At 50.5% G+C, this 72089-nt stretch overlaps 2 protein-coding genes across 2 annotated transcripts in view; both read right to left on the bottom strand.

Moving 5' to 3' along the window:
* The window catches only part of GAREM2 (GRB2 associated regulator of MAPK1 subtype 2), a 39779-nt gene extending 33416 nt beyond the window's left edge, over positions 1 to 6363 (bottom strand). The window contains exon 1 of the mRNA XM_044292220.1: positions 6255 to 6363. Within this exon, the coding sequence (XP_044148155.1) occupies positions 6255 to 6363 (109 nt within the window). The remainder of the gene's footprint in view (positions 1 to 6254) is intronic.
* Positions 6364 to 43356: 36993 nt separating this feature from the next.
* RAB10 (RAB10, member RAS oncogene family) lies at positions 43357 to 66317 on the bottom strand. Its single transcript, XM_044289418.1, has 6 exons — positions 65963 to 66317; positions 52575 to 52635; positions 51072 to 51210; positions 49016 to 49105; positions 46801 to 46902; positions 43357 to 43919 (listed from the first exon to the last, which is right to left on the bottom strand). The coding sequence occupies exons 1-6, from the start codon at positions 66087 to 66089 to the stop codon at positions 43836 to 43838; spliced, it is 603 nt and encodes a 200-aa protein (XP_044145353.1). The 5' UTR covers positions 66090 to 66317; the 3' UTR covers positions 43357 to 43835.
* Between the last annotated feature and the right edge of the window lie 5772 nt (positions 66318 to 72089).

Genomic DNA, 72089 nt, shown 5'->3' with positions numbered 1-72089 from the left:
TCTCTGTGCCTCTTGGACTATATAGCGGCCATCTGTGCTGCCTGCCGGGTGTGGGAAGATTCCTGTCCCTGCACAGCACATGTCCTGGCACCACCATCCGGTCCCTGCACAGCACATGTCCTGGCACCACCATCCGGTCCCCGCACAGCACATGTCCTGGCACCACCATCCGGTCCCCGCACAGCACATGTCCTGGCACCACCATCCGGTCCCCGCACAGCACATGTCCTGGCACCACCATCCGGTCCCCGCACAGCACATGTCCTGGCACCACCATCCGGTCCCTGCCGCGAGCTGAGCCGCACTTATACTGTACCCATCTTCTCTTATACTCTAGTCCCATCCAGAGCTGCAGTGCATCATGGGAGCTCAGTCTGCTGCAAGTAAAGCACAAGGAAAAGCTAATCAAATGTCTAATTGACTTTTCATCTCAATTCCTCACCATTTTCAAGACCTCTGCTTGCTGACAGTAAACATAAGCGTGTGAACGCCTGTACAGATATGGGTGTGAGATAACGCTGTCAGCCCGGGGCTCAGGACACCACTGTGGATGTGTCACCCTGCAGGGGGTGGTCTACACCAGATGCAACTGTAACAGACCCTCAGCTGTGAGAAGTATAAGGTCAGGAGGGACTTTAGCCTCTGGATGAAAACCAATGTTCACATTCACTGACAGCAAACTGTAAACTCATCCTTTTCCTAATAAGTCTCGACAATCCCCCGCCAGCTCAGGAGCCAGGATTCCAGACTAAGACACTGTAACAAACTCTCAGCTAAGAAGCATTAGGGGACAATGGGTGTTCAGCTGCTTCATGTGCATAAGAGTGAGCCAATTCACCAACAGCAAGCAGAGATCTTGAAAAGGTTAGGAAATGAAACGAGGTGTGCTTCCACTTTATCAGAGACAGCAGCTGTGGATGTGAATTGAGTACAAGGCATAACGTTACAGTAGAACTGTTACCGCAGCTCTGGAGGTGAATGGAGTACAAGGCATAATGTTACAGTAGAACTGTTACCGCAGCTCTGGATGTGAATGGAGTACAAGGCATAATGTTACAGTAGAACTGTTACCGCAGCTCTGGATGTGAATGGAGTACAAGGCATAATGTTACAGTAGAACTGTTACCGCAGCTCTGGAGGTGAATGGAGTACAAGGCATAATGTTACAGTAGAACTGTTACCGCAGCTCTGGATGTGAATGGAGTACAAGGCATAATGTTACAGTAGAACTGTTACCGCAGCTCTGGACGTGAGTCCAGTATCTGGATGTAGAGACTAAGAGGTGAGATTATAATGTGCTGCAGATGAGATGATGGGTGGGACAGTAATGGGTTAAAGGACGGCAGTGGTCTAGGGGCCTCTCGTCCAACCTGTGACCACCAGCTTTGTGAAACTACAACTCCCAGCATGCCCATATAGCAGCTGGCTGGGAGTTGTAGTTTTGCAACAGCTGGAGATCCACAGGCTGGAGACGACTGCTAGAAAGAGAGAGACTGGAGTGTTCAGCACCCTGGAGAGCGTCAGACCCTCAGAGGAGACAGACCCCCCGACCTATGGATAGCAGAGACCCCCCCCCCCCCCGACCTCCGGGACAGACCCCCCGACCTCCGGGACAGTAGAGACAGACCCCCCCGACCTCCGGGACAGTAGAGACAGACCCCCCCCCGACCTCCGGGACAGTAGAGACAGACCCCCCCAACCTCCGGGACAGTAGGGACAGTAGAGACAGACCCCCCCCCCCCCCCCCCGACATCTGCAATGTAATATATATGTATATTGATCTACAACCATTTCATAGACTCCTTCAGTTCCTCAAGATCTCTGCTTGCTGTCAGAAAATGGGAATATGCCACAGTTGGGGGTTTGTAACAATTGTATCCAGTCTATACAATGCTCTGTGTGATACTGTCTGCTGAGCTGTGTATCTAATCCTCTTCTGTGTGATACTGTCTGCTGAGCTGTGTATCTAATCCTGTCCTGTGTGATACTGCCTGCTGAGCTGTGTATCTAATCCTATCCTGTGTGATACTGCCTGCTGAGCTGTGTATCTAATCCTATCCTGTGTGATACTGTCTGCTGAGCTGTGTATCTAATCCTCTCCTGTGTGATACCGTCTGCTGAGCTGTGTATCTAATCCTATCATGTGTGATACTGTCTGCTGAGCTGTGTATCTAATCCTCTCCTGTGTGATACCGTCTGCTGAGCTGTGTATCTAATCCTATCATGTGTGATACTGTCTGCTGAGCCGTGTATCTAATCCTATCCTGTGTGATACTGTCTGCTGAGCCGTGTATCTAATCCTATCCTGTGTGATACTGTCTGCTGAGCCGTGTATCTAATCCTATCCTGTGTGATACTGTCTGCTGAGCTGTGTATCTAATCCTATCCTGTGTGATACTGTCTGCTGAGCTGTGTATCTAATCCTATCCTGTGTGATACTGTCTGCTGAGCCGTGTATCTAATCCTCTCCTGTGTGATACCGTCTGCTGAGCAGTGTATCTAATCCTATCCTGTGTGATACTGTCTGCTGAGCTGTGTATCTAATCCTCTCCTGTGTGATACCGTCTGCTGAGCTGTGTATCTAATCCTATCATGTGTGATACTGTCTGCTGAGCTGCGTATCTAATCCTATCCTGTGTGATACTGTCTGCTGAGCTGTGTATCTAATCCTATCCTGTGTGATACTGCCTGCTGAGCTGTGTATCTAATCCTATCCTGTGTGATACTGCCTGCTGAGCTGTGTATCTAATCCTATCCTGTGTGATACTGTCTGCTGATCTGTGTATCTAATCCTATCCTGTGTGATACAGTCTGCTGAGCCATGTATCTAATCCTATCCTGTGTGATACTGTCTGCTGAGCTGTGTATCTAATCCTATCCTGTGTGATACTGTCTGTGTATCTAAGCCTCTACACTTCACTGTCAAGTTCATTCTGGGATGTTGGGAGTTAAGTTCTCTTATTCTCGGGCCTCACGGGGGATAAAGAGTTTTGGGGGAGGGGAACAGGGGTCCTGTGTATGTGAATAATGCCAGTGATGCCAGCTGTACGCTGCTGCCTGCATGCTAATGAGCGCAGACCATAGAGCGGGCACTGCGGACCCTCACATGGGGGGCTGGGACTGGTCTCATTACTGGAGCACCAAGGGGGGGGTGAGGCGAAGCATCCTGGACATGGACTGACATCACCTCCATAGACAGGGGGGAGTAGTAATCATCCTTCAGAGTATATAGGAACACCCCATCCAGCGCAGCCCCAGCACCACGTCCCCCATCCAGCGCAGCCCCAGCACCACGTCCCCCATCCAGCGCAGCCCCAGCACCACGTCCCCCATCCAGCGCAGCCCCAGCACCTCGTCCCCCATCCAGCGCAGCCCCAGCACCACGTCCCCCATCCAGCGCAGCCCCAGCACCACGTCCCCCATCCAGCGCAGCCCCAGCACTACGTCCCCCATCCAGCGCAGCCCCAGCACCACGTCCCCCATCCAGCGCAGCCCCAGCACCACATCCCCCATCCAGCGCAGCCCCAGCACTACGTCCCCCATCCAGCGCAGCCCCAGCACTACATCCCCCATCCAGCGCAGCCCCAGCACCACGTCCCCCATCCAGCGCAGCCCCAGCACCACATCCCCCATCCAGCGCAGCCCCAGCACCACGTCCCCCATCCAGCGCAGCCCCAGCACCACCTCCCCCATCCAGCGCAGCCCCAGCACCACGTCCCCCATCCAGCGCAGCCCCAGCACTACATCCCCCATCCAGCGCAGCCCCAGCACCACATCCCCCATCCAGCGCAGCCCCAGCACCACATCCCCCATCCAGCGCAGCCCCAGCACCACATCCCCCATCCAGCGCAGCCCCAGCACTACGTCCCCCATCCAGCGCAGCCCCAGCACTACGTCCCCTACCCCAGATGCATTGCTGGGTCTTGTAGTGTCAGCTGCTGGCACCTTCTCTAGTACCCTGCTGCACATGTAACACAGGAAGCTGTTATTAGGTGCCTGTCCCTTTAAATTGACGCTCCTGAGGCAGATATCACTTCCAGCTTCTATAGGATATAACGGTATTACTTCTGAAGGTTTTATCCGTTTTTTTCGTCTCCAGTTGATACAAGGAAACCGTCAGCAAGTCACTGTTGATGGATCCGCTATAATTGTCAGTTCTGAGCAGTCACTCCATATACAGATGCTATAAGAGGAGCTGTCAGCAGCCCTGCTTGTTGAGGGTTTCCAATTAACAACCGGAGGGTAGTGAGTGAGAGCGCAGGGAGTGGGGGTGCGCAGGGCGTGAGGGTGCGCAGGGAGTGGGGGTGCGCAGGGAGTGGGGGTGCGCAGGGAGTGCGCTTCAGTCATACTGATTACATTATAGGGGTCGTCTCCCCTCAGACATATTACTTCCAGGATACGCCCCCACTGTCAGAGACAGTGACGGGGAGCGTACTGCGCATGCACAGCGCCCTCCATTCATTTCTATCGGAGTTCCGAAAATAGCCGAGCGCCGGCCATAGAGGCGACTGGAGCGGCGGCAGCGCTTGCGCAGTGTGATCTCCATTCATTTCTATTGGACTTCTATTTCCTGAATGGAGAGCGATGTGACTGCTGGAGTCCAGGAGCGGAGGACCCCCTTATATCTACTGCACCCCCATCTGTACAGAACATGAGCCCCCAGTAGCCACATCATAGATAGATGACACCAGTGTCCTCCAGTATCACCAGTAAAGCCCACAGAGGTGCCCAGCAAATATCTCCCACAGGATTCTCTGTGTCCAGGATTAGCACACACTCCAGGTCACACACACACGCGTATCGGCGGTCACTAACAAGCGTATATAGGCAGTCACACACGTATAGAGGCAGTCACAGGCACGTGTATCGGCGGCGGTCACTAATACACACGCGTATCGGCGGCGGTCACACACACGCGTATCGGCGGCGGTCACACACGCGCGTATCGGCGGCGGTCACACACGCGCGTATCGGCGGCGGTCACTAACACACGCGCGCGCGTATCGGCGGTCACTAACACACGCGCGCGCGCGCGTATCGGCGGTCACTAACACACGCGCGCGCGTATCGGCGGTCACTAACACACGCGCGCGCGTATCGGCGGTCACTAACACACGCGCGCGCGTATCGGCGGTCACTAACACACGCGCGCGCGTATCGGCGGTCACTAACACACGCGCGCGCGCGCGTATCGGCGGTCACTAACACACACGCGCGTATCGGCGGTCAAACACACGCGCGTATCGGCGGTCACTAACACACACGCGCGTATCGGCGGTCACTAACACACACGCGCGTATCGGCGGTCACTAACACACACGCGCGTATCGGCGGTCACTAACACACACGCGCGTATCGGCGGTCACTAACACACACGCGCGTATCGGCGGTCACACACACGTATCGGCGGTCACTAACACACACGCGCGTATCGGCGGTCACACACACGTATCGGTGGTCACTAACACACACGCGTATCGGCGGTCACACACACGTATCGGTGGTCACTAACACACACGCGCGTATCGGCGGTCACACACACGTATCGGTGGTCACTAACACACACGCGCGTATCGGCGGTCACACACACGTATCGGTGGTCACTAACACACACGCGCGTATCGGCGGTCACACACACGTATCGGTGGTCACTAACACACACGCGCGTATCGGCGGTCACACACGCGCGTATCGGCGGTCACACACGCGCGTATCGGCGGTCACACACGCGCGTATCGGCGGTCACACACGCGCGTATCGGCGGTCACACACACGTATCGGTGGCAGTCACTAACACACACGCGCGTATCGGCGGTCACACACGCGCGTATCGGCGGTCACACACGCGCGTATCGGCGGTCACACACGCGCGTATCGGCGGTCACACACGCGCGTATCGGCGGTCACACACGCGCGTATCGGCGGTCACACACCAGGACACAGCAGTGAATAGAGTCCATAGAGCATGAATAGAGTCGGTACCTCTGGACTCCCCTCCACCAGGACATGGGGCCCCGCTCTTGGGGTCGGTGGGGGCCCCGCATTCTGCCCCCCACCCAGCCTGTAGACAGGATGACTATCAGACCTGGCAGAACCCATTTCAGGCTATATTCACACCTGCAGGTTTTTGAACGCCAGTGAGGATCTTAAGAGGAGATGAAGTGTAAAGCACGGACACCGCTGCTCCTCCTAACAGCTCCACTACAGAACCGCAGGTGTGAACCCGGACTACGTCCCCACCATCCCGGCTGTACCTTTCCCCAGCTTCACCAGGGTCGGCAGGCGGAACTTGCTGACGATGACATCCAGCGGCAGCGCCACCGAGCTCCAGCTCAGCTCCGCGAGGCCGGCCGCTCTCTGCATGGCTCCCCGCGGGCATAGCCTCAGGAGTCCCGGCGTCCCGCCACCACCACCACCCCCATCATCCGTCCGAGCCAGGAGGGCAGAGCCATGCTGCCGGTGACTGAGCCGAGGAGCCCACCGAGCCGGAGCTCCACACAGGCCCCGCCCCCGCCACAATCACTCCCATCATCCGCCGGGAGCTGGTCCTCACAGAGATGCTACAGCAGACCCCGCCCCGGGAGGAGGAGAAGGAGAGCGCCCCCTGCACCACACAGCACAGCACAGCACAGCGCCCCCTGCAGGGAGAGGACCGGTCACTGCACCACACAGCACAGCGCCCCCTGCACCACACAGCACAGCGCCCCCTGCACCACACAGCACAGCGCCCCCTGCAGGGAGAGGACCGGTCACTACACCACACAGCACAGCGCCCCCGGCACCACACAGCACAGCGCACCCTGCACCACACAGCACAGCGCCCCCTGCAGGGAGAGGACCGGTCACTACACCACACAGCACAGCGCCCCCTGCACCACACAGCACAGCGCCCCCTGCAGGGAGAGGACCGGTCACTACACCACACAGCACAGCGCCCCCGGCACCACACAGCACAGCGCACCCTGCACCACACAGCACAGCGCCCCCTGCAGGGAGAGGACCGGTCACTACACCACACAGCACAGCGCCCCCTGCACCACACAGCACAGCGCCCCCTGCACCACACAGCACAGCGCCCCCTGCACCACACAGCACAGCGCCCCCTGCACCACACAGCACAGCGCCCCCTGCAGGGAGAGGACCGGTCACTACACCATACAGCACAGCGCCCCCTGCACCACACAGCACAGCGCCCCCTGCACCACACAGCACAGCGCCCCCTGCACCACACAGCACAGCGCCCCCTGCAGGGAGAGCACCGGTCACTACACCACACAGCACAGCGCCCCCTGCAGGGAGAGGACCGGTCACTACACCACACAGCACAGCGCCCCCTGCAGGGAGAGGACCGATCACTACACCATACAGCACAGCGCCCCCTGCAGGGAGAGGACCGGTCACTACACCACACAGCACAGCGCCCCCTGCACCACACAGCACAGCGCCCCCTGCAGGGAGAGGACCGGTCACTACACCACACAGCACAGCGCCCCCTGCAGAGAGAGGACCCGTCACTACACCACACAGCACAGCGCCCCCTGCAGGGAGAGGACCGGTCACTAAACCACACAGCACAGCGCCCCCTGCAGGGAGAGGACCGGTCACTAAACCACACAGCACAGCGCCCCCTGCAGGGAGAGGACCCGTCACTACACCACACAGCACAGCGCCCCCTGCAGGGAGAGGACCGATCACTACACCATACAGCACAGCGCCCCCTGCAGCATACTGCCTGCTGAGCTGTGTATCTAATCCTCTCCTGTGTGATACTGTCTGCTGAGCTGTGTATCTAATCCTATCCTCTGTGATACTGCCTGCTGAGCTGTGTATCTAATCCTCTCCTGTGTGATACTGTCTGCTGAGCTGTGTATCTAATCCTATCCTCTGTGATACTGTCTGCTGAGCTGTGTATCTAATCCCATCCTGTGTGATACTGTCTGCTGAGCTGTGTATCTAATCCTCTCCTGTGTGATACTGTCTGCTGAGCTGTGTATCTAATCCTATCCTCTGTGATACTGCCTGCTGAGCTGTGTATCTAATCCTGTCCTGTGTGATACTGACAGATGAGCTGTGTATCTAATCCCATCCTGTGTGATACTGTCTGCTGAGCTGTGTATCTAATCCTATCCTGTGTGATACTGACTGCTGAGCTGTGTATCTAATCCTATCCTGTGTGATACTGTCTGCTGAGCTGTGTATCTAATCCTATCCTGTGTGATACTGTCTGCTGAGCTGTGTATCTAATCCTATCCTGTGTGATACTGTCTGCTGAGCTGTGTATCTAATCCTGTCATGTGTGATACTGTCTGCTGAGCTGTGTATCTAATCCTGTCATGTGTGATACCGTCTGCTGAGCTGTGTATCTAATCCTGTCCTGTGTGATACTGTCTGCTGAGCTGTGTATCTAATCCTATCCTGTGTGATACTGTCTGCTGAGCTTCTGTATCTAATCCTATCCTGTGTGATACTGTCTGCTGAGCTGTGTATCTAATCCTATCCTGTGTGATACTGTCTGCTGAGCTGTGTATCTAATCCTATCCTGTGTGATACTGTCTGCTGAGCTGTGTATCTAATCCTATCCTGTGTGATACTGTCTGCTGAGCTGTGTATCTAATCCTATCCTGTGTATCTAATCCTATACTGTGTGATACCGTCTGCTGAGCTGTGTATCTAATCCTGTCCTGTGTGATACTGTCTGCTGAGCTTCTGTATCTAATCCTATCCTGTGTGATACTGACTGCTGAGCTGTGTATCTAATCCTGTCCTGTGTGATACTGTCTGCTGAGCTGTGTATCTAATCCTATCCTGTGTGATACTGTCTGCTGAGCTGTGTATCTAATACTATCCTGTGTGATACTGTCTGCTGAGCTGTGTATCTAATCCTATCCTGTGTATCTAATCCTATACTGTGTGATACCGTCTGCTGAGCTGTGTATCTAATCCTGTCCTGTGTGATACTGTCTGCTGAGCTTCTGTATCTAATCCTATCCTGTGTGATACTGACTGCTGAGCTGTGTATCTAATCCTATCCTGTGTGATACTGTCTGCTGAGCTGTGTATCTAATCCTATCCTGTGTGATACTGTCTGCTGAGCTGTGTATCTAATCCTATCCTGTGTGATACCGTCTGCTGAGCTGTGTATCTAATCATATCCTGTGTGATACTGTCTGCTGAGCTGTGTATCTAATCCTATCCTGTGTGATACTGTCTGCTGAGCTGTGTATCTAATCCTATCATGTGTGATACTGTCTGCTGAGCTGTGTATCTAATCCTATCATGTGTGATACTGTCTGCTGAGCTGTGTATCATATCCTATCCTGTGTGATACTGACTGCTGAGCTGTGTATCTAATCCTATCCTGTGTGATACTGTCTGCTGAGCTGTGTATCTAATCCTCTCCTGTGTGATACTGTCTGCTGAGCTGTGTATCATATCCTATCCTGTGTGATACTGACTGCTGAGCTGTGTATCTAATCCTATCCTGTGTGATACTGACTGCTGAGCTGTGTATCTAATCCTATCCTGTGTGATACTGTCTGCTGAGCTGTGTATCTAATCCTATCCTGTGTGATACTGTCTGCTGAGCTGTGTATCTAATCCTATCCTGTGTATCTAATCCTATCATGTGTGATACCGTCTGCTGAGCTGTGTATCTAATCCTGTCCTGTGTGATACTGTCTGCTGAGCTTCTGTATCTAATCCTATCCTGTGTGATACTGTCTGCTGAGCTGTGTATCTAATCCTATCCTGTGTGATACTGCCTGCTGAGCTGTGTATCTAATCCTATCCTGTGTGATACTGTCTGCTGAGCTGTGTATCTAATCCTATCATGTGTGATACTGTCTGCTGAGCTGTGTATCTAATCCTATCCTGTGTGATACTGTCTGCTGAGCTGTGTATCTAATCCTGTCATGTGTGATACTGTCTGCTGAGCTGTGTATCTAATCCTGTCATGTGTGATACCGTCTGCTGAGCTGTGTATCTAATCCTGTCCTGTGTGATACTGTCTGCTGAGCTGTGTATCTAATCCTATCCTGTGTGATACTGTCTGCTGAGCTTCTGTATCTAATCCTCTCCTGTGTGATACTGTCTGCTGAGCTGTGTATCATATCCTATCCTGTGTGATACTGACTGCTGAGCTGTGTATCTAATCCTATCCTGTGTGATACTGTCTGCTGAGCTGTGTATCTAATCCTACCATGTGTGATACTGCCTGCTGAGCTGTGTATCTAATCCTATCCTGTGTGATACTGCCTGCTGAGCTGTGTATCTAATCCTATCCTGTGTGATACTGTCTGCTGAGCCGTGTATCTAATCCTATCCTGTGTGATACTGACTGCTGAGCTGTGTATCTAATCCTATCCTGTGTGATACTGTCTGCTGAGCTGTGTATCCAATCCTATCCTGTGTGATACTGTCTGCTGAGCTGTGTATCTAATCCTATCCTGTGTGATACTGTCTGCTGAGCGGTGTATCTAATCCTATCCTGTGTGATACTGCCTGCTGAGCTGTGTATCTAATCCTATCCTGTGTGATACTGTCTGCTGAGCTGTGTATCTAATCCTATCCTGTGTGATACTGTCTGCTGAGCTGTGTATCTAATCCTATCCTGTGTGATACTGTCTTAGTACTACACCTCCCATCATGTTTCTGTGCTCCTTGCCTCATGGTATAGATTAATACATCCAGCAGCATTCCAAGGGTTAACCCATTCATTGCCTGGGAGCCTTGTCCGCATGGGGGGGGGGGGAGGGGGGGTTAGTATTGATCTGGGGGGGAGGGGGGATGCAAATAATTGCAGTGGGCGCCCCGGGCTCTGTATAGAGCAATGTCAGCTAAGTGCAGGGTGGCTGAGGATAAATGTGGTGGGGGGGGGGGGGGATGTATATGGGGGGATTCTACGGGGGTCTCATCCACTTACAGGCATAGTGAGTGTATAAGAGTTATTATTAGTGATGAGCGGCATGCTCGGCCGAGTACCGCATGTGCTCGAGTCTCCTCCTAGAAACATGCAGGTAAGTAGCGCCCTCACTGTTGGCTGCTGGCATTGCAGTGATTGGCTGGACGCTGTATAGCCCCCGATGACGCGGGTTCGGCTTATTCATAGTCAGCTGTGCTTCGGAAGGGACAGACAGTGTAGGGAGCGGAATAGGAAGATTTTTATACAAAAAACTTTTCAGAGACCCAAAAGTCCTTGTAAGGACTACTGTGTGTGGCAGCAGCAATATAGTGCAACCTGTGCAAAATATTGTGTAATAGGCCGCTGCGGACAGTTACATTATCCGCGCCCCATCTCCTGTGTAAAGTGTGAGCATCCCTAAAATATCAGTGACATCCAGTGTACTTTTTCCGTAGACGCTGCGAACAGTGACATTATCTGCGGGATATCTCCTGTGTGACGTTTCCACATCCCAAATACCTTTGTAAATTTGTCTGCACAAATCCCACCACATCCTACATCCCACCATGGAGAGTCTGGGCAAACAAGTGATCCCACACTCGATTATTCCGAGGAGCTCTTTTCATCGCCATTACTTGATTTGGGCCTCTCGCCAAGCCCATTTGAAGAGGGACATGAGATCTTATGCCCGGATTCCCAACCTCTTGAACATCCACAGTCACAAGAAGATGACGGCCGGGAACGGCAATTAGTGTTTAATGAGGTGGATGATGATGAGACACAGTTGCAAATGAGTCAACCCTAATTACTGTCTCAAGAGGTTGATGAAGAGGATGAGACACAGTGGTCAACCACTGAGGTTGTGGTTAGGTCAACAAGTCAGGAGGATGAGCAGAGTGAGGAAGTGGAAGAGGAGGTGGTGGACGATGAAGACACTGACCCAACCTGGGAAGGTGGAAAGCCGAGCGAGGACAGCAGTACAGAGGGGGAGGGATCTGCTGCACCACAACAGGCTGGAAGAGGCAGTGGGGTGGAAAAAGCAAGATGGCGAACTACACCACACAGGCCGGCAACTGTTCTGCGGAGCACCCCCTTGCGGAAATCTCCCTTGCCAAGGGGTAGGTGCTCCGCAGTCTGGCGCTATTTTGAGGAAAGTGCGGACGACAAAAGAATAGTAGTTTGCAACCGGTGCCGTACAAAAATGAGCCAGAGCGTGAACACTAGCAACCTCACCACCAACAGCATGATCCGCCACATGGCATCAAAGCACCCTAAGGGTCCATTCACACGTCCGTATGTGTTTTGCGGATCCACAGATCTGCAAAACACGGACATCGGCGATGTGCATTTCGCATTTTGCGGACCGCACATCGCCGGCACTTAATAGAAAATGCCTATTCTTGTCCGCAATTGCGGACAAGAATAGGACATGTTCTACTTTTTTTCAGGATCGGTATTGCGGACCTGGAAGTGCGGATCGACAATTCGGGATCCGGGCAGCACATCGTGCTGCCCCATAGAAATGAATGGGTCCGCAATTCCGTTCCGCAAAATTCGGGACGAAATTGCAGACGTGTGAATGGACCCTAATAGGTGGGCCGAACGCCTGGGTCCACACTCTGTGTCTGCGGTCACACCACTGCCTCCTCTTCCCCTGTGTTATGTGCTGGCCAATCCCCTGTTGAAGGCGCAGACCCGGATGCCTCCCACCCTGCACCTGGACCTTCACAAGCACCATCAGCGACCACATCCACTTCCATGTCCCAGCGCAGCGCCCAAATGTCCTTACCCCAGGCATTTGAATGCAAGCACAAATACCCAGCCTCCCACCCACAGGCCATAGCACTAAATGCGCACCTTTCCAAATTACTGGCCCTGGAAATATTGCCACTAAGGCTTGTGGACACTGAGGCCTTCTGCAGCCTCATGTCAGCGGCCGTCCCTTGTTACGCAGTCCCCAGCCGCCACTATTTTTCACGGTGTGCCGTGCCCGCCTTACACCAACATGTGTCCCGTAACATCACCTGTGCCCTGACCAACGCAGTTACTGGGAAGGTCCACTTAACCATGGACAAGTGCATTCGGCCAGAGACGCTACATTTCCCTGACGGCACACTGGGTGAATGTGGTGGAGGCCAGGAGCGAGTCCTACCCTGGGATGGCACAGGTGCTACCGACGCCAAGGATTGCGGGCCCTACTTCCATCAGGGTCTCCGCCACCACCTACGTTAGTGGCGGCAACCCACCCTTCCCCTCCTCCGCCTCCTCCTCCACTTCCACCTCCGAATCAGCCGGTAGCTGGAAGCAGTGTAGCACCGCAGTGGGGAAGCGGCACCAGGCCGTGCTGAAGCTGATATGATTAGGGGACAAACAGCACACCGCCGCAGAGCTGTGGCATATAAGACCAGACTGAGCTGTGGCTCTCGCCACTCAACCTAGAACCAGGCATAGTTGTGTCTGATAATGGCCGTAACTTGGTGGCGGCTTTGGAGCTCGGCAAGCTCACACACATACCATGCCTAGCCCACGTGTTCAACCTAGGGGTTCAGCGGTTTCTCAAAACCGACCCCAATTTGCCTTAGCTACTGGTGAAGGTGCGCCGCGTGTGTGCCCATTTCCGCAAGTCACCGACAACTTCAGCCGGTCTGGCAACGCTGCAGCAGCGCTTGAAATCGCCAGCTCACCAGCTGTTGTTTAAACTCATGTGAGCACGCGCTGGAACTCCACGTTCCACATGTTGGCCAGTCTTTGTGAGCAGCAGAGGGCAGTAGTGGAATACCAGCTGCAACATGGTGGTCACCTTTCCAGTCAGCTTCCGCTATTCACAAGCGAGGAGTGGGCAGGGATGTCTGACCTCTGTGAGGTTTTACGCAACTTTGAGGAATCACACAAACACAGTCTGTTATAAGGTCAGCTCACCTGCAGGCCTCATCTACAATGTTTTACAGGGTTAGCTCACCTGCAGGCCCTTACCTACAATCTTTTATAAGGTCAGCTCACCTGCAGGCCTCATCTACAATGTTTTACAGGGTCAGCTCACCTGCAGGCCCTCACCTACAATCTTTTATAAGGTCAGCTCACCTGCAGGCCCTCACCTACAATCTGTTATAAGGTCAGCTCACCTGCAGGCCTCATCTACAATGTTTTACAGGGTCAGCTCACCTGCAGGCCCTCACCTACAATCTGTTATAAGGTCAGCTCACCTGCAGGCCCTCACCTACAATCTGTTATAAGGTCAGCTCACCTGCAGGCCTCATCTACAATGTTTTACAGGGTCAGCTCACCTGCAGGCCCTCACCTACAATGTTTTACAGGGTCAGCTCACCTGCAGGCCCGCACCTAATTATACCTTATAGGTAATTTGCACGCATGCTGCCTTGCTTGGATGTGGTAGCCGTTTCTCAGGCTCCCTCTCCGGAATCGAACCATGATTCCCCCGTTACCCATGGTCTACATGGTTTGGGCTGAAAATAACATTGAAAGTTGATAGGGCAGACATCAGAATGGATCGTCGCCGTCACGGGGACGTGCGATCGGTCACAGGTTATCTAGAGCCACCAAAGCGGCAGCAAGCCCTCGCCCATAATGGTTTAGATGGTCAGATCAGCAGGCCCTTGCTCCAAATGTTTTTGAGGGTCACCAGCAGGCCATCAATCATAATGTTTCAAGACTGTGTATGATGCCCTCCTTTATGTGTAACAAAGGGTGTATTGTAGTGCCAGTTCCTGGTAATTTTTGGCAGCCCTTTCCCTTGGTGCATAGGCTTTATGAGTGTAGGAGTCCCACTACCTGAACAATTGTACCACAATGTGAATGAGGCCCTCCTTTATGTGATAACAGATTGTATCGGAGTGCCTCTTGCTTGTAATTTTTGGCAGCACTTTATATACAATTGAATATACAGGAAAGAATGTTTCCTAACAATTTTTCCTGTAAAATAGATTTTTTTTGGGTGGTTTTATGCGTATTTTTGTCAGTCTGTAAAAGTGGCGTACAACTCGGACAACATGGTTCCCAGCAGCGACCTGAGAGTCCAAGATGCATCCAGACATCGTCCCCATGCTGTTCCCGATCCATTTTGGTGGTGTTTCCTATGAACCATCCTCCCCTCTTCAGAGCAGGGGGTACCTGGTTTAATTCTCGGGTTCTCCCATTGACCTCCATTATACTCAGATACTCGGTCGAGCACCCAAACATCCCGATGGGTTCGGCTTGAACCCCCGAGCACTACGGTGCTCAATTAACACTAGCTATTATTATGGGTGCTCTGCACCTGTCTATGTGCCGTGTGTACCTAGGTCTTTACGGGCAGGGACTGGGGACCTCACCCCATAGAGATGATGGAGCGCAGGCTGAGACTGTTAGTGGAGTACTTAGCTATCTATGGACGCTGCCAGTCAGTCCCCGTAGCATGCGCAGATATCACACTAGGGTATGGGGCCCTTACACAGGACATAGGCCCCACAGAATGACCCCTCCCCCACCTATGCTGCTTCTTTATATCCTCCTAACTTCCCCCACAAGACTGGCACTGCCATGGGCATCTCTGCCACCCCTGGGACAAAACCTTAATTCCCTGCCTCTAGCAGTAACCCGGGGGCAGCTGTTCAGTCAGTATAGGGGTGCACAGAGGGGATGAGCCCCAGAGGACATACTGTACCCCTATAGACACACCTATACCCCTTAAACTAGATGGGCACCGCAGTGGGGGCCGCAGTCACCCCTCAGGACATCAGCTGCCTCACTTCATTTATAGAGTTCATACAGTATATGTGGTCAATGCGGGGCCCTAGGCCCTAGCCCCTCACAGTCTGCCCCTCACAGTCAGCCCCTCACAGTGTAATGACCGGCGTCACGCACAGGGAGGGAAAAAGGGAAGGCCCTGCCCAAGGGAAAGGTGGTGGTGACCCCTGACTCACCTTGCGGCTGGCACCTGACTGCCCTGACGTCCCTAGATGGGTTCCTCACCCGTACGCCGATCACGTGCCTAAACCCTGGCTTTCCCTAAAATGAGCCCTAGATAGTGAACGGGCCGGTGGGATCGCTAGTCCACACCACTGACACTAAGAGGGAAACACCAGGGAGAGGACAGACAATACAGACAAACATATAAACCCAGGTGGGCGACCACAGCAGACCACAAAGGTCCAACAGGGATCCGGAGGGAAACCTTCTGGACCAACCACCAGAGAACGCAGCAACACAGCTCCAGTGGGTCAGTATAGAAGTCCAGGCAGGAAGCTCTATATCTGGCAACCAGAGAGGTGAGAGAGGGGAATATAAGGAGGATTGGGAGTGCTGGACAAGGAACAGCTGAGGAGAAGGAGCTACGGATCCCTGAGTGAGCCAAAAAGGGTTGCAAAGCAAACCCAGAAAGCTACCATAAGGAAACAGCCCTATCTTACTACATAGAGCGCGCAGCCAACCGCTGCGACTTCCTGACCCCGGGTATAATGGAGTCAGGCGTGGTTCTTGACACCCTCGTGACAGTACCCCCCTCTCTACGAGGGGCCTCCGGACACTCAGGACCAGGTCTCTTAGGATGAGAGGCATGAAAAGCCCGAACTAACCTGTCGGCGTTTACCTCAGATGCAGGAACCCACATTCTTTCCTCAGGACCGTAACCTCTCCAATGCACCAGATATTGAAGAGAGCGGCGGACCCGACGAGAATTAACAATTTTGGATATCTGAAACTCTAGATTACCATCCACAACAACAGGAGGGGGTGGCAGCGGTGACGGTTCTAGAGGTGGAACATATTTTTTGAGTAACGACTTATGAAAGACGTTATGGATTTTAAAAGTCTGAGGTAGCTCCAGGCGAAAAGCCACGGGGTTGACGATGGCTACAATTTTGTAAGGGCCAATGAACCTAGGACCCAGTTTCCAAGAGGGAACCTTTAATTTAATATTCCTAGTAGACAACCACACATAGTCATTCACTCCTAGGTCCGGACCTGGCGACCGTCTCTTATCAGCCATGCATTTGTATTTACCTCCCATATTTTTCAAGTTAGCTTGCACCTTCTGCCATACCGATGAAAGAGATGACGAAAATCGTTCCTCTTCGGGAACCCCAGAAGACCCCCCACCTTTGAAAGTACAGAATTGGGGATGAAAACCATATGCACCAAGAAATGGTGACTTGCCAGTGGATTCCTGACGACGATTATTTATGGCAAACTCAGCTAACGGTAAATATGATGACCACAACTCTTGGTTTTCAGACACAAAACATCTTAGATATGTCTCCAGGTTTTGGTTGGTACGCTCAGTCTGTCCATTTGACTGAGAATGGAAAGCTGAGGAAAATGACAAGTGTACCCCCAAACGGAAACAAAAATCTTTCAAAAATTTTGAAATAAACTGGGTACCCCGATCCGAAACAACATCGGAGGGGACCCCGTGAAGCTTCACGATCTCACTGACGAATACCTGAGCAAGAGTCTTAGCATTAGGTAGTGCGGGTAACGCAATGAAGTGTGCCATTTTGCTAAACCTGTCCACTACTACCAAAATAACTGTTTTACCCGCAGACAAAGGTAAGTCGGTGATAAAATCCATTGACAGATGTGTCCATGGTCTATTGGGAATGACGAGTGGTAATAGAGACCCTGCAGGACGTGTATGAGAGACTTTCGCGCGTGCACAGGTAGAACAAGAAGACACAAAATCCAATACATCCTGACGCAACCTTGGCCACCAAAAACGACGAGACAATAGCTCCAAGGTTGCTTTACTACCCGGGTGCCCAGCAAGTGCCGAATTATGATGTTCCTTTAATAATTCGAAACGCAGGTTCAACGGTACAAACAATTTCTCTGAGGGGCAAGAGACCGGAGCGTCCCCCTGGGCCTCTAACACCTTCCCCTCCAGAGCAGAGTGTACAGCAGAGACAACTACTCCTCTTTGTAGAATGGGTACCGGATCACTCACATTACCCCCTCCAGGGAAACAACGAGATAGTGCATCAGCCTTGGTATTCTTTGCCCCAGGCGATAGGTGATGACAAAGTTAAACCTGGTAAAAATAGCGACCACCTAGCCTGTCTAGGGGTGAGACGCTTAGCTGATTCGAGGTACAGCAGATTTTTGTGGTCCGTAAACACAGTGACGGGGTGGACTGCCCCCTCTAAAAAGTGACGCCACTCCTCAAACGCAAGTTTAATAGCTAACAGTTCCCTATTGCCAATATCGTAGTTCTTTTCTGCTGCAGATAGTTTTTTAGAAAAGAAAGCACAAGGACGCCATTTGCCAGGAGACGGACCCTGAGACAATACAGCCCCCACTCCCACATCTGATGTATCTACTTCAACAATAAAAGGCTGAGAGACATCAGGTTGGACTAGTACAGGTGCTGAGGTAAACCTCTCTTTTAGAGAGGAAAAAGCAACTTTAGCGGCGTCAGACCATTTAGAAAAATCAGTCCCCTTCCTAGTCATGTCAGTAAGGGGTTTTACAATAACTGAATAATTTTTAATGAATTTTCTATAGAAATTCGCGAAGCCCAAGAACCGTTGTAGTGCTTTGAGGTTCTCAGGAAGATCCCAATCTAAAATTGCCTGGACCTTCCTAGGATCCATACGGAAACCTGACGCAGATAAAAAATAACCCAGGAATTGTATTTCCTGAACGGCGAAGACACATTTTTCAATTTTCGCATATAATTCATTCGTCCGTAGGACCTGCAGTACCTGTCTGACATGCTCCTCATGTGTTCTCAGATCAGACGAATAAATTAAGATATCATCTAGGTATATTACCACAAACCTGCCGATTAGATGACTAAAAATGTCATTAACGAAATGTTGAAAGACGGCAGGAGCATTGGTCAGACCGAAAGGCATGACTAAATTTTCATAATGCCCCTCAGGGGTGTTAAAAGCTGTTTTCCACTCATCCCCCTCCTTAATACGAATCAGGTTGTAGGCCCCCCTAAGATCAAGTTTGGAGAACCACCTAGCACCCCCAATCTGGTTAAACAGGTCAGGAATGAGAGGAAGAGGGTATGGGTCTCGGATGGTTATCCGGTTTAATTCGCGAAACTCTAAGCAAGGACGCAGGCCCCCATCTTTCTTTTTAACGAAGAAAAACCCTGCAGCCACGGGTGAAGAAGAGGGTCTGATGTGTCCCTTAGCCAGACTCTCGGAGATATAATCCTTCATGGCTTGTCTCTCGGGACCCGAAAGATTATATAACCTGGTCTTGGGTAATTTTGCGCCAGGAATAAGGTTAACCGGGCAATCATAAGGACGGTGAGGTGGTAACTTCTGACAACCCTTTTCAGAAAAAACGTCCTCAAAATCCGAAATAAATGTAGGTAGGGTAGTTATGGAGGCGACTAAGCAATTGCTATTTAAGCAATTTTCTCTGCAATGCTCACTCCACTCCGATATCTCCCTGGCCTGCCAATCCACCACTGGATTGTGCGCTACCAACCAGGGAAGACCCAATACCACAGCAGAGGGAAGGCCCTCCAGAACATAACATGAGAGCATCTCGTTATGGTGGTCCCCTACCCGAAGATGTAAGTTATGGACAACGTGAGTGAGGTTTCTCTGAGACAGAGGAGCAGAATCTATAGCAAATATGGGAATAGGTCTCTGTAGCGTACAGAGAGACAAACCCATAGTGCGGGCAAAATGGGCATCTATCAAATTTACCCCTGCTCCACTGTCTAGAAAGAAAGAAATAGTCTCTGTCTTATCACCAAAAACAACAACCGCTGGCAACACAAATTGCGATGTACGTATGGAGGAGACGTATACCCCCCGGCTGACATCCTCCGCACAGCCTGGGGTTAGTAGTTTTCCAACGGTCTTTTGTTTCTGAGGAAAGAAGGACAGACATTAATGAAATGACCCCTCTCCCCACAAAAAAAACAACCCCCACGCCTACGGCGAACCTCAGGAGGACGGACCTGACGAGTAGTTCCTCCTAGCTGCATAGGCTCGTCTAAGTCCGTACAGACTAACTGCTGCTTGGGAGGGGTTACCAATGGCTCCGGTTTGTTCAACCTGTCCCTAAGGCGTCTCTCTATACGGATAGAAAGGGACATAACCGCATCAAGGGAAAATGGGGTCTCGTACAGCGCCAGCGCATCCTTAACCCTTTTGGATAACCCAGAGCAGAACTGACTCCTGAGAGCCGGGTCGTTCCATTGGGTATCCGTAGCCCACCTACGGAAGTCAGAGCAATACTCCTCTACCGGCCGCTCTCCTTGTAGGAGTCTCCGTAATCTTGATTCAGCCAGTGCCACTCGGTCAGGGTCGTCATATATGAGACCCAAGGCCCCGAAAAACTCATCCACTGACCGAAGCGCCTGAGAATCAGTAGGTAAAGAGAACGCCCAGGACTGCGGGTCCCCCTGCAGCAGGGAAATAACCCCCACCCGCTGATCTTCATCACCAGAGGAGTAAGGGCGCAGTTTAAAGTATAACTTACAGGCCTCACGGAACGTCAAAAACTTGTCCCTTCCCCCAGAAAATCTGTCAGGAAGAGCAACCTTGGGTTCCGCAACAACCTGGTTACCAGTAGCAACCGCTGGGCTTGCGGTCTGTTGTAATTGCTGCTGTTGCTGGAGGACCGACGCCTTCAATCCTGCCACCTCCAAAGACAGGCCTTGAAGTTGCTTTGTCAAAGCAGCAATTGGATCCATACTGGATTCGAAGTAGGTAAAAAAAAGTTTAGTTTTTTTTGTTTTTTTTTCCTACACAAAATAAGGGCCAGAGATAATGTAATGGCCGACGTCACGCACAGGGAGGGAAAAGGCAAGGCCCTGCCCAAGGGAGAGGGAAAGGTGGTGACCCCTAACTCTCCTTGCGGCTGGCACCTGACTGCCCTGACGTCCCTAGACGGGTTCCTCACCCGTGCGGCGATCACGTGCCTAAACCCTGGCTTTCCCTAAAATGAGCCCTAGATAGTGAACGGGCCGGTGGGATCGCTAGTCCACACCACTGACACTAAGAGGGAAACACCAGGGAGAGGACAGACAATACAGACAAACATATAAACCCAGGTGGGCGACCACAGCAGACCACAAAGGTCCAACAGGGATCCGGAGGGAAACCTTCTGGACCAACCACCAGAGAACGCAGCAACACAGCTCCAGTGGGTCAGTATAGAAGTCCAGGCAGGAAGCTCTATCTCTGGCAACCAGAGAAGTGTGAGAGGGGACTATAAGGAGGATTGGGAGTGCTGGACAAGGAACAGCTGAGGAGAAGGAGCTACGGATCCCTGAGTGAGCCAAAAAGGGTTGCAAAGCAAACCCAGAAAGCTACCATAAAGAAACAGCCCTATCTTTCTACATAGAGCGCGCAGCCACCCGCTGCGACTTCCTGACCCCGGGTATAACAGAGTCAGGCGTGGCTCTTGACACCCTCGTGACACACAGTCAGCCACTCGTAGTCAACCACTCACAGTCAGCCACTTGTAGTCAACCACTCACAGTCAGCCACTCACAGTCAGCCGCTTGTAGTCAACCACTCACAGTCAGCCGCTTGTAGTCAACCACTCACAGTCAGCCGCTTGGAGTCAACCACTCACAGTCAGCCACTCACAGTCAGCCGCTTGTAGTCAACCACTCACAGTCAGCCACTCGTAGTCAGCCACTTGTAGTCAACCACTCACAGTCAGCCACTCGTAGTCAGCCACTCACAGTCAGACACTCACAGTCAGCCACTTGTAGTCAACCACTCACAGTCAGCCACTCGTAGTCAGCCGCTTGTAGTCAACCACTCACAGTCAGCCACTCGTAGTCAGCCGCTTGTAGTCAACCACTCACAGTCAGCCGCTTGTAGTCAACCACTCACAGTCAGCCACTCACAGTCAGCCGCTTGTAGTCAACCACTCACAGTCAGCCACTCGTAGTCAGCCACTTGTAGTCAACCACTCACAGTCAGCCACTCGTAGTCAGCCACTCACAGTCAGACACTCACAGTCAGCCACTTGTAGTCAACCACTCACAGTCAGCCACTCGTAGTCAGCCGCTTGTAGTCAACCACTCACAGTCAGCCACTCGTAGTCAGCCGCTTGTAGTCAACCACTCACAGTCAGCCACTCGTAGTCAGCCGCTTGTAGTCAACCACTCACAGTCAGCCACTCGTAGTCAGCCACTCACAGTCAGCCACTCACAGTCAGACACTCACAGTCAGCCACTTGTAGTCAACCACTCACAGTCAGCCACTCACAGTCAGCCACTCACAGTCAGCCGCTCGTAGTCAACCACTCACAGACTGCAGAGTTCACCTGTATTTGTTATTGTTTTGTTATATTGTTATATTGATTATGACATACGCACTTGTTACCTTGTGTGAGATGTCTATTGTGGTACTTGTGGTTCGCCGCGGGCATCCTCCACCGTATGCATTTTGCTGGGGATCGCCATTAGCAACGGGCCACAAGTGCAGGATTTGCTCCCCTGTATATATGCACGACTGCATGTGGGTTTGAGCACCTCCTGCTAATGCCACCCTGTCTTTTTAGTTTGTAACCACTCACAGTCAGCCACTCATAGTCAGCCGCTTGTAGTCAACCACTCACAGTCAGCCACTCGTAGTCAGCCGCTTGTAGTCAACCACTCACAGTCAGCCACTCATAGTCAGCCGCTTGTAGTCAACCACTCACAGTCAGCCACTCGTAGTCAGCCGCTTGTAGTCAACCACTCACAGTCAGCCACTCGTAGTCAGCCACTTGTAGTCAACCACTCACAGTCAGCCACTCGTAGTCAGCCACTTGTAGTCAACCACTCAGTCAGCCACTCACAGTCAGACACTCACAGTCAGCCGCTCGTAGTCAGCCACTCACAGTCAGACACTCACAGTCAGCCACTTCTAGTCAACCACTCACAGTCAGACACTCACAGTCAGCCGCTCGTAGTCAACCACTCGTTGTCAGCCACTCGTTGTCAGCCACTCACAGTCAGCCACTCGTAGTCAGCCGCTCGTAGTCAGCCACTCACAGTCAGCCGCTCGTAGTCAGCCACTCACAGTCAGCCGCTCGTAGTCAGCAGCTGGTACACCTGTCCAGTCCGCAGGTCTCTGCTGTTCCTAGCTCCACAGGACTTCCTTTCCGGCTGTTAGACTGGACTCTGGCTCCATCTACTGGTGACTGTCATCATAGCAGGGGATTTATCCCACAGCTTCATCTATTCCTAGACTTCTGAATTGATTTGTTTGTCATTTCATTTATTAAAGATTTATGCTGCCCCCTACTGTTATAATGCTCACCCTGAAGTGCCCCCAGTATTTATACTGCCCCTACTGTTATAATGCTCACCCAGAAGTGCCCCTAGTATTTATACTGCCCCCTACTGTTATAATGCTCACCCTGAAGTGCCCCCAGTATTTATACTGCCCCTACTGTTATAATGCTCACCCAGAAGTGCCCCTAGTATTTATACTGCCCCCTACTGTTATAATGCTCACCCTGAAGTGCCCCCAGTATTTATATTGCCCCCTACTGTTATAATGCTCACCCTGAAGTGCTCCCAATATTTATATTGCCCCCTACTGTTATAATGCTCACCCTGAAGTGCCGCCAGTATTTATACTGCCCCCTACTGTTATAATGCTCATCCTGAAGTGCCCGCAGTATTTATACTGCCCCCTACTGCTATAATGCTCACCCTGAAGTGCCCCCAGTATTTATACTGCCCCCTACTGTTATAATGCTCGCCCTGAAGTGCCCCTAGTATTTATACTGCCCCCTACTGTTATAATGCTCACCCTGAAGTGCCCCAGTATTTATACTGCCCCCTACTGTTATTATGCTCGCCCTGAAGTGCCCCTAGTATTTATACTGCCCCCTACTGCTATAATGCTCGCCCTGAAGTGCCACCAGTATTTATACTGCCCCCTACTGTTATAATGCTCGCCCTGAAGTGCCCCCAGTATTTATACTGCCCCCTACTGCTATAATGCTCGCCCTGAAGTGCCACCAGTATTTATACTGCCCCCTACAGCTATAATGCTATAGTGATAGCTGTATAGTGATAGCTGTATAGTGATAGCTGTATACTGATAGCTGTATAGTAATAGCTGTATACTGATAGCTGTATAGTGAGAGCTGTATAGTGATAGCTGTATAGTGATAGCTGTATACTGATAGCTGTATAGTGAGAGCTGTATAGTGATAGCTGTATAGTGATAGCTGTATACTGATAGCTGTATACTGATAGCTGTATAGTGAGAGCTGTATAGTGATAGCTGTATACTGATAGCTGTATACTGATAGCTGTATAGTAATAGCTGTATAGTAAGAGCTGTATAGTAATAGCTGTATAGTAAGAGCTGTATACTGATAGCTGTATAGTAATAGCTGTATACTGATAGCTGTATAGTGAGAGCTGTATAGTGAGAGCTGTATAGTGATAGCTGTATAATGAGAGCTGTATAGTGAGAGCTGTATAGTGATAGCTGTATAGTGATAGCTGTATACTGATAGCTGTATAGTGAGAGCTGTATACTGATAGCTGTATAGTGAGAGCTGTATAGTGAGAGCTGTATAGTGATAGCTGTATAATGAGAGCTGTATAGTGAGAGCTGTATAGTGATAGCTGTATAGTGAGAGCTGTATAGTGAGAGCTGTATACTGATAGCTGTATAGTGAGAGCTGTATAGTAATAGCTGAATACTGATAGCTGTATAGTGAGAGCTGTATAGTAATAGCTGTATACTGATAGCTGTATAGTGAGAGCTGTATACTGATAGCTGTATAGTGAGAGCTGTATAGTGAGAGCTGTATAGTGAGAGCTGTATAGTGAGAGCTGTATAGTGATAGCGAGAGCTGTATAGTGAGAGCTGTATAGTAAATGCTGTATAGTGATAGCTGTATAGTGATAGCTGTATACTGATAGTTGTATAGTGAGAGCTCTATAGTGAGAGCTGTATAGTGAGAGCTGTATAGTGATAGCTGTATACTGATAGCTGTATAGTGAGAGCTGTATAGTGAGAGCTGTATAGTAAGAGCTGTATAGTGAGAGCTGTATAGTGATAGCTGTATAGTGATAGCGAGAGCTGTATAGTGAGAGCTGTATAGTAAATGCTGTATAGTGAGAGCTGTATAGTGATAGCTGTATACTGATAGTTGTATAGTGATAGCTGTATAGTGAGAGCTGTATAGTAAGAGCTGTATAGTAAATGCTGTATAGTGATAGCTGTATAGTGAGAGCTGTATAGTGATAGCTGTATAGTGATAGCTGTATAGTGAGAGCTCTATAGTGAGAGCTGTATACTCATAGCTGTATACTGATAGCTGTATAGTGAGAGCTGTATACTGATAGCTGTATAGTGATAGCTGTATAGTGAGAGCTGTATAGTAAGAGCTGTATAGTAAATGCTGTATAGTGAGAGCTGTATAGTGATAGCGAGAGCTGTATAGTGAGAGCTGTATAGTGATAGCTGTATAGTGAGAGCTGTATAGTAAGAGCTGTATAGTGAGAGCTGTATAGTGAGAGCTGTATAGTGAGAGCTCTATAGTGATAGCGAGAGCTGTATAGTGAGAGCTGTATAGTGATAGCTGTATAGTGATAGCTGTATAGTGATAGCTGTATAGTGAGAGCTCTATAGTGAGAGCTGTATAGTGAGAGCTGTATAGTGAGAGCTGTATAGTGAGAGCTGTATAGTAATAGCTGTATAGTGATAGCTGTATAGTGAGAGCTGTATAGTGAGAGCTGTATAGTGAGAGCTCTATAGTGAGAGCTGTATAGTGAGAGCTGTATAGTGAGAGCTGTATAGTGATAGCTGTATAGTGAGAGCTCTATAGTGAGAGCTGTATAGTGAGAGCTGTATAGTGAGAGCTCTATAGTGAGAGCTGTATAGTAAGAGCTGTATAGTGAGAGCTGTATAATGAGAGCTGTATAGTGAGAGTTGTATAGTAAGAGCTGTATAGTGAGAGCTGTATAATGAGAGCTGTATAGTGAGAGCTGTATACTGATAGCTGTATAGTGAGAGCTGTATACTGATAGCTGTATAGTGAGAGCTGTATAGTGAGAGCTGTATAGTAATAGCTGTACAGTAAGAGTTGTATAGTGAGATCTGTATACTGATAGCTGTATAGTGAGAGCTGTATAGTGATAGCTGTATAGTGATAGCTGTATAGTAATAGCTGTATAGTAAGAGCTGTATAGTAAATGCTGTATAGTGATAGCTGTATAATGAGAGCTGTATAGTGAGAGCTGTATAGTAAGAGCTGTATAGTAAGAGCGGTATAGTAAATGCTGTATAGTGATAGCTGTATAGTGAGAGCTGTATAGTGATAGCTGTATAGTGAGAGCTCTATAGTGAGAGCTGTATACTGATAGCTGTATACTGATAGCTGTATAGTGAGATCTGTATAGTGAGAGCTGTATAGTGAGAGCTGTATAGTGATAGCTGTATAGTGAGAGCTGTATAGTAAGAGCTGTATAGTAACTGGTGTATAGTGAGAGCTGTATAGTGATATCTGTATAGTGAGAGCTCTATAGTGAGAGTTGTATAGTGATAGCTGTATAATGAGAGCTGTATAGTGAGAGCTCTATAGTGAGAGTTGTATAGTGATAGCTGTATAATGAGAGCTGTATAGTGAGAGCTGTATAGTAATAGCTGTATAGTGAGAGCTGTATAGTAATAGCTGTATAGTAAGAGCTGTATAGTGATAGCTGTATAGTAAGAGCTGTATAGTGATAGCTGTATAGTGAGAGCTGTATAGTAATAGCTGTATAGTAAGAGCTGTATAGTGAGAGCTGTATAGTGAGAGCTGTATAGTGATATCTGTATAGTGAGAGCTCTATAGTGAGAGTTGTATAGTGATAGCTGTATAATGAGAGATGTATAGTGAGAGCTGTATAGTGATAGCTGTATAGTGATAGCTGTATACTGATAGCTGTATAGTGATAGCTTTATAGTGAGAGCTGTATAGTAAGAGCTGTATAGTAAATGCTGTATAGTGATAGCTGTATACTGATATCTGTATAGTGAGAGCTGTATAGTGAGAGTTCTATAGTGAGAGTTGTATAGTGATAGCTGTATAGTGAGAGCTGTATAGTGATAGCTGTATAGTGAGAGCTGTATAGTGAGAGCTGTATAGTGATAGCTGTATAGTGAGAGCTGTATAGTAATAGTTGTATAGTGAGAGCTGTATAGTAATAGCTGTATAGTAAGAGCTGTATAGTGATAGCTGTATAGTGAGAGCTGTATAGTAAGAGCTGTATAGTGAGAGCTGTATAGTAATAGCTGTATAGTAAGAGCTGTATAGTGAGAGCTGTATACTGATAGCTGTATAGTAAGAGCTGTATAGTGATAGCTGTATAGTAAGAGCTGTATAGTGAGAGCTGTATAGTAATAGCTGTATAGTAAGAGCTGTATAGTGAGAGCTGTATACTGATAGCTGTATAGTGAGAGCTGTATAGTGAGAGCTGTATACTGATAGCTGTATAGTGAGAGCTGTATAGTGAGAGCTGTATAGTAATAGCTGTATAGTAAGAGCTGTATAGTGAGAGCTGTATACTGATAGCTGTATAGTGAGAGCTGTATAGTGAGAGCTGTATAGTGAGAGCTGTATAGTAATAGCTGTATAGTGAGAGCTGTATACTGATAGCTGTATACTGATAGCTGTATAGTGAGAGCTGTATAGTGAGAGCTGTATAGTGAGAGCTGTATAGTGAGAGCTGTATAGTGAAACGTACGTCGGGATTGGAGGCACTTTGGTCTGTACGCTTTTGGTTATTGCGTGTTAGTATGTGATGCACTTGTTTAGCTGTCCTTTTCTCTCATTGGGGCAGGTATTGCAGCTTGCACTCTGCACTTTAGACCTATTTTTGTACACATTTTGTGATCCTGAGATGGGCGCTGTATTCAGATGGATGTACAGCGCTGCCCATAATTATTCATACCCCTGGCAAATTTTGACTTAAAGTTACTTTTATTCAACCAGCAAGTAATTTTTTATGGGAAATGTATAGTGAGAGCTGTATACTGATAGCTGTATAGTAATAGCTGTATACTGATAGCTGTATAGTGAGAGCTGTATAGTGAGAGCTGTATAGTAATAGCTGTATACTGATAGCTGTATAGTGAAAGCTGTATAGTGAGAGCTGTATAGTAATAGCTGTATACTGATAGCTGTATAGTGATAGTTGTATAGTGAGAGCTGTATAGTGAGAGCTGTATAGTAATAGCTGTATAGTAAGAGCTGTATAGTGATAGCTGTATAGTGATAGCTGTATAGTGAGAGCTGTATAGTGATAGCTGTATAGTGATAGCTGTATAGTGAGAGCTGTATAGTAATAGCTGTATAGTAAGAGCTGTATAGTGATAGCTGTATAGTAAGAGCTGTATAGTGATAGCTGTATAGTAATAGCTGTATAGTACGAGCTGTATAGTGAGAGCTGTATACTGATAGCTGTATAGTGAGAGCTGTATACTGATAGCTGTATAGTAATAGCTGTATACTGATAGCTGTATAGTGAGAGCTGTATACTGATAGCTGTATAGTAATAGCTGTATACTGATAGCTGTATAGTGAGAGCTGTATAGTGAGAGCTGTATAGTAATAGCTGTATACTGATAGCTGTATAGTGAAAGCTTTATAGTGAGAGCTGTATAGTAATAGCTGTATACTGATAGCTGTATAGTGATAGTTGTATAGTAAATGCTGTATAGTGATAGCTGTATAATGAGAGCTGTATAGTGAGAGCTGTATAGTGATAGCTGTATAGTGAGAGCTGTATAGTGAGAGCTGTATAGTGAGAGCTGTATAGTGATAGCTGTATAGTAAGAGCTGTATAGTGATAGCTGTATAGTAAGAGCTGTATAGTGATAGCTGTATAGTGAGAGCTGTATAGTAATAGCTGTATAGTAATAGCTGTATAGTGAGAGCTGTATAGTGAGAGCTGTATACTGATAGCTGTATACTGATAGCTGTATAGTGATAGCTGTATAGTGAGAGCTGTATAGTGAGAGCTGTATAGTGAGAGCTGTATAGTGAAACGTACGTCGGGATTGGAGGCACTTTGGTCTGTACGCTTTTGGTTATTGCGTGTTAGTATGTGATGCACTTGTTTAGCTGTCCTTTTCTCTCATTGGGACAGGTATTGCAGCTTGCACTCTGCACTTTAGACCTATTTTTGTACACATTTTGTGATCCTGAGATGGGCGCTGTATTCAGATGGATGTACAGCGCTGCCCATAATTATTCATACCCCTGGCAAATTTTGACTTAAAGTTACTTTTATTCAACCAGCAAGTAATTTTTTATGGGAAATGACTTCGGTGTCTCCCCGCAGATAATAGGAAAAATACGTACCTGGGATTTTACTTTCCTTGAGTCCGGAGGCAGCACACCATGGGTTAACCCGACCTCATCAGATCCTTGGACCGCCCACCTAGTTAAACAATTAGAGATAGTTAGATAGTACCTATATAGGAGGTCCTCTAGCCGCATCCCCTTGTGTTTTAAAAAATAGATTCAGACAAAAAACTCATGCTAATGAAAGATCTTTATTTGGGAGGGTATATATGTGCTGCCTCCGGACTCAAGGAAAGTAAAATCCCAGGTACGTATTTTTCCTTTCCCTCTTCGTCCTCCGGCAGCACACCATGGGATTTTTATAGATCACGAAGGGGGGGCATCAATCTGCAAGGCTGCATTCAACACTCCAGTGCCGAAGCCTGAGCTTTTAGCGTTGATGTCCAGCCGATAGTGCTTGACAAAGGTGAGAGACTTGGACCAGGACGCAGCGTTACAGATGTCTTGGATAGAGACTTGCGCTTGTTCCGCCCAGGAGACCGCGGTAGCTCTTGTTGAATGTGCTCTTAGAGGGAACGGAGAAGAGAGACCTTCTAATTCGTAAGCTTCCATAATCGTAGACTTTATCCATCTAGCCAGGGTGTCTTTAGATGGCTGATGACCCTTCCTTGATCCCGAAAAAGACACAAATAGGCTTTCTGCATTCCTGAAATCTGCTGTTTTCTCCAAATAGATTTCAATGGCTCTTTTAACATCTAGAGTATGTAAGCGTTCCTCCTGATCGTTAGCAGGGTCAGGCATAAATACAGGTAGGAAAGCTTCTCTATTCACATTGTCCGTGGAAGAGATCTTCGGTATAAAGGAGGGCGCAACAATACACCGTCGGGCAGGAATCTAAGATAGGGATGTCTCGAGGATAAGGCCTGTAGTTCTCCTAGGCGCTTTGCTGAGGTAATAGCCACCAGAAATAATACTTTATAAGACAACCATTTAAGGTCTGTATCTTGAAGGGGCTCAAAAGGCGGAGTCAACAACTTCCTAAGGACCAGGGAGAGATCCCAGACAGGGACAGGTTCTCTCAAGGTTGGCTTCAGTTTCCTTATGGCTTTGAAGAATCTGGATATGAGAGGGTGATTAAGAAATTTATTCTCTGTCATCACGTTGATCGCTGTCATATGAGCCTTTAGAGTATTGGGCTTAAAACCCTTCTGGAAACCCTCTTGGAGGAATTGTAGAATGGACTTGACTGTAACTTCTGGATAGTTAGATTCTGTTGACCAGGCCACAAACTTTTTCCAGATTCTTGCATATTTCATATTAGTCGAATTTTTGCGTGAGCACAGTAGGATAGAAATCACTGATTCTGTAAGACCTTCCTGTTCTAGTCTGGCTCTCTCAGTCTCCAGGCCGTAAGGTGTAGCCTGTCCAGATGTTGATGGTACAGGCCGTTCTGAAGAAGTAAGTGGGGAACTAGCGGTAGCTTCCAGTATTCTCTCTTCGACATCTGAAGCAGGAGAGGGAACCAGGACCTTCTGGGCCAGAATGGGGCTATTAGGATGGCTTGGGGTCTCTCCAGCAGGATCTTCCTCAGAACCCTGAGGATGAGAGGAACAGGTGGGAAGAGATAGACGAATAGGTGCTTCCAACTGATGGAGAACGCATCCACCACTGTGGGCCGATCCCTCCTGTTTAGGGAGCAGTAGTTGGTCAATTTCCTGTTTTCCTTGGATGCCATGAGATCCCAATCCGGACAATATAACAGGATTCAATTCCCATTCCGACTGACTGATCTTCTTCCGACTCAAGAGATCCGCTCGAGTATTCAAGCAACCTTTTATATGCGTCGCTCTTAATTCTGACAGATGTACTTCTGCCCAAAGGAAGATCTCCTTGCACAGATTCAGAAGCGCAGCATTCCTTGTACCTCCTTGTTTGTTCAGGTAGAACACCGCTGGAAGATTGTCTGAACGGATCATCACATATTTTCTCTCGATGAACGGCTGGAAGTGGAGCAGGGCTAGAAATATTGCCTTTAGCTCTCTGTAGTTTGAAGAACGCTTCTTCTGAAGCGTCGACCATTCCCCCTGGATCCCTTTGTCCTGAAAGTGTGTTCCCCAACCACTTCTGGAGGCATCCGTGGTGATTTCCACCGGAGACCTGAATAGGAATACTTTCCCCCGGGAGAGATTCTTGGATGAAAGCCACCACTTTAGACCTTGTACGGTTGAGGTTCTTATATTTACTCTCGCCTCTAGATTGTGCCGAGTGTAATGCTAGGTTCTCAACATATCCTGCTGGAGGTCTCTGGCGTGTATCAAGGCCCATGGTACCGCATCCGATGTCGCTGTCATATGGCCTAAGGTCTTCATAACCCTGCGGACAGAGGGGGAACGTAGGGTCATTAGGGTCTTTATTTCTTTTCTCAAGACTTCTACCCTCGCCGGAGTTAAGTATAACATCATGGAGTTCGTATCTATTAGGAGAACGAGGAACTTCTTGGAGGTAGAGGGGGTGATGTCCGACTTCTTCCAGTTTATCAAGAAGCCCAGGGATTGAAGAAGCTCTATTGCTGTCTTGAGATGCACTTGCAGAATGTCTCTGGAATCTGCTGCAATGAGCCAATCGTCCAGGTAGGGAAAGACGAGGATTCCATGAAGGCGTAACTCTGCTGCTATGACGACTGCCATCTTCGTAAATACTCTTGGTGCAGAACACAGACCAAACGGAAGTGCCTTGAACTGAAAGTGAAGAGTTTTCCTCTTGACCCGGATTGCCACCCTCAAGAATCTTCTCGCCGAGTTCTTTATTGGTATATGGAGATATGCGTCCTTGAGATCCAAGGACCCCAAGAATTTATTCCGTCTGAGTACTGCTGTGATGGACCTTATTGTTTCCATCTTGAAGTGTATCTTTTTCATGTGATGGTTCAGGTACCGTAGGTCTATAATCAGCCTGTTTCCCCCGTCCGATTTGGGGACAGTGAATATTCTGGAGTATACTCCTTTCCCTTTTTGATCGAAGGGTACTGGTTCTAGAGCGCCCTTTTCCAGGAACTCCTGCAGAAGATAGAAGAGACATTGATTTTTCTCGTTCAGGACAAAACGATCTCGAGGGGACCGGCAGAATTCTAAATCGTATCCCTCCTTTACTATCTGGAGAGACCAGATGTCTGACGTTATTTGTTTCCATTCTGAATAAAAATGGGACAATCGGCCTCCTACTTGACTTTTGGCGTCAGAATTCGGTTTTGGGCTGCTTGGAATCATCAGACTTCTTCCTATATCCCTCTGCACCCGGCCTATTGCTTGATCTTCCCCTGTGAGGGTGTCCTCTGAAGCTGGATCTTCTATAATCCTGGCTCTTATAGGGACGAAAAAACGTAGCTTTTTCTTTCTTCTTAACTTGAGGGAAGTTGAGGACCTTATCCTCAGTGTTGGACTCCAGGAGCTTGTCCAGATGGGAACCAAAAAGCTTGCCAGGCTCAAAGGGCAAGGAACACAAGTTGCTCTTAGACGCAGGGTCACCAGACCACAACTTCAGCCATGTGGCTCTTCTTATGGAGTTGGCCAAGGCCATATTTTTTGCTGTCAGCCTCAGGGAATCAACAGGGAAATCGCATAAGAATTCCGCAGCTAGTTTTAAAGTCGGCAATTGTTGGAGTAATTCGTCACGGGAAACTCCATCCTCAATATCCCTTCCAAGGTGACTCAGCCAGACGCGCAGTGCACGTGCCACTGGAACCGCGGCCATAGCTGCCTTATTCAGAGAGGCCATATAAGTATGAAGTCTCTTCAGGAGGCCATCCGCCTTCTTATCCATAGGGTCCTTTAGTAAGGAAGAGTCATCACTAGGAAAGAAGGATTTCTTAGCAAGCCTTGTAACGGAAGGATCTACTCTAGCAGGGGCTTCCCAGCTTGTGGATTCGGCCGGGTCCGTTTTATAAGCGGCCCTGAATCTGGATCCTAGGTTGATTTTACCGACAGGATGTTCCCATTCCTTGTGCATAATAGAGTTCAGCACTGGATGGCTGGGAAAAACCGTAGCTTTCTTTTTAGGGAAGTAGAAGAGGTTCTCTTCATTCTGTTCAGAGGGCTTCTCTTTTTTGGACTCCATGATGTTCTTGACCTCTTTAATAAGGAGGTTGGCATCATTTTTATTAAACAAGAAATTGTCCTCCAATACCGGCAATTCAGGATCTGAATCTGACGACACTTCTCCTTCAGACCGGGAAGTTTGATCAGAGGAAGCTGGAGAAACATAACGCTTTGATTTCTGCTTCTTCTTACTGGACTTTTCTAAAAAGGCCTTGAGTAAGGACATCAGCTTTCTGGTATCGGAATCCGATACATCATCAGAATGAGCGCAATTCTTGCAGATGTTAGACACAGCATCCTCAGGGAGCGGCTGGATACAGGAAATGCATAGAACTTGCTTCTTAGGTTTTTTTGCGGACCTTAAAGGGGAGCTCTCCAGGCAGTAGGCGCACACATCCTCCAAGCACTTATCAGGAAGGGGTTGTTCACAAGCACGGCAGAGCCTGTGTTTGGTCTTCCTAGACCTCTTACTGCTGGAGCTGGACATCTGCAAAAAAGAAATAAATTATAGTCTTAAAATTGCAGGAGGAGAAGGCTGCCTGACACAGGACAGGCAATTTACCTTAAAACCGCAAAAGCTCTGCTGCCAGGCACAAGGGCAGTGAGCTAGAGGCTTACCCAGCTTATATAATTCAAATTTGGCACCCAAACCGGAACTTCCTGTGACGTCAGACGCCCAGCGCCTGCGTTCCACATGGTGCGTTCCACCGCACCGGAAGTTAGGGACAAGACTTCCGGTCCCTTCGTTACTGCCGGGGCGCCGCTGGAACATGGAAAAAACGCGCCAGGGAACATACATGGCGCACCGGAGACACTTCAATAAGGCGGGCAAGGTCCTAACTGGCCGCACGAGTGACGGCCAGTCTGCTGAGGACATAAAAAAAACACAAGGGGATGCGGCTAGAGGACCTCCTATATAGGTACTAACTATCTCTAATTGTTTAACTAGGTGGGCGGTCCAAGGATCTGATGAGGTCGGGTTAACCCATGGTGTGCTGCCGGAGGACGAAGAGGGAAAAGACGATGTACAAGAGGCATTATTGTGGGGAAAAACATTTCTCAGCTTTTATTTACATTTGAGCAAAAAATACAAAATTTGCCAGGGGTATGAATAATTATAACCATTTCCTGCAGCGCCAATGTCTCCTCTTTGCTCGCACACGTATGCCGCTGTTGTCACGGTTTTTATATGTTCACGATTTCCATAATTTAATAAAGTTATAGCTTTTTGGTATTTGATAGTTTTTTATTAGTGGGGGACATTTATTATTTTTGGTGTATAGATTAGTCTGACCCCACGGGATCCCACTGACAGCAGTAGTTGGTGGGCTCCATCTTATTGGGGGTGAGTACAGATAATGTAGTAGATGTTGCCTGCAGTCCTATGTAACACCACAGATGATGTAGATGTCTGCAGTCCTATGTAACACAACAGATAATGTAGATGTCTGCAGTCCTATGTAACACAACAGATAATGTAGATGTCTGCAGTCCTATGTAACACAACAGATAATGTAGATGTCTGCAGTCCTATGTAACACAACAGATAATGTAGTAGATGTCTGCAGTCCTATGTAACACAACAGATAATGTAGTAGATGTCTGAAGTCCTATGTAACACCACAGATAATGTAGATGTCTGCAGTCCTATGTAACACCACAGATAATGTAGATGTCTGCAGTCCTATGTAACACCACAGATAATGTAGATGTCTGCAGTCCTATGTAACACCACAGATAATGTAGTAGATGTCTGCAGTCCTATGTAACACCACAGATAATGTAGATGTCTGCAGTCCTATGTAACACCACAGATAATGTAGATGTCTGCAGTCCTATGTAACACCACAGATAATGTAGTAGATGTCTGCAGTCCTATGTAACACCACAGATAATGTAGATGTCTGCAGTCCTATGTAACACCACAGATAATGTAGTAGATGTCTGCAGTCCTATGTAACACCACAGATAATGTAGATATCTGCAGTCCTATGTAACACCACAGATAATGTAGCAGATGTCTGCAGTCCTATGTAACACCACAGATAATGTAGTAGATGTCTGCAGTCCTATGTAACACCACAGATAATGTAGCAGATGTCTGCAGTCCTATGTAACACCACAGATAATGTAGATATCTGCAGTCCTATGTAACACCACAGATAATGTAGTAGATGTCTGCAGTCCTATGTAACACCACAGATGATGTAGTAGATGTCTGCAGTCCTATGTAACACCACAGATAATGTAGATGTCTGCAGTCCTATGTAACACCACAGATGATGTAGTAGATGTCTGCAGTCCTATGTAACACCACAGATGATGTAGTAGATGTCTGCAGTCCTATGTAACACCACAGATAATGTAGCAGATGTCTGTAGTCCTATGTAACACCACAGATAATGTAGATATCTGCAGTCCTATGTAACACCACAGATAATGTAGTAGATGTCTGCAGTCCTATCTAACACCACAGATAATGTAGTAGATGTCTGCAGTCCTATGTAACACCACAGATGATGTAGTAGATGTCTGCAGTCCTATGTAACACCACAGATAATGTAAATGTCTGCAGTCCTATGTAACACCACAGATGATGTAGTAGATGTCTGCAGTCCTATGTAACACCACAGATGATGTAGTAGATGTCTGCAGTCCTATGTAACACCACAGATAATGTAGTAGATGTCTGCAGTCCTATGTAACACCACAGATAATGTAGTAGATGTCTGTAGTCCTATGTAACATCACAGCTAATGTAGATATCTGCAGTCCTATGTAACACCACAGATAATGTAGTAGATGTCTGCAGTCCTATGAAACACCACAGATAAGGAAGATGTCTGCAGTCCTATGTAACACCACAGATAATGTAGTAGATGTCTGCCGTCCTATGTAACACCACAGATAATGTAGATATCTGCAGTCCTATGTAACACCACAGATAATGTAGTAGATGTCTGCTGTCCTATGTAACACCACAGATGATGTAGTCTGCAGTCCTATGTAACACCACAGATGATGTAGTAGATGTCTGCAGTCCTATGTAACACCACAGATAATGTAGATGTCTGCAGTCCTATGTAACACCACAGATGATGTAGTAGATGTCTGCAGTCCTATGTAACACCACAGATGATGTAGTAGATGTCTGCAGTCCTATGTAACACCACAGATAATGTAGTAGATGTCTGCAGTCCTATGTAACACCACAGATGATGTAGTCTGCAGTCCTATGTAACACCACAGATGATGTAGTAGATGTCTGCAGTCCTATGTAACACCACAGATAATGTAGTAGATGTCTGCAGTCCTATGTAACACCACAGATGATGTAGTAGATGTCTGCAGTCCTATGTAACACCACAGATAATGTAGTAGATGTCTGCAGTCCTATGTAACACCACAGATAATGTAGATGTCTGCAGTCCTATGTAACACCACAGATGATGTAGTAGATGTCTGCAGTCCTATGTAACACCACAGATAATGTAGATGTCTGCAGTCCTATGTAACACCACAGATAATGTAGCAGATGTCTGCAGTCCTATGTAACACCACAGATAATGTAGTAGATGTCTGCAGTCCTAACACCACAGATAATGTAGTAGATGTCTGCAGTCCTATGTAACACCACAGATAATGTAGTAGATGTCTGCAGTCCTAACACCACAGATAATGTAGTAGATGTCTGCAGTCCTATGTAACACCACAGATAATGTAGTAGATGTCTGCAGTCCTATCTAACACCACAGATAATGTAGTAGATGTCTGCAGTCCTATGTAACACCACAGATAATGTAGTAGATGTCTGCAGTCCTATGTAACACCACAGATAATGTAGTAGTTGTCTGCAGTCCTATGTAACACCACAGATAATGTAGATATCTGCAGTCCTATGTAACACCACAGATAATGTAGTAGATGTCTGCAGTCCTATGTAACACCACAGATAATGTAGTAGATGTCTTAGGCCTTATTCACATCAGGGTTTGGTCAGTGTTTTTGTATCACTGATTTTGGACCCAAACCAGGTGCAGGTCAGGAACACAGAACAGGAGCAGCGCTGTCTCTCATGGTTTCTCTGTGCAGCCCCCACCTCACCGACGTGTGAACAGGGCCTCACACTGTATCAGTGCTCCGTCCTGTAACGAATCCTCAGCTGTGAGCAGCACACGGTCAGGAGCGGCTCCACTGCGGCTTCTCCTGATTCTTTCCTAGGTGTGATCCAGTCAGGATCCTCGCTACAAAGTAACCACCAGGACGATGAGGCCTGGACTTGTTGGCACGTCCTGGAGGAGAGATCCAGCCGAACATGAAAGGTTTGGCATGGAGGCGACTCCGTGGGAGGGCGGCCGGTTCTAACCTGCACCAGAAATGGGCTGATGTTTGAACTTAACATAGAATTCCATAAAAACCTGCGGCTTCACTCGTAAAAAGGCAGAACACATTACTCATCCCACAAGTTCTGACATAGTTCTGGAGCCCTGCAGATGACAGTTCTAGAGCCCTGCGGATGACACAGTTCTGGAGCCCTGCAGATGACACAGTTATGGGGCCCTGTAGATGACTAGATAACACAGTTCTGGAGCTCTTTAGATGACAGTTCTAGAGCCCTGTAGATGACACCGTTCTGGAGCCCTGCAGATGACACAGTTCTGGAGCCCTGCGGATGACACAGTTCTGGAGCTCTGTAGATGACAGTTCTAGAGCCCTGCGGATGACACAGTTATGGGGCCCTGTAGATGACACAGTTCTGGAGCCCTGCAGATGACACAGTTCTGGAGCCCTGCAGATGACACAGTTCTGGAGCCCTGCGGATGACACAGTTCTGGAGCCCTGAGGATGACACAGTTATGGGGCCCTGAGGATGACACAGTTATGGGGCCCTGTAGATGATAGTTCTGGAGCCCTGCAGATGACACATTTATGGGGACATCTATGAATGACACTTAAGCAGGATCGGTGGTTGACAGTTTCAGATGTTCATGCTGTTAGTGGAGCTGCAGGCCCACTCAGTGGGCATCATCTGTGCAGGTCAGGTCTCACTGGGTGTTTTCTGTGGAGCTGCAGGCTCTGGAATTGGTGAGCGTTCTCTGTGGAGCTGCAGGTTCAGGACTCAGTGGCCATTCTCTGTGGAGCTGCAGACTCAGGTCTCAGTGGGCGTTCCTATGTTGAACAGTAGCTGCAGGTTCAGGACTCAGCAGATGATATCTGTGGAGCTGCAGAGTCAGAGCTTGGTGGATGATCTCAGTAGAGTTGCAGGCTTAGGACTTAGTGGCCATGCTCTGTGGATATGCAGGTTTAAGACTCTGGGAGTTCTCTGTGCAGCTGAAGGTTCAGAACTCAGTAGACATTACCTGTGAAGCTGCAGAGTCAGGAGTCAGTGGATGTTGTCTGTGGAGCTGCATGCTCAAGGCTCGGTAGATGTTCTCTGTGAAGCTGCAGACTCAGGACTTACCCTGGGTTCACACCTGAGCGTTTTACAGCGCGTTCAAACGCGCTGTAAAACGCTTAAGACATGAAAACCAATGCTTCCCTATGGGAAGGGTTCACACCTGGGCGTTTTACAGCGCGTACGAACGCGCTGTAAAACGCCCGACGCTCAAACAAGTACTTGAGCTTCTTTGGGGCGTTTTGACGCGCGTTTGTGGCCATAGGACACTGCAGTCAATGACACAAACGCACGTTTACTATTACGTAAAACGCGCGTTTGAGGAACGCTTAGGTGTGAACCCAGGGTCAGTGGCCATGCTCTGTGGAGCTACAGGTTCAGGACTTGTGGACATTCCGTGTGGATCTGCAGACTCTGGACTCATTGAGGGGCATTTACTAATGTATTTATGCCACTATTGTGGCATAAAAAAGTCACACATTATGGCGAGTGAAAAAAGGGCAGGGCTGTCGAATTTACTATAGCCTAAGTATAGATCAGCTCCTGGCTGGTGTAGACCTCGGTATCTGGCACAACTTATAGTTAATGGGGCCAGATGATGATGTTTAAGCTTCTGGCAGTGCCGGAATGCTGAGATCCGGCAGGGAACAGCCTGCCAGATTCTAAGCACTAGTGTGAAACTAGCTTAAGTGGGCATTCTCTGTAGAGCTGCAGGCTCAGGACTAAGTGGGCATTCTCTGTAGAGCTGCAGGCTCAGGACTAAGTGGGCATTCTCTGTAGAGCTGCAGGCTCAGAAATAAGTGGATGTTCTCTGTAGAGCTGGAGGCTCAGGACTAAGTGGGCATTCTCTGTAGAGCTGGAGGCTCAGGACTAATTGGGCATTCTCTGTAGAGCTGCAGGCTCAGTACTAAGTGGGCATTCTCTGTAGAGCTGCAGGCTCAGAAATAAGCGGATGTTCTCTGTAGAGCTGCGGGGCTCAGGCCTCATTGGGCATTCTTTGTAGAGCTGCAGGCTCAGGATTCAAACCTTCTCTGTAAAGGTGGAGGCTCAGGACTCAGCGAGCATTCTCTGTAGAGCTGCAGGCTCAGGACTAAGTGGGCATTCTCTGTAGCGCTGCAGGCTCAGAAATAAGTGGGCATTCTCTGTAGCGCTGCAGGCTCAGAAATAAGTGGATGTTCTCTGTAGAGCTGGAGGCTCAGGACTAAGTGGCATTCTCTGTAGAGCTGCAGGCTCATAAATAAGCGGATGTTCTCTGTAGAGCTGCAGGGCTCAGGCCTCATTGGGCATTCTTTGTAGAGCTGCAGCTCAGGATTCAAACCTTCTCTGTAAAGGTGGAGGCTCAGGACTCAGCGAGCCTTCTCTCTAGAGCTGCAGGCTCAGGACTCAGTGAGCATTCTCTCTAGAGCTGCAGGCTCAGGACTCAGTGGATGTTCTTTGTAGAGCTGCAGACTCAGGCCTCAGAGGGCGTTTTATTGGCACTGCAGGAGCAGGTCTCTAGATGCTTTCTGAGGAGCTCCATACTGAACTGAAACTTTCAAATTATGGCAACAGCACCCAGACCTCCCAGGGGCAACCATGCCCAAAGAAAGCTGCAAAGATCCGTTCCACAAAGGGTCCAAGTGTCCCTTAACCACAAAACATTACCATAAGACATGTTTCGAGAGTCTAATAAAGATGCCCCACACATTGTGGTCCATCCTGACAACTGAGATCACATCATTAAGTGTCTACACAGAGGTTTTGAAACTTTGTATAAAAAATAAATAAAAAAGGCGCTTACTGCAGGGAATACATGGTATTCCATGGACTAGACATCTGTGTAATACGTCTTCAGTAAGTGGTCACTGTTAACGGCAATTGCACGACGCTCAGGTTCATGGCGAGGGGGTCTTAAGCAGGACCACCCTCTCTGTGATGTCTATATGTGATTACCACCCAGTAATTACAGGGTTATTCCCATCTTATAAAGGGATGGCTGCTGTTCCCTGCACAGTAGGTGTCCAGGGAAATTAGGAGACCCTCTAGAAACATACCACCACCTTCTAAGATGGGAAAACCCCTCTACGGTCCAGGCTGTGGACAGAAAGTGGCTCCATGTGGCCCTGTCAGACCACCTCCACCAGGCTCCACATGTTCCCAGGTTACAACACACAAACTGCAGATCAAAAAAGAAATAAAACGTGTTCAAACAACCCCGGGATACGCAGCGAGAGACACCCAAGACAGACGAAAACCTTGTGTACATGGAAAAATATTAACCCTGAAGGGGCGGCCAAGAATTAGACCTCCCTTAAGGGTGCATTCACACGACTATGTATTTTGTGATCCGCATAATGTGGGTCTGCAAAAAATACGGTTGATGTCCATGTTGCATCAGTTTTAGTGTAATTTTGGAGCAGACAGCTGCACCGAAAACCTGCCTGCAAGCAGCGTCCTTCCTGCCTCCCATACATCTCAATAGGAGGCAGCTCTTCAGATGGGGGAGCAGCGGCTTATAGCAGCGGCCGGATGTGAAAGGACATGTCCATCCTCAGCGCGACCGCAGCTTTAAGCCGCTGCTCCGCAATCCTCAGAGCTGCCTCCTATTGAGATGTATGGGAGGCAGGAAGGACGCTGCTGCAGGCAGGGTTTCGGTGCAGCTGTCTGCAAAATTACACTGTAAAACTCACTGTATACACTGCACTAAATTCCTGAGCTCCCTCTAGTGGTGGCTGTATATATCTGTATGCAGTAATCTCCTGAGCTCCCTCTAGTGGTGGCTGTATATATCTGTATGCAGTAATCTCCTGAGCTCTCTAGTGGTGGCTGTATATATCTGTATGCAGTAATCTCCTGAGCTCCCTCTAGTGGTGGCTGTATATATCTGTATGCAGTAATCTCCTGAGCTCCCCCTAGTGGTGGCTGTATATATCTCTATGTAGTAATCTCCTGAGCTCCCTCTAGTGGTGGCTGTATAAATCTGTATGTAGTTATCTCCTGAGCTCCCTCTAGTGGTGGCTGTGTATATCTGTATGTAGCAATCTCCTGAGCTCCCTCTAGTGGTGGCTGTATAAATATGTATGTAGTTATCTCCTGAGCTCCCTCTAGTGGTGGCTGTGTATATCTGTATGTAGTAATCTCCTGAGCTCCCTCTAGTGGTGGCTGTATATATCTGTATGTAGTAATCTCCTGAGCTCCCTCTAGTGGTGACTGTGTATATCTGTATGTAGTAATCTCCTGAGCTCCCTCTAGTGGTGGCTGTGTATATCTGTATGTAGTAATCTCCTGAGCTCCCTCTAGTGGTGGCTGTATAAATCTGTATGTAGTTATCTCCTGAGCTCCCTCTAGTGGTGGCTGTGTATATCTGTATGTAGTTATCTCCTGAGCTCCCTCTAGTGGAGGCTGTATATATCTGTATGCAGTAATCTCCTGAGCTCCCTCTAGTGGTGTCTGTATATATCTGTATGCAGTAATCTCCTGAGCTCCCTCTAGTGGAGGCTGTATATATCTGTATGCAGTAATCCCCTGAGCTCCCTCTAGTGGAGGCTGTATATATCTGTATGCAGTAATCTCCTGAGCTCCCTCTAGTGGTGTCTGTATATATCTGTATGCAGTAATCTCCTGAGCTCCCTCTAGTGGAGGCTGTATATATCTGTATGCAGTAATCTCCTGAGCTCCCTCTAGTGGTGTCTGTATATATCTGTATGCAGTAATCTCCTGAGCTCCCTCTAGTGGTGTCTGTATATATCTGTATGCAGTAATCTCCTGAGCTCCCTCTAGTGGTGACTGTATATATCTGTATGCAGTAATCTCCTGAGCTCCCTCTAGTGGTGACTGTATATATCTGTATGTAGTAATCTCCTGAGCTCCCTCTAGTGGTGGCTGTATATATCTGTATGTAGTAATCTCCTGAGCTCTCTAGTGGTGGTTGTATATATCTGTATGCAGTAATCTCCTGAGCTCCCTCTAGTGGTGGCTGTATTTATCTGTATGTAGTAATCTCCTAAGCTCCCTCTAGTGGTGGCTGTATATATCTGTATGTAGTAATCTCCTGAGCTCCCTCTAGTGGTGACTGTATATATCTGTATGCAGTAATCTCCTGAGCTCCCTCTAGTGGTGGCTGTATATATCTGTATGCAGTAATCTCCTGAGTTCCCTCTAGTGGAGGCTGTATATATCTGTATGCAGTAATCTCCTGAGCTCCCTCTAGTGGTGGCTGTATATATCTGTATGTAATGATCTCCTGAGCTCCCTCTAGTGGAAGCTGTATATATCTGTATGTAATGATCTCCTGAGCTCCCTCTAGTGGTGGCTGTATATATCTGTATGTAATGATCTCCTGAGCTCCCTCTAGTGGTGGCTGTATATATCTGTATGCAGTAATCTCCTGAGATCCCTCTCTGGAGCTCTGTATCAGAAAATCAAAGCTCTGACTGCTATTAAAATATATTGTGAATTAAACACAGAATGCTGGACCAAAAGATGACATCTTAAAGGTGGTGGGGTTCACAATGACCCGGGGGCAGAGCTGGCATTCACAGGCACAAAGACCTTACATTGCAGGCGCCCCAAATAACCAAACCATTCATGGCAGATATTGAGATATATTTGCAGATTCAGGTTACAGCAGCCATTTGTGTACAGCTCACATTAAACAAACCAAAAGGATAAAAAGACAAAACTATAGATCTGGGGCCTGTGGTCCGCAGTTCTGAGAGCCGGACCCCGATCTCCCTCCCCCACCTCCATTACAGATACAGGAGTAGTGATTCATTCTAACTTTTATTGTGGTACACATCGGTCTTTATCATCCAGAACAGTAGAGCAGAGTTTGCAGCACGTGTCGCCATCTCGCACTTTTCCTTTTTAGTGATAACAGAACAAAGGGGGAGGGGTAAAGAGGGGGGAGGGGCATAGGATACAACCAAAATGCAGTGACGGGTTGGGGACAGGTGTGTGGGGGACGGGTGTTTAAAATGAGATATATATATATATATGCAACAAACATGATTTCACTTTCCCGGGGGAGGCGTCGTCGTCCCTCGTCTGTATTCAGAAAGGTGAGATACCGGCAAGCACTCGTATAGATGAATGTTAATATGAGAGGAAGAGGGGACATTCATCAGAGGGTTAAAAATGGAGGGTGTCAAAGGGTCAAGTGGTTTATGCTGCAATGGCAAGAGAGGGTGGGGGATGGGAGGGTGAGGGGGGCAGTGAATGGTGAATGTCGCAAATAAAAGACTCAACAACATTTGCTCTTCCAGCCTGTGACGCCCCCGCCGCTGCTGATATCTACATTCTCACTGTTGGGTTCTTTGACCGGAGTCTGCAAGAGAAGACAGAAGCAGGTGAGAGACCATAGGACACCGAGGAAACTGGGAGCCGTCAGGGAAGGCATTCATCGTGCGCACAGCGTCATAGGTTACAATGATACTGTGCACGTCGGGCTATTGTCCTGCACTCATAAGATCATATGGGCGGCCCAACGTGCACAGCATCATTGTAACCTATGACGCTGTGTGCACGACATATGGCCCGCTCGCTGATCGGATGTGTCAGAGGGCATACGGTCGTGTGCAAGAGGCCTTATACTTATAGCTGGAGAACCATTACTTTTTCTGTATTATCCTCCTGAGCTTCACTCCCTATTCTGCTGGTGCAGTCACTGTGTATATACATTACATTACTTATCCTGTACTGATCCTGAGTTACATCCTGTATTATACTCCAGAGCTGCAGTCACTATTCTGCTGGTGCAGTCACTGTGTACATACATTACATTACTTATCCTGTACTGATCCTGAGTTACATCCTGTATTATACTCCAGAGCTGCACTCACTATTCTGCTGGTGCAGTCACTATGTACATACATTACATTACTTATCCTGTACTGATCCTGAGTTACATCCTGTATTATACTCCAGAGCTGCACTCACTATTCTGCTGGTGCAGACACTGTGTACATACATTACATTACTTATCCTGTACTGATCCTGAGTTACATCCTGTATTATACCCCAGAGCTGCACTCCCTATTCTGCTGGTGCAGTCACTGTGTACATACATTACATTACTTATCCTGTACTGATCCTGAGTTACATCCTGTATTATACTCCAGAGCTGCACTCACTATTCTGCTGGTGCAGTCACTATGTACATACATTACATTACTTATCCTGTACTGATCCTGAGTTACATCCTGTATTATACTCCAGAGCTGCACTCACTATTCTGCTGGTGCAGACACTGTGTACATACATTACATTACTTATCCTGTACTGATCCTGAGTTACATCCTGTATTATACCCCAGAGCTGCACTCCCTATTCTGCTGGTGCAGTCACTGTGTACATACATTACATTACTTATCCTGTACTGATCCTGAGTTACATCCTGTATTATACCCCAGAGCTGCACTCCCTATTCTGCTGGTGCAGTCACTGTGTACATACATTACATTACTTATCCTGTACTGATCCTGAGTTACATCCTGTATTATACTCCAGAGCTGCACTCACTATTCTGCTGGTGCAGTCACTGTGTACATACATTACTTATCCTGTACTGATCCTGAGTTACATCCTGTATTATACCCCAGAGCTGCACTCACTATTCTGCTGGTGCAGTCACTGTGTACATACATTACTTATCCTGTACTGATCCCGAGTTACATCCTGTATTATACTCCAGAGCTGCACTCACTATTCTGCTGGTGCAGTCACTGTGTACATACATTACTTATCCTGTACTGATCCTGAGTTACATCCTGTGTTATACTCCAGAGCTGCACTCACTATTCTGCTGGTGGAGTCACTGTGTACATACATTACTTATCCTGTACTGATCCTCAGTTACATCCTGTATTATACTCTAGAGCTGCACTCACTATTCAGAGCTCAAATCCCAGCATGCTCTTCTTCACTTGCAAAGAGGCATCTTCCAAGGAAAGGAAGGTATCTTCAGAAGGGAGATACCTTTTGCATATTATTTTCCCCTGGAGCATGCCCAGTGCACACACTTCTGTATAAGGAGACCCTGCACCCTTTGATGATTGGCATTCTGGGCAGTGCAGTCTGTTCTCCCAGCGGTGGGCAGTCATGTGCTCTCAGGAGCTGTCTGCCCGGAAGGCTTCTGACCATTTCCAATAACAGAATAGTGAGCGCAGCTCTGGAGTGAAATAGGATCAGTACAAGATAAGACATCTAAGGGCTCATGTACACGACCGTATGTATTTTGCGGAGAGGAACAGCTGGCCCCTAATAGAACAGTCCCATCCTTGTCTGTAAGCGGACAATAATAGGAGATGTTTTATCTTTTTGCGGGACAGACATAAGAAAACCAAATGCACACGATCCCAATACGCTCCGCAAAAAAAAAAAAAAAAACGGAACGGACGCGAAAATAAAATACATTGTGTGCACGAGCCCTTATACTGTGATTTTTTTTTTACATTTAGATTTGTATCTATATACCTCTATAACACAGGACACTGCCATGACAACCTCTATTCTTTACACTGCAGGCTTCATTTAGAACGCAAATACAAAAAAGAAACCAGTTTCACAAAAAAAAAAAAAAACACGACACCTTCCCCACTTGGAGTTCATTTAAACCCAAGGACCAAGAGATTTTCAATGTTTTTTTATTTGTATTTATTTTATATTTTTTAACCCCCCCCCCCCCCGCCCCGCGCTTAACGGTGACACACCCATACATTTTTTATTCCTCCGTTCACATAGCCGTAGGAAGGCTTGTTTTTTTTCAGGACAAGTTGCACTTTGTAATTACACCATTTAAAGCGGTTACCCAAAGTCTAAAAGACCCCCTCATACTCGGGCCCCTCGTATACGTTATAGCAGCTAGAGAGGCCCGTCACCGTCGCGCCCCGCTATTGGCTGCTCGTCTCTGTCGCTGAATGTTTTGATTCGCGCGGCCGTGCTTCTCCCATAGACTGTGATGATCTAGCGCTGCCGTCTATGGGAGAATCACTATCTTCCTATCTGCTACAGGCAGGGCCTGTGAGCAACGTCACTATGGCAGGCCCAGGAGCCTTCAGAAAGCCCGAGGCTGCCATAGCCATGCTGTAAGACAGCAAGCACACGGCGGCTACAGTGCCCATAAGATAGGGGTTAATAGAACACCCCCCCTGACCAGAATGATCAGGGGCGCCACCCACAGGCTGACAAACTCATCCGCCATGCTTTACCTTTCGAAGTATGTCTTCTGCTAACGTGAGGAATGCCTTCTCAATGTTTATGTTTGCTTTTGCGCTAGTCTCAAAAAACCTAATTCCGTGTTCTCGAGCAATCTGGAAGAAAGAAGAAAAAGCGTTAAGAGGGGCGGCCGCTGAAACAAAGGAACGAAGTCTCAGCACGTATGAGGTACGCAGCTTTATAACCACAGCATCCCCAACAATCCCACCACCTGAATGGATACGGCCGTAAGTGACCCTGCCCAATCCATCCTTAGCCCAGTCCTGGCCCACAACAACCGTGCACCGGTTGCCTAGTAAAGCCAGATCTCTGACTCCAATCACATCCAGAGCTGCAATCATAACTCTGCTGGCTTCCTTCATGGGAGCTCAGAACTATTGCACAGGTAGAATAACTGCAGTCTGTAAATGCATCTCTGGGTGTGACTAGAGCTGTGTTTCCCAACCAGTGTGCCTCCAGCTGTTACAAAACTACAACTCCCAGCATGCCCGCACAGCCAAATGCTGTCCGGGCATGCTGGGAGTTGTAGTTTTGCAACAGCTGGAGGCACACTGGTTGGGAAACACTGGACTAGAGTACAAGGCATGATTTGTGAGTGAAGCTCGAACCTGGAAAACACAAAGCAGAGCTTTGCTCCAAGACTAAGAGGCTGCAGGGAGGAGATGATGGGGTGTCTGTACTCATGGTGCAGGCGTCCGGAGCTGTAAACATTTACCGCAGCTCTGGTGACACACAGAAGTGATGAGACGCCACTGCACAGTGCTTATGTTATAGCGTATATACAGTCACACAGTAATGTATACTCAGGGCACCTCTGCCTATGATAACCCCACCAGGACAGGACATGTTGGAAGTAGTAGTTGCACAGCAGTCACAGACCTGAGATTGTGTAGTGGTGACAGTGCGGACTCTGCCCATTTGTGGGGTCCCAGTTTACCGACTACCCCCACACATTGGCAGAATGACCCTTTAATGCCTCCTAACACTGCAGATCATTCCACATTTTGAGTGGATGTTGGAGAGGCAGATCTGCAGGCCCAAAGCCCACGAGAGGCAGCACCCCGTGCCCTGTGCAGCAGCACGCAGCATGTCACAGGCCGTGGGAGATGAGAGCCTTAGGCCCCTTTCACACGGGCGAGTATTCCGCGCGGATGCGATGCGTGCGGTGAACGCATTGCGCCCGCACTGAATCTGGACCCATTCATTTCTATGGGGCTGTGCACACGAGCTGTGATTTTCACGCATCACTTATGCGTTGCGTGAAAATCGCAGCATGTTCTATATTGTGCGTTGCGGTGCGATAATCCACACAACGCAGGCCCCACAGAAGTGAATGGGGTTGCGTAAAAATCGCAAGCATCCGCAAGCAAGTGCGGATGCGGTGCGATTTCCACGCACGGTTGCTAGTAGACGATCGGGATGGAGACCCGATCATTATTATTTCCCTTATAACATGGTTATAAGGGAAAATAATAGCATTCTGAATACAGAATGCATAGTACAATAGCGCTGCAGGGGTTAAAAAAATAAATCAATAAAAATTTAACTCACCTTAATCCACTTGCTCGCGTAGCCGGCATCTCTCCTGTCTCTTTCTTTGCTGATTGCAGTCAAAGGACCTGTGGTGACGTCACTCCGGTCATCACATGATCCATCACCATGGTAAAAGGTCATGTGACGGACCATGTGATGACCAGAGTGACGTCACCACAGGTCCTTTGACTGCAATCAAAGAGACAGGAGAGATGCCGGCTGTGCGAACAAGTGGATTAAGGCAAGTTAAATTATTTTTTATTTTTTTTAACCCCTCCAGCCCTATTTTACTATGCATTCTGTATTCAGAATACTATTATTTTCCCTTATAACCATGTTATAAGGGAAAATAATACAATCTACAGAACACCGATCCCAAGCCCAAACTTCTGTTAAGAAGTTCAGGTTTGGGTACCAAACATGCACGATTTTTCTCACGCGGGTGCAAAACGCATTACAATGTTTTTCACTCACGCGGAAAAATCGCGCTTGTTCCCGCAACGCACCCAAAAATATGACGCCCATGTGAAAGAGGCCTTACATCATCCCCTGAATACCCGACACTCTATGCGCTCGCAGTTGTCACCCGGACGCATGGTGCCAGACATCGAAACCCCCACAGTGCATCTAGGCCTATACTATGGGGGTGGCAGAGCACACCCGGGATGGCGTTACCTGCTCTCCTTTTGCTTTGGGCACCACTCTCTTATCCTCCATGTCGCACTTATTTCCTAGCAGCATCCGCTCCACGTCTTCGTTGGCATGCTGTAAGAGGAGAGTAAAGGGTTAATGTGACAAACGCAGCGGTTACAAGCGTCCACTGAATAAGCCCCCTGCTTGCTGTCCTTCACTGTAGTCAACCTGAATCTTAAGGCGTGCCCTGATCTACGTACGTCTCACCTATGCAGGTTTGTTACAACTCTCCAGACAGATACAGGTCGCCTGCGCTGACACACTGTAACAAACCATCAGCTCAGGAGAGATTTGAGCCGTTTAGTTCAGAGGATTGTATTGACTGGAGTCTACTGTAACAAAACCTCAGCTGGGAGAAGTATTACATCTATACAGGATCGAATGAAGAATGTACTGGTGCACTGACAGCAAGCAGAGGTCTCGAAAATGGTGAGTCATTTAGACACAGTCTATCAGAAAGCTGCAGCACTAGGATCACACGGTTTGCTGTGGAAGGTCCTGATGATAATATGAATATGCTCCTCGCATGGGGTTCATACAGCCCTGTATGGATGACTACTCCCATCAGGATCACACAGTCAGCAGGTGTATACATCAGGCCCTAGTGCTGTGTCACCCCCGGCCGCTCGGGGCTATTTTGGGATCAGCAGTGAACCAGATATGGAACGGATGACGTTACCAGGAGATGACCGTGATGAGTGGGGGAGGCCATCAGCCCCCCGGGTGCACTGCCATACAGTCTGATACTCCAGCATCACCTCAGGGTATGGAGCGCTGTGCACAGACTGAATGGGAGGATGGGGGAGGGGACTTTACAACTTGTAGGGTCTCACACGTTTATGCACAACGGGAGGAAGGACAGGGTAGGGGCCCTTTAAGAGACGCACACCTTTCCCGCGAGACATGCAGGAGCCCGGGGTGACTCAGGCTCCTATCCTGTGCAGGCCGGAGTTGAGGCCTGCCAGATGTGACTCGCTGCCAAACGCCAGACCTGCAGACACCCCTAGTGCCAGCAGGGGGCAGCAGAGCAGACCGTCACCCCGGATCACAGGACGCTGCGGGGAGGGTCACTCCCAGGATTAGTCATCGCTCTGTGCATTCCTATGGTGCCGACAGCCATTGCACAACTGAAGGAAGAGGACGACATGATCTCTGCTGAGCACCGGCATCTGAGCCCGCTCGGCACCCCCCCTAAACTGCAGCAGGATAGGACCTCCATAGGATCCCCCCAGGATCCTAGGCCGGACCTCAATCATCAAGGGGTTAGAGGACTATGTTTCTGCATTACGTCTCTGGCGGGGTGTAACAGGAGCGCTCGGCGGCAGGCCGGGGCTTCACTAGGCCGCAGTTTAGACGCTGCGGTGATGCCGGCCATTGCTGGCGGGCGTCAGCCGTGTAACAGGCCCCGCCCCCTGAGCCTGCGCAGCACACTCCCCTGCAACTTCTGCCATAATATACAGCAGTTGTCAGGAAGGGGTTAAACGTATACCTTACCCTATGGGTGACAGATACTGCTATAGGCCACAGGTATACGTCTTGAGGTTTAGATTCGTTGAGTAGAAGCCAACTGTAACAAACCCTCTCCCGCAAGCGGTCTAAAAGTGGCAAGTATCAGAAAGCTGCTGAACTTTTCACTCTTACATTAAGTCCCTTTAAATTTTCTTAATCCCCCCCCCAGAACTCTGCTTGCTGTCAGCGAATACAAGCATTCTTGTATTCAGGACGGTGGTCCTGATGGAATCTCACTGTAGAGTGTTTGGAACCACTGTACCCAGTTATCTGTGCGGTAAACACCAGACTGATGCATGTCACCTGTACTGACACATTGTAACAAACCATCAGGACAGGAGAGGGGCTGGTGCTACTGGAGTGTGGTCTGGACTGGATACAAAAGTACCAAACCCACAGCTGTAAGCAGTATTATCCCAGTGTGGGAAGAAGCAGAGAACACAAGCACAGCGTTTCATAATGCAGTGTCTAGGGGCTGACCGGTGTATGATCACTCTCATCATCACACTGGGAGTAGTCTCCGTCTCACCTCATCTATGTTTCTGAGCCATTTGCTGATGTTCTCGAAGCTTTTGGCGTTGGTGATGTCATAGACTAACATGATTCCCATAGCGCCCCTGTAGTAGGAGGTGGTGATCGTGTGGAATCGCTCCTGTCCGGCCGTGTCCCTGCACAAGACAAGACAAATTTATCAAAAAGAAACCCCCAACTTTGATGAGGAGACCCCCACCCCATAAGAATATGGTATGGTCGTCTCCGCTGCAGAGGCATCATACACCGTACAGAGGAAAACTCAGGGCGCAAGGTCAGGGATCCGGCCCCCCCCCGGGAGCTGGCGCAAGGTCAGGGATCCGGCCCCCCCCCCCCCCGGGAGCTGGCGCAAGGTCAGGGATCCGGCCCCCCCCCGGGAGCTGGCGCAAGGTCAGGGATCCGGCGGCCCCCCCCCGGGAGCTGGCGCAAGGTCAGGGATCCGGCGGCCCCCCCCCCCCCCGGGAGCTGGCGCAAGGTCAGGGATCCGGCGGCCCCCCCCCCCCCGGGAGCTGGCGCAAGGTCAGGGATCCGGCGGCCCCCCCCCCCCCGGGAGCTGGCGCAAGGTCAGGGATCCGGCGGCCCCCCCCCCGGGAGCTGGCGCAAGGTCAGGGATCCGGCCCCCCCCCGGGAGCTGGCGCAAGGTCAGGGATCCGGCCCCCCCCCGGGAGCTGGCGCAACGTCAGGGATCCGGCCCCCCCCCCCCCCCGGGAGCTGGCGCAAGGTCAGAATACTGTATGGAAAGATTATACTAGGGAAGCTGTAGACTCGTTACTATGTATCAGCCTGGCTTCACTCATATCACAGACGAGACTTACGGTGATACACTGTAACAAGTTCACTGCCTCTGGGTGTTGCCATTCACTTACAGCAAGGAGGACACAGCCCTCCTCTCTCCACATCAGGTTGTTAAAACAAACGGGCCGTTGCTAATTACACACGACTACGCCCTGAACAATCGCAGATCCTAAATACTGACATGACGGCGGGCCCGCTCCCTGCACAGACCACGACCGCCAAGAGGACGGCAGGTGCAAAAAGCTATGTGCAGCCATTCAGGCCAGTGCAGCTGGAGGGAAGGATAACTGGGCGGCCAGGAAGCGGAGGGCGGCAGCGGATGAATGGGGGCTGTATGTGCACATTGCACTTAGGGTCAGATGACTGCGGCCCCTTCCCCATATTACTGGACCGGGGGAGGGGGGGTCCAACACCCCTGCTCACATAAGGAGAACGCATGCTGCAGCAGAATACACGGCCAACACCAGATTCTGCTCCAGGCTAGCAAGGAGGGTCCTTAACATACATGACACCTGCCGGACCCCCGACCATCAGAAGGAAATAAGAGTAGATTTGTTCCAAGACAAGCGGTGCCAGAGGTGACTGGACGCCGCTTATCCTCACTGTACACCAGCAATTCCGTAACATAAGGAGCGACGCGACCCTCTGAGCGGCCTCTGCCCGGTGTTACAGGACGCTTCACTACAACCCCTGCGCTGACGCTCACCAGATCTGTAGTTTGATCTTCTTTCCTTGTAATTCCACAGTTTTGATCTTGAAGTCGATTCCTGTAAGACAAAGACGAGAGCAGTGAATGTGGAGATGTCACCATTAGTCACGCTTTACAGCCAAAAAAAATCTACACGGGGCGTGACCCTGGGCCATAACTATGGTCGTGGCGGCTGCTGTGGGGCCCGCACCTGAAAGAGGCCCTGGACAGCAGAAGCAGGAGGACAAATTATTTACTGTCAGGGTCCGCCACTAGTGGCAACAGGGGCCAGCACGCATCCCTACATCGGGGCACTAGTACAGCACTCAGACTCTGGAGAGAGACGTGGCGGTGAAGGACCTGTGTGAGGTCATGTGACCAGTGCAGGAAGAGAGCTCAGCAGTGCAGAGAAGTAGTGAAAGAACTGTGTGATGTCATGTGACCAGTGCAGGAAGAGAGCTCAGCAGTGCAGAGAAGTAGTGAAAGAACTGTGTGATGTCATGTGACCAGTGCAGGAAGAGCACTCAGCAGTGCAGTGAAGTAGTGAAGGATCTATGTGATGTCGTGTGACCAGTGCAGGAAGAGCTCCGCAGTGCAGAGAAGTAGTGAAGGATCTATGTGATGTCATGTGACCAGTGCAGGAAGAGAGCTCAGCAGTGCAGAAAAGTAGTGAAGGACCTGTGTGAGGTCATCATGTGACCAGTGCAGGAAGAGAGCTCAGCAGTGCAGAGAAGTAGTGAAAGAACTGTGTGATGTCATGTGACCAGTGCAGGAAGAGCACTCAGCAGTGCAGTGAAGTAGTGAAGGACCTGTGTGAGGTCATCATGTGACCAGTGCAGGAAGAGAGCTCAGCAGTAGAGAGAAGTAGTGACCGACCTGAGGGATATCATGTGACCAGTGCAGGAAGAGCGCTCAGCAGTGCAGAGAAGTAGTGAAGGATCTATGTGATGTCATGTGACCAGTGCAGGAAGAGCGCTCAGCAGTGCAGAGAAGTAGTGACCGACCTGAGGGATATGTGACCAGTGCAGGAAGAGCGCTCAGCAGTGTGGCCAACCTGAGGGATATCATGTGACCAGTGCAGGAAGAGAGCTCAGCAGTGCAGAGAAGTAGTGAAGGACCTGTGTGATGTCATGCCAGGGGGCAGAACTTCTGTGCTGTGTGTGGAGGCGATGTTAGTGGCTTTTCTTCATCTATATATCCCCAAACAGTAGGAGTTGTAGTTCTTCCTTTTACTAACTCCCTGTAATTTCCTCTCATATATCCTTTCCCCTTTAAAAGTCTGGACATACTGGGAGTTGTAGTTCACTCTTATACATCTCTCCATGCAATGTCCTCCGATAGCCTTTAATTACATCCTAGCAATGCTGGGAGTCACCTATGTGGCACATGCCCGTCAGAGCCGGCAGGGGAGCTGTATGATCACCACTGGTCGGTCTGGTTACGAGGTGATCCTGCGCCATATGTGGCAGGTGCCCTGCCAGGGGCCCAGGCATTTCTAGTTACTACACACAGAGGGACAGTAGGCTTCTTCTCTGGTCACTACTAAAGCTGCTGATTGTGCCGTCACACTTCACTTGTAACCAGGCAAGTTTCAAAAGCAGCTCTGGATGTGAATGGAGAAATCTAGGAAATCATTCCAAAAAAGATAAAGTGCTGTTAAATAGGGTCCACCCCACCACCCACGTATCCAGGAACAGGTCCAACATGTGGATGATGTCACACGAACACCACAGGGGCCCAAAGAAAAGATCCAGAATCTGTAATATCTCAGTCACAGCCCCCGCCCAAAGTCATCTTTGTGAATCATAGAGTATAGACAATGCAGGAGGGTCACTCCAAAGTCAGCTCTGCTACATCTGCGTGCTCATGCAGAGCTCATTGTCCACTCCCACAATGCACTGCTCTATGGTAACTGGAATCCTGCCCGCAGCGTCTCCATTATCAGCAGCAAGCCCAAATATAAACACGTTGTGTCAACCACCCCCCCCCCCACCCCCCCCCGTGCACAAACCGACCGCGGCAGAAGACGGAACGGGGGACGCCTCAAAACAGGACGTGTACAGCAGCGATGACATCACAGGAATGTGGCTCTATGTACAGATGTGAATCATCCCTCTGCAGTCCCATGTAATAACATCTACACCTGACTGCCATCTATTCCAAAGCACCATTACCACACAAAATAAAGACCTCCTCTGCAGTCCTATGTAACACCACAGATAACAGTGATAGCTCTGAGTACAGATAATGTAGTAGAGGTCACCTGCAGTCCTATGTAACACCACAGATATCTGTACTCAAAGAGCTATCACTGTTATCTGTGCTGTTACATAGGACTGCAGGTGACATCTACTATATTATCTGTACTCCGAGAGCCATCACTGTTAACGTAGTAGATGTCACCTGCAGTCCTATGTAACACCACAGATAACACAGTGTAAACATCTTCTGTAAACTGAGGTTCTATAACTTCTATTCACTGACAGCAAGCAGATCTCAAACGGCAATAAACTGATCTAATATCTCTTCACTACAACGGAGAGCAGCATGAAGTCCTCCCTGCCTGAGGGTGCGCTGTTACCCCCGAGGCAGAGGCCCCAACACCAGCAGAGCCTCATACCGCCACATGGCGCTCAGTGAGGCCTCATGTGCAGCAGAGACAATGGACTGGCGAGGCCACGCTCCCAGCAGTGACATCACCGCACACAATTCAACCCGTCAATCCCATGAGTGAGGCACCGAGCAGTGCCTCAGCACCTCATGTAGCCACACAAGCTCTGCACTATGTGACATCCTGGAGACAGGAGCCATGATGTGACATCTGCGCCGTACCGCCGCTGACCTGCAGTGCCAGACACGGCTCTGTTTCCGGGAAAAAGGACCTCACGCTAGATGAGCTTTACTCCCGTGAAGATGAATAATCAGCTTTCACTTCCTTTATAGGTCCCCAAAATTACAGAAGTCCCTACAGAGGCCAGAAACAGTCCTCCACCGGACTGCCCACGTCTTGTCACTCACTCGCGCAGGGCTAAAGTGGCTGCGCGGCCTGATGCGCGCCCCCACAAGGTGACCTGCGGGAAAAACACAGAGCAACAACCCCCATCATGGTCAGCGACTCCCGTTATGCGCTCTGCAGAAGCCGCCACACAAATATCTTCACCTACAACACCTCGCTGTATAATGTAAAGTTGCAGAACCATTTTCAACACCTCTGATTGCTGTAAGCAAACAGGAACAATCTTGCTTCACAAGTGGAGAGCTCGTTACAATTGTATCCAGACGATCGGGCAGAGGCACAAATCTCTCTCCTGGTAGTTTGTTACAATGTATCAGTGCAACAAGGTAATGTAGACTGGATGCAATTGTAACAAACCCTCAGCGGTGAGGAGCCTCCCAGCTATGATTCTCCTCCGTCACACGGAGCGGGTGCGGCTTGTGGTTGAGGTGAAGTACACGGTGCAGCGACCACACCTGAGCCGCGCACACAGCACGGATATCGCAGCCGGCCGAGGTCACCTGACCATCACAATGACCCCTCAATAATAGGAACAGCTGCTGCAGGCTCCACATGACCAGCATACTCTTCTCCTGAAATACTCTGTGCTGCCTGGGGCTCTATACTCCTATGTAACTCAGCATGCATCCACCAACAAGGTCAGGACACATCTTCTGAAGTACTCTGCGCTGCTGGGAGGACCCTGCTCTCAGTCCACAACCTCCCACATGATCAGTCCACTCCTCTCCTGAAATACTCTGTGCTGCGTCAACTGAGTGCTTTGGAGAGAGGGGGTGCTTGGTAAATTTCTGCAGGACTGGGGTGGGGGCTCACTCCATGACGGGGGCAGATTCTTCCAATGATGCACGTGCAGAGCCGCGAACACGAGATCTGACGGACAGGTGGCATACGGCCACTCAACAGCTCAGTAGTCTGCTCCGCTTCTCTATACAGATGGAGCACTTCTTGGGGCCACTGCTGGGACCCCGCATGCTCCATCAGTCCTGACTGGGTGTCCCACAGAAACCTGATCATTTAAGCAGAAAGGGTGGCTGTCGGGCCATGCTGGGAGTTGTAGTTTGACGACAGCTGGAGACTACCCATGTAACCCGTGCACTTGTGGTCAGGAGCAGACATGGCCGCTTACACAATCACATATCACAAGCAGCTCCCAGACTGCCCGGGCACAGGAGGCGGCACCACAGCCGCTGGGTACTGGGGGGGCAGCTTCCCAGGGTCCGGGAACAAGTCACAGAAAGACACAAAGGAGCAAATTCTCTGCTGCGATGAAAGAACACACACAGAGGACAACAAAGGGCAGCGGGGCTGGCATTCCAGTACTCCATTCACTGCCGAGGCTGCAATCAATGGACGTTTGTCAGCCTGCACGGCTCATGTCACTGCGGGCGCACACTGCAGAGCCGGCCCAAAAGGGACTGACCGCGGGAACCCTCCTATTCACATCCACAGGATGATCACCCTGCACAGACCTCATACCTCTCACAGCTGGTACAATATCCAGTCTCAACAATGATCTGCGAGGACTGGACTCCGGACTGATACACTAACCCCCAGGGCAGGGGGGGGGGCCCGGGGGATACACTGTAACCCCCCAGGGCAGGGGGGGGGGGGGGGCCCGGGGGATACACTGTAACCCCCCAAGGCAGGGGGGGCCCGGGGGATACACTGTAACCCCCCAAGGCAGGGGGGGCCCGGGGGATACACTGTAACCCCCCAAGGCAGGGGGGGCCCGGGGGATACACTGTAACCCCCAGGGCAGGGGGGGGGGGCCCGGGGGATACACTAACCCCCCAAGGCAGGGGGGGCCCGGGGGATACACTGTAACCCCCCAGGGCAGGGGGGGGGGGGGGCCCGGGGGATACACTGTAACCCCCCAAGGCAGGGGGGGCCCGGGGGATACACTGTAACCCCCCAAGGCAGGGGGGGCCCGGGGGATACACTGTAACCCCCAGGGCAGGGGGGGGGGGCCCGGGGGATACACTGTAACCCCCAAGGCAGGGGGGGGGGCCCGGGGGATACACTGTAACCCCCAGGGCAGGGGGGGGGGGGCCCGGGGGATACACTGTAACCCCCAGGGCAGGGGGGGGGGGCCCGGGGGATACACTGTAACCCCCCAAGGCAGGGGGGGCCCGGGGGATACACTGTAACCCCCCAAGGCAGGGGGGGCCCGGGGGATACACTGTAACCCCCCAAGGCAGGGGGGGCCCGGGGGATACACTGTAACCCCCCAAGGCAGGGGGGGCCCGGGGGATACACTGTAACCCCCCAAGGCAGGGGGGGCCCGGGGGATACACTGTAACCCCCAGGGCAGGGGGGGGGGGCCCGGGGGATACACTGTAACCGGCAGGGGGGGGGGGGGCCCGGGGGATACACTGTAACCCCCAGGGCAGGGGGGGGGGCCCGGGGGATACACTGTAACCCCCAGGGCAGGGGGGGGGGGGGCCCGGGGGATACACTGTAACCCCCAGGGCAGGGGGGGGGGGGGCCCGGGGGATACACTGTAACCCCCAGGGCAGGGGGGGGGGCCCGGGGGATACACTGTAACCCCCAGGGCAGGGGGGGGGGCCCGGGGGATACACTGTAACCCCCAGGGCAGGGGGGGGGGCCCGGGGGATACACTAACCCCCAGGGCAGGGGGGGCCCGGGGGATACACTGTAACCCCCAGGGCAGGGGGGGGGGGCCCGGGGGATACACTGTAACCCCCCAAGGCAGGGGGGGCCCGGGGGATACACTGTAACCCCCAGGGCAGGGGGGGCCCGGGGGATACACTGTAACCCCCAGGGCAGGGAGGCCCGGGGATACACTGTAACCCCCAGGGCAGGAAAAGTGATGCATTTTCACCATGTGAATATGACAAGCAGGGTGCCACAGATTGAGAGGTGCTGGATCCTCCTCATACACAACGGTGGACACCTTGGCTGCAGAGCTCACACTCATTACATGTCAGTCCTGTCTGCTCTGCCATTTAAAAGAAGAGCAACCCCTAAATTTAACGCCATCATGGTGGGAGAACTCTGCCGCTTCTGGATGCAACCCTAGCGTACTTGTGTTATAGCCCATCATACTTCAGTCACATCCAGAGCTGCAAGCACCACATCAGTCTGCTGCTCTGGGTGTAACTGGAGTATTGTACATGATAAAGCGATTAAAATGCTACAGATTGAAGCCGGTAAAGGGTTAACAGGGGGAGATGAACGAGCCCCTCATTGTCCCAGCAGCTACATTCCTGAGGGGTGAAGTCATCGCTGGGATCACCCTGCAGTCCCATGTCAGCCCCTGTTATTTACAGCAGAGCCTGCTGGGGTTGGGGGGGCGGGGAACTTCCGAGACTAAGTTACCGAACGTTTCCTAAACTCCAGAGGCAGCCTCCCTGCAGCGCTCAGCCAGATGCAGCAGAGCCGGGATAGTCACTGAACTCTTCACAAGCTCCACACGGCGGTACAATAGGCGTCGCCTGCAGTCCTATGTAACATCAGATTAAGTCTACATATAAAAAGGTGCAGCCTCACACCCCAGGTTCATGGGGAGGTGCAGTCACAAGATCCTCTCTTCTCGCCCTGTGTCAGTCTGCACTTCTGTTTTTGAATTCTATTCACAAACAAGTAGGCTTAGGGTTGCAGACAATGATGCCGCTTCTCTCTGGGGGGTGGGAAGTTTCATATCTTGGCCTGATGCATGAGGGAGCAGTGGGTAACAAGCCTGAACAGGGCGGCAGACACCCCACACGTATAATTAGCGAGTGACGCTGCGGGAACAATGGCTGCAGTCTGCCGGAGAACAATCACCGGCCTCACCCCGGTCCTGCTGCACCCGGCATCATGGGTGGTGGTCACTTTCCCTCCGCACCTGGGAGCTGGTAGAGCTAAGTACCAAAACATCTGTGCAGGACAAGCTGGAATGCTTCTATTCACTGCCAGCAAGCGGAGACCTTGAACACTGCAGTCAGCAGCTGCTGGTAACCCGATGTGCGCCGCGCTTTGTGCCGAAGGCGTCTCGGGTGTCAGGCCATGGCCCGGAGCCTTCTTTGTCTCCTTCTGCTGCTGCCATCAATTTTACATGAGCAGCAGCATTTAGTGCAGCGGCCTAAAACCAGACACCCGATCCTGGGGGCCCCGCCACATGATTACCCACCGCATCCCGCATTACGGAGCGCCGGATTAGAGGACGTCCCTGCCTCGAGACACAAGTCTATCTCCTGTGTCAGTGCTCACTGTAGCTCCGACATTGTATTCCACAGACACGTCTCGCCAGTTCACCGATGCCCTAGGTAAAATGCTTCTCCATTATCCCACGTTCCAGTATATTTTTGTGACGCCACTCACCATGATTTTCAAGAAGCGGCTGACAACTCCTAGACCTGCGCACACAGCTGAAGGTTTGTTACAGTGTCAGCGCAGACAATCCGAGCTTTTAAAGCACAGACTTCTCTCCTGAACCTCCAGTGTGGCCGAGCATGCATGTGTCTGCAGACTCCTGGCCGCAGCTCATCCCCCTCCACAATACAGATGGATCGGACATGTTTAATTCCAGCTGCCTGATCCTCATCTCAGCTCCACAAACAATCGCCACCTGAGCACAAAACGCCGTCCATCCCTCTAGGGGCCATAAATGAGGGAGGGGCAGATAAGGCGGTCTATAACCCGCATACTGCTACACCAGAAGCTCCCTCCACCTGACATGCTTTACACTACAGCTCTGCTTGTTCACCTTGACGGAGATGAAACAGCCTCAATACGGGGCTGCTTTCCACCAAAACAGCGCCACACCTGTGCACAGGCCGAGTGCGATATTGCAGCTCATGACAACCCACAGACAGGTGTGCTGCTACTGCCCAAAGAAAGCAGCCATGTTTTCCCGATCCTGGCCAACCCCTTTAAGACCCTGAGATTCCAGCAGCGGCACATGGACCTGTTGCTCAGATGGGCCCGGCCCCAGCAGACAAGCCTGGCCACGTGTGCGGCGTCATAGACACTGTGGTTATTTTTATGCCATGAACACATTCCCCCATTCTGCCTGGAGGGGCTTCAGAGCAGCGTGCACAATGTCATCTGCATGCCGCACCAGTCACGTTACTAGACTGGTGAGAGCGTACGACACCCACACCACAGGGGCGGAGGGCACCATGAGCAGCGGGTAATGTCTCCTGTATGGTGGACACCTGGCACATTCTGCTCTGCAAGACGAGACAAGAGACTTGTGCTCCACCTGAGGCACAGAATGGCTCAACCTACAGCTCACTACGTGACTGCCTTATTCACACCTCAAAGACGTCTCCAGCAACACCTCAAGTGTATATGAGCCTCAGCCAGGAGCAGCCCGCCAATACTGGGGACCGGGAACCTCGTCCGCACAACTGCCCTACCTTATACCGTGCATCCATGACCACCCACCACCAGACTATATACAGAAGTACATTACTGATCCTGAGTCACATCCTGTATTATACTCCAGAGCTGCACTCACTATTCTGCTGGTGCAGTCACTGTGTACATACATTACTTATCCTGTACTGATCCTGAGTTACATCCTGTATTATACTCCGGAGCTGCACTCACTATTCTGCTGGTGGAGTCACTGTGTACATACATTACTTATCCTGTACTGATCCTGAGTTACATCCTGTATTATACTCCAGAGCTGCACTCACTGTTCTGCTCATAGAGCCACTGCATACATACATTACCTGCGGTCAGACATGCTCCTTACAGGGGAAACAAATGATCTGCCCTTGTGATGTGAATGCTGGGACATGTAGTTGTTATTTTAGCCACTGAACAAGCAGGAGATGACAGACATACTGCTGCAGAGTCTTATAGTCGAGTATGAAGGTGATGGTGGTGGTTTTGTGTGCTCGGAGCCTCTGGGTAAGGACCAGATCACTGGAGGACGAGCACAATGGAGTCAACCGCACGAGTCACGATCAGACACTGAGGTCCAGCACCAGAGCCCTCCTCAGATCCTGCCGCCTCCTCTCCACCACAGGGGTGGACAGCCATTGCTTAATCTTATAATTGCCGGCATTCCTTTACTAGACTTCAGGATCTGAAGACGTGAACGCCCAGAGGATCTTCACATGCGGCCCATGGACTCCACCCACGTTGGCCAGGATCCACGGCTCTGACTTTCAAAGAATTCACTCTTGAACCTTCTTGTTTGTCAGTAGACAATTCCCCCAAAAAATGGTTTAGTGTCTGCAGCTCAGACTGGTCGAGATCCAAACCCTGGACATAGCGGCCAAAAAACAAGGCCCTGCCAAGAGAACAGTCCTCATCATCGATCATGGGATAAGTCAGAAGTCCTGCACCCATGACAAACCGCAGGGCACCCCCATGACGCTTGTGGCTGGTATCACAGCTGAATGATGAGTGCCCCGAGTTGGTGTCTTCTCTAGGCTTCTGGCGGTTGTTTTGGACAACCACGAAAATCTTGGCTGCCAAGTGGCTAGCACCAGGCCTCTCCCTCTGTACAGAGCTCTAAAACGTGCCAGGCTAGGCAATAAAAATGCAGGATGAAAAACTATCCAACATCTGAGCACACGTCCGACCACTAGGAGTCCAAGAGTAGGTGCAGGAGAGAAGGCCTCCAATCGTGACAGCCGGGCAAAGAAATGCTGACACGTTCCAGCTCGGAGAGGATTTATTTCCGGTCAACGCCGTCACCAGAGGACTGGAAGTCACTGCTATGGAGGAGACAACTGTTCTCAGGCCACCGACGGTGCAGACACCATGTGTCCTTACAGCTGTCACTGACAGATCCTAGGACGAGGAACTCTAAGGAGGAGTCATCCAGGACACACTGGTCATCCCACTACACACATGGTGGAGAAGGAACCCAGTGTGATCCTTTGAGAGGGTGCAAAACTCCAGCAGGTGCACCAAGACTAAGTGGGGTGCTGCTCGTAGTGTGTTCCTATCAAAAACACCCCTATTACTTCTATACACCCAAAAAAACAGGAGCCGTGGTACATCCGTGACCCTGTCCAAGCGCAGTATCGCCCCAGTCTCCCACCCGGCGCCTCTTGTGTACGAAACTTGTCGGTGGAAAGTTAGACAAAACTCCAGAAACTGGTTTGACAACTGAAAGAGGTCCTCACTCAGAGGTGGCAATAACGCCTGTACTCCCTGGAAAAAGTCAATACGCCTTAGACTTTTCCCTGCTTTTCATCAGTGTAGGGCGCGCAGCGATGCTGCCTGTGCCCGCAGTAACCAATGGCAAAGCTCCGAAGGGCAAGGAGCTTTGCTATTGGTTAGTTTGGGCGGGCGCAGGAGCGATACAGGCCTTGCATCAGGGGAGGCTGGTGGGCGCTGGGAGGAGGAGGAGGGGCCGGCTCCCATGGGATGTTTAAATATGGAGTCCCGGGCGCGCTGCATATACGTTTTGTGTGTACAATTAATATATGGCCAAAATGTGATGTGACCCCGGCCTGACAGGGAAGAGGCTGAGCAGCCCCCGCCGACTATGATGGAGTGCGTTCAGTTTCCAGTCACAAGCCATCTTTTTACCAGAACAAAAAAGTGCTGCATACACGGCTTTTATGTGAGCGAGCGCGGGCCGATACGAGCGAGCGCGGGCCGATACGAGCGAGCGCGGGCCGATACGAGCGAGCGCGGGCCGATACGAGCGAGCGCGGGCCGATACATACGAGCGCAGGCCGATACATACGAGCGCAGGCCGATACATACGAGCGCAGGCCGATACATACGAGCGCAGGCCGATACATACGAGCGCAGGCCGATACATACGAGCGCAGGCCGATACATACGAGCGCAGGCCGATACATACGAGCGCAGGCCGATACATACGAGCGCAGGCCGATACATACGAGCGCAGGCCGATACACTGCGTGTGCGCGAATTACTGCAAATGTCGCACTCCTCCTCGGGTAAAAATACTCCTCAAAAATGGTCGGAGGGGTGTTTTTACTCTTCTGGAAAAAAAGCATTGCGACCTCTGTCTCCACTGCCAATCACCAGAACCGAGGCTTAGACCACATGAGAGCAGGAGACCGCCGGAGTCATCCCTACAGAAACCTCCACGCTCCATATCAGAGGAGGCCACGGCTGGTGGAACACACAATGGTGGTCACATCAGAGCAACTAAAAAGGGCACTACTACAGGGGACGTCGCCTCCGGACCCTTATGCTACTACAGGGGACGTCGCCTCCGGACCCTTATGCTACTACAGGGGACGTCGCCTCCGGACCCTTATGCTACCACAGGGGACGTCGCCTCCCGGACCCTTATGCTACCACAGGGGACGTCGCCTCCCGGACCCTTATGCTACTACAGGGGACGTCGCCTCCCGGACCCTTATGCTACTACAGGGGACGTCGCCTCCGGACCCTTATGCTACTACAGGGGACGTCGCCTCCGGACCCTTATGCTACTACAGGGGACGTCGCCTCCGGACCCTTATGCTACCACAGGGGACGTCGCCTCCCGGACCCTTATGCTACCACAGGGGACGTCGCCTCCCGGACCCTTATGCTACCACAGGGGACGTCGCCTCCCGGACCCTTATGCTACTAAAGGGGACGTCGCCTCCCGGACCCTTATGCTACTACAGGGGACGTCGCCTCCGGACCCTTATGCTACTACAGGGGACGTCGCCTCCGGACCCTTATATTACTATAGGTTTTGGATCAGCAACATTCGGCTCTCCAGCTGCTGTGAAACTACAACTCCCAGTATGCACACTGTCTGGATGTTAACGCTCGCAGTGCCGGAGGTGGCAGACTCCTGCTATAGGTGATGTCCCCATTACTACACCTCCCACTATACACTGTGGCTCCAGGGTTACAGAGTTGTCTGAGATATTGTCAGGTTCCTGGGGCCCCTGTATTAGTGCAGTGTGGCCCCTGGGTCACTATGTCTGGCTCTTAGGTCTCGGTGTTAAGCTACTTTCACACTCGCGTTTGGTGCGGATCCGTCATGGATCTGCAAAAACGGATCCGTTACAATAATACAACCGCATGCATCCGTCAAGAACGGATCCGGAGGTATTATCTGTAACATAGCCAAGACGGATCCGTTTCCTATTGTGTCAGAAAACGGATCCGTCCCCATTGACTTACATTGTGTGCCGTCTCGCGCCGCATCCCAGGACGGATAGAAAAACGCTGCAGGCTCCGGAGCGGAATGGAGACAGAACGGAGGCAAACTGATGCATTCTGAGCGGATCCTTTTCCATTCAGAATCCATTAGGGCAAATCTGATCCGTTTTGGACCGCTTGTGAGAGCCCTGAACGGATCCAACAAACGCCAGTGTGAATGTAGCCTTAGACACGTGGGGTCTGTCTGTATGGAGGACCGCCTATAACAGTGGTGGCCCCGGGGCCCTGTATAACTACAGACTGCTGGCTCAGTGTATGACAGCACAAGCTGCAGAATTACTGCTATGAGGGGGCCCCGTATACATGGAGGTGGGGTCTATCTGTAGGACAGGCCTCACAGCAAGTAGTGTGGCCCCGTATACATGGAGGTGGGGTCTATCTGTAGGACAGGCCTCACAGCAAGTAGTGTGGCCCCGTATACATGGAGGTGGGGTCTATCTGTAGGACAGGCCTCACAACAAGTAGTGTGGCCCCGTATACATGGAGGTGGGGTCTATCTGTAGGACAGGCCTCACAGCAAGTAGTGTGGCCCCGTATACATGGAGGTGGGGTCTATCTGTAGGACAGGCCTCACAGCAAGTAGTGTGGCCCCGTATACATGGAGGTGGGGTCTATCTGTAGGACAGGCCTCACAGTTAGTAGTGTGGCCCCGGGGGCCCTGTATACATGGAGGTGGGGCCTATCAGTAGCACAGGCCTCACAGTTAGTAGTGTGGCCCCGGGGGCCCTATATACATGGAGGTGGGGCCTATCAGAAGGACAGGCCTCAGTTAGCAGTGTGGCCCTAGAGGGCCCTGTATACATGGAGGTGGAGTCTATCAGTAGGACAGGCCTCAGTTAGCAATGTGGCCCTAGAGGGCCCAGTATACATGGAGGTGGGGCCTATCAGTAGCACAGGCCTCACAGTTCGTAGTGTGGCCCCGGGGGCCCTGTATACATGGAGGTGGGGCCTATCAGTAGCACAGGCCTCACAGTTAGTAGTGTGGCCCCGGGGGCCCTGTATACATGGAGGTGGGGCCTATCAGAAGGACAGGCCTCAGTTAGCAGTGTGGCCCTAGAGGGCCCTGTATACATGGAGGTGGAGTCTATCAGTAGGACAGGCCTCAGTTAGCAGTGTGGCCCTAGAGGGCCCAGTATACATGGAGGTGGGGCCTATCAGTAGGACAGGCCTCAGTTATTAGTGTGGCCCTACGGGGCCCTGTATACATGGAGGTGGGGGTCTACGAGTACGACAGGCCTCGGAGGTCGTAGTGTGGCCCCGGGGGCCCCTGACTCACCGATGGTGGAGATGAAGGTGGTGTTGAAGGCATCATCCGAGAAGCGGAAGAGGACGCAGGTCTTTCCCACCCCTGAGTCTCCTATGAGCAGCAGCTTGAAGAGCAGGTCGTACGTCTTCTTCGCCATGGGCCCTGTGTCTCCTCCGGGGACCCCTCTCCTATCAGTCGCGGCCGCCGCTCGGCGGTCTCGTCATACACGGGCCCCTCCCCAGTACCGGGCACACCCGCTGACAACAAGCCGCTCCGTATCGTGCTGGCCGGGCTCTCCTCCTCCCTGTGTCTCTTCCCTTCTCCTGCAGACTCCTCCTCTAGGGCCTCGCCGGGACAAAATGGCGGCCCCTCCCCCTAAGGCGCGCGCCCTGCCGCAGCAGCTCCCGGGGACCCGCCCGTCACGTGAGCGCGCACGCAACTGTCAATGGGAGCGCGCATGCGTTTTACTTACACCTTTTTTTTATTAACTTTATTGTATATAAAATAATAACACTAGCATGAACGAACTTTATTAAACGAAGAATATAAAGACAATTAACAAACTCATGAAGCTTGTGCAAAAGAACGAACTTCTCAGATTTGCCCTCATTACAGTGCGGCAGTGACGTCTGCTGTGTAAAGGAGGCTTGGGGGCCACTGGTTGGTTAACACTGAGCTAATGCCTCATACCAGACTCCCGACAACACCTAATAGCTCATAACCGGCTCCTGACAACACCTAATGCCTCATTCCAGACTCCCGACAACACCTAATGCCTCATACCAGACTCCCGACAACACCTAATGCCTCATACCAGACTCCCGACAACACCTAATGCCTCATACCAGACTCCTGACAACACCTAATAGCTCATACCAGACTCCCGACAACACCTAATGCCTCATACCAGACTCCCGACAACACCTAATGCCTCATACCAGACTCCTGACAACACCTAATAGCTCATACCAGACTCCCGACAACACCTAATGCCTCATACCAGACTCCCGACAACACCTAACGCCTCATACCAGACTCCCGACAACACCTAATGCCTCATACCAGACTCCCGACAACACCTAATGCCTCATACCAGACTCCCGACAACACCTAATGCCTCATACCAGACTCCCGACAACACCTAATGCCTCATAACCGGCTCCTGACAACACCTAATGCCTCATACCAGACTCCCGACAACACCTAATGCCTCATACCAGACTCCTGACAACACCTAATAGCTCATACCAGACTCCCGACAACACCTAATGCCTCATACCAGACTCCCGACAACACCTAACGCCTCATACCAGACTCCCGACAACACCTAATGCCTCATACCAGACTCCCGACAACACCTAATGCCTCATACCAGACTCCCGACAACACCTAATGCCTCATACCAGACTCCCGACAACACCCAATGCCTCATACCAGACTCCCGACAACACCCAATGCCTCATACCAGACTCCCGACAACACCTAATAGCTCATAACCGGCTCCTGACAACACCTAATGCCTCATACCAGACTCCCGACAACACCTAATGCCTCATACCAGACTCCCGACAACACCTAATGCCTCATACCAGACTCCCGACAACACCTAATGCCTCATACCAGACTCCCGACAACACCTAATGCCTCATACCAGACTCCCGACAACACCTAATGCCTCATAACCGGCTCCTGACAACACCTAATGCCTCATACCAGACTCCCGACAACACCTAATGCCTCATACCAGACTCCCGACAACACCTAATGCCTCATACCAGACTCCCGACAACACCTAATGCCTCATACCAGACTCCCGACAACACCTAATGCCTCATACCAGACTCCCGACAACACCTAATGCCTCATACCAGACTCCCGACAACACCTAATGCCTCACAACCGGCTCCCGACAACACCTAATGCCTCATACCAGACTCCCGACAACACCTAATGCCTCATACCAGACTCCCGACAACACCTAATGCCTCATACCAGACTCCCGACAACACCTAATGCCTCATACCAGACTCCCGACAACACCTAATGCCTCATACCAGACTCCCGACAACACCTAATGCCTCACAACCGGCTCCCGACAACACCTAATGCCTCATTCCAGACTCCCGACAACACCTAACGCCTCATACCAGACTCCCGACAACACCTAACGCCTCATACCAGACTCCCGACAACACCTAATAGCTCATACCAGACTCCCGACAACACCTAATGCCTCATACCAGACTCCGGACAACACCTAATGCCTCATACCAGACTCCCGACAACACCTAACGCCTCATACCAGACTCCCGACAACACCTAACGCCTCATACCAGACTCCCGACAACACCTAATGCCTCATACCAGACTCCCGACAACACCTAATGCCTCATACCAGACTCCCGACAACACCTAATGCCTCACAACCGGCTCCCGACAACACCTAATAGCTCATACCAGACTCCCGACAACACCTAACGCCTCATACCAGACTCCCGACAACACCTAATGCCTCATAACCGGCTCCTGACAACACCTAATGCCTCATAACCGGCTCCTGACAACACCCAATGCCTCATAACCGGCTCCTGACAACACCCAATGCCTCATAACCGGCTCCTGACAACACCTAATGCCTCATAACTTACTACTGACAACATCACACGCCTAATAAGACTCCTGACAAACTTAACAGCTTCTGACAACACTTAGTGCCTCATAACCCACTCCCGACAACTCCTAAGGGCTGGTTAGCTGCTTCAGGTCTCTCCAGACCTTCCACTAGAGCTTCCCTACCACACACTGACATCACGTCCACCTCAGCAGCTTCTAGAATCTCCTCAGCCAATCACCATACAGTAAACCTGTCAGTGACGTCACCACCGCCTCGTCACACACATTTCTACTCTAAATGGTTCTTCTCCTCTGTGAGGGCACGCGCACAACCAGGGCGTGGCTTCACCACGCTGGCGTCGCCCCCACCTTCAGAGGGCGTGGCCTTTGTGACAGGCGTGGGCGAGCAGATAACACGTAGTTATTACGTCATGACGTTAGGGGCGGTACATGGATGTGGAGCACACACTGCGGACATCTTGATGTGGGCACCTACTATACCTAACGCTTTGTACGCCAGTGATTATCAGTGGGGCCGCAGGAGGGCGCCATGTGAACGTGGAACAGCGCAGAGAGCGGAGCGGACAACCATTGTGTTCTACAGCATCACAGAGGACTGGTTCCATCACCCAGAGCCTCCTGGGATAGAGGGCACTGCTACATACTGCAGTACTACAGTGATCAGGTGCCCCCATAACAGTGACATCCACAGTGCCCCCATAACAGTGACATCCACAGTGCCCCCATAACAGTGACATCTACAGTGCCCCCATAACAGTGACATCCACAGCGCCCCCATAACAGTGACATCTACAGTGCCCCCATAACAGTGACACCCACAGCGCCCCCATAACAGTGACACCCACAGCGCCCCCATAACAGTGACACCCACAGTGCCCCCATAACAGTGACATCCACAGCGCCCCCATAACAGTGACACCCACAGTGCCCCCATAACAGTGACATCCACAGCGCCCCCATAACAGTGACATCCACAGTGCCCCATAACAGTGACATCCACAGTGCCCCCATAACAGTGACACCCACAGCGCCCCCATAACAGTGACACCCACAGCGCCCCCATAACAGTGACACCCACAGCGCCCCCATAACAGTGACATCCACAGCGCCCCCATAACAGTGACACCCACAGCGCCCCCATAACAGTGACATCCACAGCGCCCCCATAACAGTGACATCCACAGCGCCCCCATAACAGTGACATCCACAGAGCCCCCATAACAGTGACATCCACAGGGCCCCCATAACAGTGTCACCCACAGTGCCCCCATAACAGTAACATCCACAGCGCCCCATAACAGTGACATCCACAGCGCCCCCATAACAGTGACATCCACAGTGCCCCCATAACAGTGACATCCGCAGCGCCCCATAACAGTGACATCCACAGTGCCCCCATAACAGTGACACCCACAGTGCCCCCCATAACAGTGACATCCACAGTGCCCCCATAACAGTGACATCCACAGTGCCCCCATAACAGTGACACCCACAGAGCCCCCATAACAGTGACATCCACAGTGCCCCCATAACAGTGACATCCACCACAGTGCCCCCATAACAGTGACATCCACAGAGCCCCCATAACAGTCACATCCACAGCGCCCCCATAACAGTGACATCCGCAGCGCCCCCATAACAGTGACATCCGCAGCGCCCCCATAACAGTGACATCCGCAGCGCCCCCATAACAGTGACATCCGCAGCGCCCCCATAACAGTGACATCCACAGCGCCCCCATAACAGTGACATCCACAGCGCCTCCATAACAGTGACATCCACAGCGCCCCCCATAACAGTAACATCCACAGCGCCCCATAACAGTGACATCTACAGCACCCCCATAACAGTGACATCCACAGCGCCCCCATAACAGTGATCTCCACAGTGCCCCCATAACAGTGACATCTACAGTGTCCCCATAACAGTGACATCCACAGCGCCCCCATAACAGTGACATCCACAGCGCCCCCATAACAGTGACATCCACAGAAACCCCATAACAGTGACATCCACAGTACCTTATAACAGTGACACCCACAGTGCCCCCATAACAGTGACACCCACAGCGCCTCCATAACAGTGACATCCGCAGCGCCCCCATAACAGTGACATCCACAGCGCCCCCATAACAGTGACATCCACAGTGCCCCCATAACAGTGACATCCACAGTGCCCCATAACAGTGACACCCACAGTGCCCCCATAACAGTGACACCCACAGCGCCTCCATAACAGTGTCATCCACAGTGCCCCATAACAGTGACATCCACAGCGCCCCAATAACAGTGTCATCCACAGCGCCCCCATAACAGTGACATCCACAGCGCCCCAATAACAGTGTCATCCACAGCGCCCCCATAACAGTGACATCCACAGTGCCCCCATAACAGTGACATCCACAGTGCCCCCATAACAGTGTCATCCACAGCGCCCCCATAACAGTGACATCCACAGCGCCCCCATAACAGTGACATCCACAGCGCCCCCATAACAGTGACATCCACAGCGCCTTCATAACAGTGTCATCCACAGTGCCCCCATAACAGTGACATCCACAGCGCCCCCATAACAGTGACATCCACAGCGCCCCCATAACAGTGACATCCACAGTGCCCCCATAACAGTGTCATCCACAGCGCCCCCATAACAGTGACATCCACAGCGCCCCCATAACAGTGACATCCACAGCGCCCCCATAACAGTGACATCCACAGCGCCTTCATAACAGTGTCATCCACAGCGCCCCCATAACAGTGACACTCACAGTGCCCCCATAACAGTGACATCCACAGCGCCCCCATAACAGTGTCATCCACAGTGCTCCCATAACAGTGACACTCACAGTGCCCCCATAAGAGTGACATCCACAGTGCCCCCATAACAGTGACATCCACAGTGCCCCCATAACAGTGACATCCACAGCGCCCCCATAACAGTGACATCCACAGCGCCCCCATAACAGTGACATCCACAGTCGCCCCCATAACAGTGACATCCACAGGCCCTCCATAACAGTGTCATCCACAGTGCCCCCATAACAGTGACATCCACAGCGCCCCCATAACAGTGACATCCACAGTGCCCCCATAAACAGTGACCTCCACAGTGCCCCCATAACAGTGACATCCACAGCGCCCCCATAACAGTGACATCCACAGCGCCCCATAACAGTGACATCCACAGCGCCCCCATAACAGTGACATCCACAGCGCCCCCATAACAGTGACATCCACAGTGCCCCCATAACAGTGACATCCACAGTGCCCCCCATAACAGTGACATCCACAGCGCCCCCATAACAGTGACATCCACAGTGCCCCCATAACAGTGACATCCACAGCGCCCCAATAACAGTGACATCCACAGTGCCCCCATACAGTGACATCCACAGCGCCCCCATAACAGTGACATCCACAGTGCCCCCATAACAGTGACATCCACAGCGCCCCCATAACAGTGACATCCACAGCGCCCCCATAACAGTGACATCCACAGCACCCCATAACAGTGACATCCACAG

The sequence above is a fragment of the Bufo gargarizans genome, chromosome 4 (genome assembly GCF_014858855.1).
Source record: "Bufo gargarizans isolate SCDJY-AF-19 chromosome 4, ASM1485885v1, whole genome shotgun sequence".
Classification (NCBI taxonomy): Eukaryota; Metazoa; Chordata; class Amphibia; order Anura; family Bufonidae; genus Bufo; species Bufo gargarizans.
This window is presented reverse-complemented; position numbering and strand designations above follow the sequence as displayed.

Coding starts and splice junctions, on each gene's coding strand:
- RAB10 (XM_044289418.1), bottom strand. CDS start 66,089: ATGGCGAAGAAGACGTACGACCTGCTCTTCAAGCTGCTGCTCATAGGA. Junction 51,211..52,574: donor AAGATCAAACTACAGATCTG/GTGAGCGTCAGC, acceptor TGTCTTGTGCAG/GGACACGGCCGGACAGGAGC. Junction 46,903..49,015: donor CCAAAGCAAAAGGAGAGCAG/GTAACGCCATCC, acceptor TCTTTCTTCCAG/ATTGCTCGAGAACACGGAAT.